General features: G+C 40.8%; 1 protein-coding gene across 3 annotated transcripts; it reads left to right on the forward strand.

Moving 5' to 3' along the window:
- Positions 1–14,097: 14,097 nt before the first annotated feature.
- Positions 14,098–39,883, forward strand: ctns (cystinosin, lysosomal cystine transporter). 3 transcript variants are annotated; one of them, XM_072390265.1, is made up of 11 exons: positions 14,098–14,261; positions 16,309–16,386; positions 16,649–16,727; positions 17,839–17,929; positions 18,331–18,434; positions 21,742–21,879; positions 22,879–22,978; positions 23,872–23,991; positions 24,214–24,384; positions 35,580–35,697; positions 36,957–37,846. In XM_072390265.1, exons 2-11 carry the CDS (start codon positions 16,311–16,313, stop codon positions 37,100–37,102), a joined length of 1,143 nt encoding a protein of 380 aa, XP_072246366.1. In that variant the 5' UTR covers positions 14,098–14,261; positions 16,309–16,310; the 3' UTR covers positions 37,103–37,846. The 3 variants fall into 3 exon arrangements, with proteins under 3 accessions (XP_072246366.1, XP_072246365.1, XP_072246367.1); XM_072390264.1 differs by lacking the exon at positions 14,098–14,261 and having other exon boundaries at positions 16,224–16,386; positions 36,957–37,847; XM_072390266.1 differs by lacking the exon at positions 14,098–14,261 and having other exon boundaries at positions 17,844–17,929; positions 36,957–39,883.
- Positions 39,884–72,089: the final 32,206 nt, after the last annotated feature.

The raw sequence follows: 72,089 nt of genomic DNA on the forward strand, positions 1-72,089 counted from the left end.
AGCAGGCCGTTACAATAGTTTAATCTGCAGGAGACCGACGCATGGATTAGGTGTCACGACATGTTTTGTCTTGTTTTCAGGTTCTAGGTTAATTTCTTGTCATGTTTTTTTCCCCTGTCACGTTAAATTTCACTCACATCACCTGTTTCTGTTCATAGCTGCACACCATCACCAATCACCTCCCCACAGTATTTAGTTTCCAGGTTTCCCTCAGTCATGGCAGAATCGTCACCTCACTTCCCATGGTTCACATTCATGTTTCGTCAGATCAGGTTTTGCCTCAGTCTTAGTCTTGTTTCATTATTCACTGTCTTGTTTTGTTTTCACAGTTTAGCGTTTATTGATATCCAGCTCAGCCGCACTTTTTGTTCTTGCCTTGTGTTTTGTTTAATAAATCAATTTAGTTTAATTGCTTTCACGTTCTGCATCTGGGTCCTCCCCTCAACACCACCGTACTGACATCAGTCTTTCTAAATCTGGCTTAGACACCATTTCTTTGACTCTGGCAATTCTTTTTAGATGGTAAAAAGCTGCTGATGTTATTGATTTAATGTGGCTGTTAAAGTTCAGGTCTGAGTCCTATATCATTGTCTAGTAGGAAAGAGGGGTAAAATAATATCCCATGTTTTTTTTTTTTTCCAACAAGGTACAATTTGTAAGGATTGTGCTAAATGTGTGGGAACCAGTTTAGAATTCTTAGAATTTCAAACACCAATAAAATGCCAGCTTTCATAACTCCTAAACCAGACATGATACAAAGACAAATTAACACACTTTTTCTAATGATTTTTGACACCAGCAGTCAAATGGAAAGGTCACTGAGATGGTAGAACCACTATTTATTAGAGAAAAATGAACCATACGCACACACACTTAGCTTCCCCCTTCCCCACCCCACCCACACTCATCATTGTCCATCTCTTTCTCCATCCTCCACTGGATCATGATGCCACCGGCACCGGTGGTGATGAGATTAATTAGATTATAGCTATAGTTAGACTATAGACTATGCTCCTTATTTGGGCAAGGGCAATTATCCAAATATATATGGCGGTGAATAAATCGAATCATTGGCACAAAGCATGTCATACCCTGATACGATAGGTGGCGCTGTAACCATTTTAACTAGTGGTAATAGAGCCACTTCTGGTTGACGGCTTCAACAACAACAACAACAAACTCAGGCATTCGAAAAAGATTGCGAACATGTTGCTTCTTGCATTCTCCATCGCGTTGTTTCTTTCTTTCCGACGGCGGTGACAACAACATTAATATTGTCTCCTTCAACTTCCGGGACATGACCCCGGGAAAAATCTCGAGCATGCACAGAACGCAAAGTCCAATTCCCAGTCCAGTTCACCATATATATATATATATATATATATATATATATATATATATATATATGACTGTGAGGAACCCGATTCGGTCCAATTTTTTGTCAGACTAAGGTATATACATGAACTTAATAACTCAGTCTTATTGTAATTTATCCATTAATTAGAATTTTTACAGTGCCATGTAACCCCACCCCACTGACTGTTGACTATGTTTGAACCATGGACATTTGTTGTGATTTGGTTCAGGTTGTCCCATTCACTGTTGATACTTCATCCATAGCCTTAGCCAACATTGTCTCCAGCTCCAACATAAAATCATATTACTAGATGCAGACATCAATTTGAGTGAGATAAAAGAAGTGATTTCCTCTCTCCCTAACAATAAGGCAGCAGGAATAGATGGCTTTTGTATAAACTTTTTCAAGGAATATAGCCATAAACTTTCCTCACTTATACTACAAATGCTGAATCCCTCTTTGATGAACTTTAGGTTCCCTTCTACTTGCTTTAATTCAATTTATTAAAGGAGCTTTAATTTATTGGCCTTTTGTCCTTTTGCAATCAGTCGTGGAACCCGTCAGGGTTGTCCCCTCTCCCCTTTCCTGTTGTCATTTATTAAAGAACCCCTTGCAGTCTAATATCTCCTATCAACATTTGTGGACAAGAGCACCATATTTCACTGTATTCTTTTATTAATTTATCATCATCAAGCTTCAATACCTCATCTTTTGACTTTAATTATCAACTTTAGCAGACTGTCCTGATTTTCTGTTAATGTGCTAATTCAACTCAAAAGTGAGTTGATGCCAATTTCTAACAAAGTTGATATGACACTTATGCAGTTTACTCCTTTTAAAAAAGCTTTTAAAGACTTTTCATATCTTGGTATAATTGTGACTAAAGTCCCTGAGGACCTTTTACAGAAGAATTGGTATAATATATGAACAACTTCAACAAAGTATATATTTTGGAATACTCTTCCTATTTCTCTTGTAGGTAAGATTAATGCAATTAAGATGATTGCTCTGCCACGTTTCCTACATCTCTTTCAGTCTCTTCCATGTTACATTGCCCAGTATGACTTTAAACCATTAGATTAAATTATTGTTCCATTTATCTGAAAGCCACCAGGATGTGCAAAAAAACATCTATGCAAACCAAAAAATGCTGGAGGCTTTGCCTTACCGAAATTTAAAATTTTATTGGCAGGGCAGCTCATCTGTCTATACTTGTTTGCTCCTCTTTTTATTCCTGCCCTGCCTGGCTATGCATAGAACAATTGTTTTGTAACAAGACCTCCTTCCGAGTATTACTCAAGAGCACCACCAAAGTTAGGAAGTCACATTATAGTAACATTTTCGTAATCAATGGCACTATGCGCACATAGAAGCAGATAAAACTCCATATCAAGTCACCAAGTGTATATACTGATACTCCTATACCACCTCTCGTCCAATTGGGAGCAAACAGGATCAGAAGTTATAAACTCGGGAGCTTATTAGTGAAGGAGAGAGTTCTCATCTGAATTGACCGTAATTACTTAAGAAACATAAAACACGGCTAGTGACTAGATATGGGTTATTTATTTAACATTAACAGAAAACAGAAACCTTGAGATTCACTTAGATTCGCTCAGGGATAATGATTTAACACCACAGTTTCGGGCTTACAGAAAAATGGTCGGGATTAGAGAGATGTGGAGTCTTAGTCTTAATCCTTATAATGGTCTCTTGCTAAATATGGGGAGAGCTTTAAACGGTGGGTAAAATATTGGTTAAATTAATTCGACCCCTATCTTGGCACTAACCACAGCACAAAACTTAAAAGGGCCTGCAGCCTCACCGGTCCACCAGGTGGTCAGCTTTCTGGAATTCTTTCCCAGCCCCGGCTCCTTTCGCTGGCGTTATGGGCGTCTCGTTGCTTTCTGCTTGCGTCTCTCAGTCCCTTTTGGCTTCAGGAGTTTGAAGCCGAGTGGTGTCGACCGGTGCCAACTCAAAAGTCACCAAAAATCAAACGACGGGCGCGTTTGAACTAACTTTATCAAAAAGGAAACTTTAATTAAGTATGAACGAAAACACAAAGCTCCGATCTTTTCTTTCTGAATTACAATCAGTCTGCCATGTGGAAAGAAGAGTCTAAACCTAAGAGGTCCAGAAAACAAGAGTAAAGAGATTACAAGAGAAAAAACATCTGGTTTGAATCTTTGCGCAAGTTTTTTACTCGCAAGGGCGGAGTTCCACTCTCAGCTTTAAGCCAGTAAGATATCCGAATTGGTTTGGGCATAAGAAAATGACTTCATTCTTAAATTAACTTTTATAAAGGAAAAATTGATCTCTATTATCCCAGCAACCCAGCGCACATTCAAAGAGTACATCAGTACAATGATTATAACACAACATGAAACATAAGCATGATATACAGGAAACAGTTGACAGCGTCTATATAATAAAAGACAATTAATTACAGTGAGTTTAAATCGGTACCGGTTTACTGGTAATTGGGCTCTGAAAGCTTTGTTATTTTCCAACTGTATAAAAATGGTTTGACCAAGTCTGCGTTTTGTTCGACTGGTAAGTGTCACATGTGATTTACAAGTCTTAAGATAAGATTGGGATGTCCTTTCTTGGTGTGCATTCCTCTCTCCCGCCTGGTACCAAAAGGTGAGTCTTTGTTTATTCAGCTCTGGCCAGCGAGCAGATGTTAATATATCTCAAGAATCTTGAGATATGTGAGAGACTCCTTTTCCACCCTCTTTCTCACAATTGTAAATTAGGTTTCTGGGTCTCCCCTATGGAAGCGAATCTTGACCATAATTCAAATTAAAATGCATTTGCAGAAATGCTTTTTCTTTTTGAGAATGTGGCTGCATGATTTGACTCATAGAATAAATTAGTAATCAATCATTCTATTTGCATTTTAATTTTCTTCTTCAAGACTGCACATTATTGGTTTTTCGTTTTCATGGTCTGCCCGCAAAGTACTGCCCATGATTCGGGAACGAAAAAGCATTCTGAGCGGCGCAGCAGAGTGACGTCAGCTCTTCTTCAGCTCCTTGCTGACCGAGCTACCCATCTTGTTCGGTAGGGGGCGGTGTGCACATCTGCATTGCATTACATTGCAAATGTGCCGGGAAATTGATTGAATTGCCAGGTCTTTAGAGGACGCATCACAGATCATGGCGCTCCCTCAAATTGTGCAAACACTGATAGAATTAGCTGAGCAGGTAGAATCTAATGATATATCTGGGTCTGATGCCTGTGGACGAGTAGAACAAGTCAGAGAGCTTGGCTGCAGACTCTGCCGTCACAGATTTACACATTAATGAGGTTGCCATAGTAAACCTCTGTTCATTCCTGGAACGGCTGGATGCTATGGAGCCTCAAATGGGACGAGGACGACCAACCATCAACATCCGTTTGAGTCCATTGAAAATTATTTATTAAATGGTTTAAAAATAAAAGAAATAGCGGAGCTGTTCGGCATAGGCCACCAGACAATCCGTCGGAGGATGCAAAGCAACGGATTGATGTAGCAGACTCCTTATTACTATTATTTGTAAAGGAGCCGTGCCCACAACTAAACTTAATTGTTGCCATTTGATGCTTTGTGCCAAAGTTATAACCTGATCATTGTTGATGTGACTGTCACTAAAATTAACTTTTATAACGTAGATCAGCGGCTCCCAAGCTAAACGATCAGCGGCTCTCCCTTCTATGTCCCAACCAGGTTGGTCTCGGTGTTGCCGTATGGACCAGATGCGTCTTTCCAGTGGGTGTAGGCATCCTCTCCAACCTTTGCATTCCGGTCTCCTTGTACTATCATGTCTTTCTTTGGAGTTTGATCTAGGACTGCTTGTAGTTGGTCATAAAACTCTTCCCCCTCACTGTCCTTATACATGGATGTTGGGGCATAGGTCTGGATGATGGTGATGATAAATGGGGTTGCTCTCATACGAATGGTAATGAGTCTACTTGAGACTGGCCGGCAGCCCATAACATTGTCCTTAATGTCTTTGTGAACAAGGAAGCCATGCTGGTGTTTGTCTTCCTCGCCGCTGAAATAGAGCTTGTGGCCTACAACGGTTGATGTTTCACCGAATCCTCTCCAACGTAGCTCGCTGATGCCTAATATATTCTAGCAGTATTAGTCCATTCGTGGATTAGCTCTTTGAGTTTCCCATCAGCAGTTAGCGTTCTTACATTCCAGGTTCCCACAACTATGTTATCCCTGGTGCGGAACCTGCAGAGTTTCCCAGTAGTACACTTTTCTTTCTGTCCTGGTGGCCAACAGCGACGACCGAGCCGATAGGGGTAAAGCTGTAGTTGTCATCATGTGGCCTGTCTTGGGCAATTAAACCTGGCAGCGCCCATCCCTCTCCAGGTTGGATGCAGTTTAACGTCATACCCAGGACACAAGCTACACTGGCCTAATAGAAGCATCTATAAATTGAACAATAGGGTCCCAGTAATGACCCCTGGGGAACCCCACAGGTCAAAGCCATTTGGTCTGAAACACAGTTACCAATTTCAACAAAATAGTCCTCAAGATAGGACTTGAACCAGTTTAAAGCCCTACCAGAGATTCCCACCCAGTCTTCTAACCTCTGTAATAAGATTGCATGGTCTACTGTGTCAAAGGCAGCACTCAGGTCCAGGAGACCTAAGACTTAGACTTTGCCTGCATCTGTGTTCAGGCTGATATTGTTTGTCACCTTGATCAGAGCTGTCTCACTGCTGTGGTGGGGCCTAAAGCCTGATTGGAAAGTATCAAAAGCAGTGTTAGACTGGAGAAAGTACGTTGGATTTTAGGAATCTAGTGGGCAACTCATCAAGGCAGCACGTTGATGGACTCTTTGCACTGTTTGCATCTCTTTGACTGTTGTCAGTGACAGGTGTGGAATGTGTCAGTGCTAGATGTCTAGCTGGCTGCAGAGTAGTTATTTGTGTTGAGGAAATTATTGCATTTTTAATGCCTAGAACTTCATTAAAGAATATTGCAAACTCATTAGACTTAGATGTAGAAATTAGTTTTAAAGGCAGTGAATCTGGAGGGTTTGTTAATCTATTTACCGTAGCAAACAGGACACAAGAGTTGTTACTGCCGTTTTTGATGTTCATAAAAATAACTCTCTTGTTCTACGCAAAGTCTGGTTGAACACAGATAGCTTTTCGTTGAAAATCTGATAATGAACCTGGAACTTTGACTTGCGCATTTCCATTTGGCTCTCCAGCACTCCCTTTTCTGTGCCCTGACCGACTCTTCTTTTCTCTATAGCGCCTTTTGCCTACTTTTAACCTTTCTAACCACCACAGGAGCAATGGTATCCAAAACATTGAAAACACTTTATGTGTAAAAGTTCAACAGATCATCAACACTAGAAGACGGGATATTTTCAAACCTAATCATTTCCATACAGTCTGTCCCTGTTCTGTCATTTATGAATCTTCATGAACAAATGCACACCCAACTGCTGGTTTGGGTGTAAGAGACAGGTCAAAGAAAACACAGAAATATTTATATATATATTTATATAAAGCAACATCAACGACATCCACATTTGAAATGACAACACCCTTTGAAATTAGCACATCTAGAGTGTGCCCTCTGCTTTGCGTGGGTTCAGTCACATGCTGAGTTGTACAAAACATTTCAAGGACAGCAGTGAGTTCTTTAGCTTGCTTGTTGTGGGATACATCTATGTGCACATTCAAGACCCCTGTCATGACTAAACGGTCAAAACCAGAGTACACACTTGAAAATAACGTAGTAAAATCATCAATAAAACAATTCTGTGGTGGTTTGTAATAGGTGATATAAAAACGTGAACATTGTTTTATCTCCATTTTGAATGACACATACTCAAATGATGAAAAAAACCCAAATGTCAATTTGTGGGTGGGTATATTGTCCCTGAATATGGCACCCAATATAATATAACAATATAGCACCCCCACCCCTCTGGTTTTGTAGTGTTTCAGACAAAAAATTGAAGTGAGATGGATTCGATTCAATCAGGACTGCATCAGCTGTGTGTTTGTCAAGCCATGTCTCAGTTAAAAACATAAAATCAAGATTGTGAGAGGAAGTAAAACTATAAAGAATGATTTGTTACTTAAAGATCTGTTATTGAGTATTGCATGTTTGAGATTAGCTAGAGTTGACCTGGACGCTGTGCAAGGGATATGGATATTGACTGATTGGACAGTCTGACTGTCCTCTCTTCACTCCATCCCTGGACCTGTGGTTGATATGGGGTTTACCAAAACAGAGGCCCTTAGCGTCCTAGACAGCAGCATTAACGCTGTTGCAAATAACAGCTGTGGGCACCAATGGTGGGAGCTGTGCTGGGGGGGCTTTGGTTAGTAGGGTGTAGAGGATGGAGAGGGGCTTGATGTTGAGTCACCTCTAGTGACCTTTCTGATCCAGACCCAGTCACACCAAACATGCTGTTGATGGGGCCTCCGCAAGTAATCTATTATTCCAGTAAACTTCTTGGAAGAAGGAGATAGCGTTATAGTCAGATCTTAGCAGATCAATTCGGGATGGTTTCCATTTGCAATTACCTACCAAAACTTAAAATATGGCAGAAATGGGAGATCGACAAAGAGAACTTTGACTCAGGTCAAGTTGTGATGATTGTTGACCCGCAGTACCCTCGTGCATCTGGCCTATTGGGAGAGACAGACAGAAACCTACCCATGGAAAGGTTTGCAGTGGCAAGGTTGTCGTCAAAGGTAAAGAATACGTATGACTAACATCAAGATTGATCTCACTCCCTGAAATTAAAGACACCAGCTGAACATATTTGCTCCAGGCATATTTTCTGTGTTAGATATTTAGCACCATAATTAAAGAAATGTGAAATTGTGGCTGAAGAAATGTTGAGATGGGGTGAACTTCTCCTCCACTCCACAAGGTGTCACCCAATTCCAGGAATGTGTCTGTGCCTAGAACTGTCACTTCCTGTCTAAAGGTATAAAGGAAACCCAGATTTGGCCATCTTGCTCCTTTTGTCTTCCTCACCATAGACATATAAAGAATAGATGCCGCATCGAACCGCTACTGCCTATTGGTGCTGAGGTGCCGTGAGGCTGCCATCTTGGACTGGTCACCCACTCCACTCAGTCTAATATGTCTGGCAGGCGCAATGAAGTGTCGTATTAAATCAATCATAACTCGCTGAGGGTTTTTTCTCTGCAAACTTCATACATGATGCCCGACACACGATTCTGCATTTTTCAATATTTTTAGTAGAATATTCTGTTATGTGATATGTGTGATCTATGATAGGTAGACTATTTTGCAAAAGACATACAATATAGATAGAGAAGCAGAAGCAGATTGTGTACTAATCAGCTATTTTAATAAGTTGAAAAATGAAGATACACTAGAATAGAATAGAAATAGAATAGAAAAATACTTCATTCATCCCCCAGTGGGGGAAATTCAAAGGACCTCCTGAACCTCTCAGTCCTGCAGCACAGTGAGATGAGCCTCTCACTACAGCTGCTCCTCTGACCTGCCAGAACGCTGTGAAGAGGATGTCTATTATTATTATCCAAACCAGAATACAATTTCTTACTCATCCGTTGCTCCACTACAGCACTGAGAGGGTCTAGTCTTCTGCCTACAACAGAACAGGCCTTTTTCACCAGTTTGTCCAGGCGCCTACAGTTTATGTCTGTAGTGCAACTCCCCCAGCAGACAACAGCATAGAACAGTGCACTCTCAATGATAGTGAGATAAAACATGCATATCATATCACTACAGACTTTGTTCAGGAGCAAAAAGTAATTTTTTTCCCCAGTATTGCATTCTAGTGGTCTGGCAGTTAAATAGTCTATTATTCATGATGTCAGGGAGAGGGCCACACCTCTGTCTTTCAATACCTCTGTCTTTCAATACCTAGAAGCTTGTCTTTCAGTATGGAAGGCCGTATGGTGTTCAAGGCACTGGAGAAATCAAAGTACATGGTTTTTACATATGAACCAGGCACATCCAGATAAGCATATGCCCGATGCAGCATGTACAGAATCGTGTCTTCCACTCCTATGTGTTTCTGGTAGGAAAACTGGAGGGGGTCAAGATCCTCAGCAACCTGTAAGATCTTATGCAAGGAACAAGGAGTCCCTTCCAAGGTTTTCATGATATGAGATGTCAAAGCCACCGGTGGTCTGCAGTCATTCAGCTCCACTGGTTGCCCTAATTTAGGCACCGGTATGAGACAAGAGGTTTTCCACAGCACCGGGACTTTTTCCATCTTAAGACTCATATTGAAGAGCCTCTGAAGAGGGACTGCTAGTTGACCAGCACAGTCCCTCAGAAGCCTTGGACAGACTCCATCTGGGCCTGCAGCCCTCCCTGACAGAAGTCTCCTGAGCTCAGCTCCAACCTCCTCTATACTTAGACAAAGAGGTTGTAGTGGAGGGATGGCGACAGGAGTGATGTTGCTATCAAATAATACATTATACATCCATATATAAGATAAAACACAATAGACAAACGTTATATATCAGAGAAAAATTAATATATATATCTACATATATCTCAGAAATAAATTAAAATCTATAAAAAGAGTTAGATATAGAGTAAAATCTATATCAAGAGTTATTCAAATTGGCTTTATTGGCATGAATGGTATCAACCATTGTTGCCGAAAGCAAAACACACCGAAATACAATTCAATTATAATACAATTACATTGAATTATTTACATTAACTATTATTTAATTACTCTATCTGTCTTTCTCTCAAGATCTCTCTCTGAAATTAATGAAAATCTATATATATCAGAAAAAATTATGACAAACAGATAGATGGTAGAGATATCCTGAAAAAATTTTAACTTTCAAGTTAAACACAAGAACATGACACCACCCAACCCAAACCATATTTGCACATATTTATACAAAGTAGCTCAAGAAAGTTTAAATGAGCTAAAAGCCCTGAAAGAGGACTGTTTTCTCATGCTCCCTTTCTGCAGGTCAAGAGAGGTGAGTTTGGCAGTGTGGTGTAACCTTATGACTTGCTTGAAGTGAATAACTTCTCACTTCTACCTCATACCTTTGTCTTTGGGAAACCTTCAAAATAAAAATGGGAGATTCAAGAAAGTCAGGAGGTCAAGCTTATTTTATTCCTCCTTCTTCCTATTTTCTGCCTTCAATTTTCTTAAGAGGGTTAGGGTCAACAAAACTCCCATTTTGACGCATATCTGTTGATAATAAACCAAAGCTGCTGAAATTGTAAATAAGCTTGTTTGCAAACTATTCAACAGTCAGATGTTTTGTTGTCTATAATTTTAAGTAAGTGGGGTAGGTATGAGACATGAGATGTATCTTACTTTTGTTAAGATGAAAGAATTACATGTGAATAATACAGCCTGTGTCACCTGTGTAAAATTTGCTGGTCAATGTTTTACCATTTTACCTGAGTAGCATTCAAGCCTGTCTTTCAACTCTTATGAGTTTTTTCTCCCTCAGATCCTCGAGAAGAACATGCACATTTTTCTAAGCCTTTCGCTCCCGCAGCATGCTAATCGTCTTCGCGCTCCAGACTCTCCACTCTGGCCAGAGCTTCACTAAGTCTGGCCTTTAGAACAGTGGGAAAAGCAGGCAAAGCATAATTGTGGTCCTAGTGGAAAGAGTGATGGAAATATATAGTGATGTTTATAACTAATCACTCACTGATGTAGCTGGCCCACATTCTTAATTTGATCCCTCAGTCCCACTTTTTGCGCCCCGAATATGAGCTAAGGTGTCTAAGCCGAAGTGGCCGGAGACATAACACAATACAGTATGTTTTAATGTGTACTCATGTGTATTTCAGTGTATCTAAAATGAGTGGCAAAGAGCAAATCAGCACACATGTTTTAATGTGACCAGGGCCTCGATGCTTTCATATTTTTGAAAAATATTACATGCAAATACTCACAACATTAGAATGAGGTTCAACTTCAGGGAAATGCTGAGCCAAGTCCACTGGAAGAAAACCAGCATTTTTGTAACGGGTGGTGTATGGACAGTGGTAAAAAGTTCAACGTTTTACTTAGACTCTGGCAGACAGGCAAACGGTTTAGAAACCGGCAAACAGGAATCAGGAGAGGAGAGGCAAAGTTCTTGGTCAGGGACGGAAGGCTGGGTCAAATTACCAGGAGGCAGACGAAGCAGGGAATGGGTTGGTACCGGGAAGAAAGGCAGGAGAATGCTGGAAAGACATGCATGGAAAAGAACAATCTGGCAAAGGAGTGAGTGTGGAGCTGGTGACTATATGCTGGGCTGATTGCATGTGATGAGAGGCAGCTGTGTGCACAGGTGAGTGAATTGATCTGACGAGGTGGGTGTGGCTGACAGGCTGAGTGGGGCAGAGGCAGGATCAGTGGAAAATTACTGATGGCTGGATGACTGAACTGTGACAATTTTTAAAATATCCAAGCACCCTGTATCATAGCTACATGTGTGACTTTTTTTATTTTTTTATTTAACATTTTTATTGATTTTTTTTAAAAGTGAATTAACAAACATACACACAAACAATAATAGAATAAAATAAAATAACATAACATAAAAAATAATAAAAACGTTTACACAACAAAATGATGACTGCATTATACAAACACTGATGGGAATCTAGCCCACCCTCCTCCCATACCTTCCCAGAACTCTCCTCTCGCTCTTTATAAATCCAAAACTTTGTAAAAATATTGGAGGTGTCTAGTCCAGGGCAACGTGGATTCAACAAGGATAAATTAATTCAGAAAGAAGAGGTAACAATAATAATAGTAATGATAATTTGAAGAACAAAGAACAAAACAAAAAACAACCGCACACACAACCAAAAAGAGAAGGGTGTGTGTGTGTAAAGATCTCACTTAAGTACTGATATCCTAGTTTTCATTTAAAGGAATTTGTAAACTCTTAAAATACTCTAGAAAGGGGGTCCAAGCCCTCTCAAACTTTTGCAAGGAGCCTTCAAGGGTATATCTGATCTGAAGTGTAAGAAAGTGCATTATATCTCTTATCCATCTTGGAAGAGAGAAGAAAGACACACAATCAGGGAAGTAAATGCTATGACTACCCCAGCTTTGCTTTTAAGGCCACGGATTTCAGGGGTGCATCTAAATAAAGCACATATGGGGTTGGGGATGACATCTTTTTGAAACATTTTGCTTTAGCATTAAAAATGTTGGCCCAGAACGTGTTTAACTTGGGGCAGGACCAAAACATGTGTTTATAATCTGCTGGTTGACCCTTACAACGCGGGCAAGAAGTGTCCACATTAGGAAAAAAATTTGCCAGTCTTGCTTTGGTCAAATGTGCCCTCAATACAATTTTTTGTTGTATTAGGCTATGTCGAGCAAATGGGGAGGATGAGCGTATTAACTTAAGTACTGCTTCCCACTGATCATCTGTCATTACTGCTCCAAGATCATTCTCCCATAGTCTCCTGACACCCTGCAGAGAGTGAGGAGTGATATTGCATGTACACTCATAAAGAGAAGAGTGGAAATCAGACCTTTACAATCCAGAGGAAGTGAGAGAATATGATCAATTGCATTGTCAATTGGAAAGTCTGGAAAGGACTGAATGCTTTTCTGGACATAGTGTCGAAGTGGAAGATACGTGAAAAATGGGATTTCGGTAAGCCAAACGATTGGGAGAGTTGTGTAAATGATCCGAATTGACCATCTACAAATAAATTAGAAATGGATTTAGTACCCTTTGAGCTCCAGACTCCAAAGGTCGAGTCAGACAGTGAGGGTTTTTTTTTCCGTCCTCTGTCATATTTTCACATGGCAGGAAAAACAATGATGGAATTAACGCTTTAAATCTGATTACAGCGTTCTCTGATAGACACATTCTACATGTAAATTTCTTCTCAGAAGCTGTAATGTCAAGTAATGTGAACTCGAAAATTATTAAAAAATGGTCAGATAAGACAGGGTTATGAGGGAACACTGTTAACTGTTCACTCTCAATGCCATTGATTAAGAAAGTAAGTAGGTCTGTGAACACTTTGAGAAAATACAATAGAATCTAATATATAATTAAAGTTAATATTAATTTTCAAAATCTACACGAGTATTAAAGTCACCTACGACAACAACTTTATCTGTACTCCTAGCTAACTGGGATGAAAAAAATTTTAGTCAATTTTTAGTTTTTTAATACAATTGGGTATTTTTGGTGTGGCTTTTGTAGTTTAAAGAAGTAATGAGAGTTTTATTCTTCCTCTTCTAACCATTTCTTTCTTGAACTATGTAAGCTGCTTTAACTCTGGAGATTCACATGTTGTAAAGATCGATTTGCAGTTGTCTCAGCTAAGTTTGATAAGTTTCAGATACATTTTCTGGTAAAATGTTATTCATAGATATAATTTCTTTACTTCTATTTATTTTTAGCTCATCCTCCACTGACGTGTGTTTGTGACAGTCTTATGGGTCCAATTTCCGGGTCAAAGAAAAGAAAAAGAAAAATGGACACACAACAGAAATAATATTTCCCCACTGAATTTTTCATTTCCGAGTTTTATTTTTAAGCACATAAAATAAAATTAGTTTATCTGTTTTCAATATCTTTTTAACACAACAAAAAGCGGGGGAAAGGTTCGTTTGACCTAATAACGTTTCTAATAACTCATTGTAGAGAAATTCCCTTTATTTAGCAGTGCGCGTTCCCGCAATAGGCACAATAAGATTTAGGCCAGGGAACTCCTTTCTGTGAGGTGACGTACTAAACCACTGCGTGGAGCGATTTTCGAGTGTAACTAAGTCCAGAAGGTGGCACTAATGTAACGTTGTTTGAGACAGCTACACCAAGGCTCAGTGAAAAGGGAGAAGAAGAAATGAATAGTAAAATAAGAGGAAGCAAGGGAGGAAGAAGCGAAAGAATCATCTCGTGACCTATAGCTGAAGGCACCCGACAGGTAAAGTTTTTCACACATCAAGCTCCATGTACAGTAAATGAGTGGGACGCGGTCAGTAACTTGATGTTTTTATTGGTAATGGGGTATTTGCTGGTAACAGGTATTTAGCTGTCCTGTTGGCTGACAGCTTCCTGCGGCTTCCTTCCTATCATACAGCTGTGTATTGTATAAGTAGTCCCACAAGTTTGCGGCTGAGACCGATGTTGATATTTATAAAGTGCATCGTTATTAGATAAAACTTTTTTTTTATTTTCGTGAAGACTTCAACATATTTAAGGAGCTTCTGACTTTGACTGCCAACATCTGCACATTTAATCACGTGATCTGTTGCGTTTAAAGCCACACTGCTACCTGCTCTGGTCTGTCCTCAGTTTACCTTCTTGCTTTTATGTTTCTGATGCTTATCAGTGCAGCTTGGATTAAAGGATCAAAATGGGCTACATGAGGAAGTAGAACTTGACTTGTCCCTTCGCTTCTCAACTTGTTCAACAGCATTTCACAAGTTATATTCAGTTCAACAGTCAGTCTCCTCAGCAGAGGATTTCCCACACACACCTGCAGGCCAGTAAGAGCCTCTGTCATCAGGTCGATGTTGTCTCACTGGACTACGTTTTGTACTGATGCTGTTTCTAATTGATGCTTAATTTGCTCGCTAGAATCTCAGTGTGAGGTTATGCTTTTATAGCTGTTGACCGGAAGTGTTCAGTTACAACAAATGTCAGCTTGGGGCACTTAAAAGATACAGTCTAATTAGAGCCAATGAGAATCCTGTTCCACTAAATACAATCATAATCCAATCAAATCATCCTATTGTTTATCTGCAAATTTATAGCATTCAGCTTGCACTACAGCTCCTTATTTTTTGAAGATACTGTATATATATCTATGTTGTCTATACTTTAATATTCTGCACCAACTATACCAAGTCAAATTCCTTGTAAGTACAAACCTACTTGGCAATAAACCTGATTCTGATTCTGAAATCTGATTCATTAAATTCCAAAATTAGTCCAATTCATACAGAGCCAAGTTTAAAGAAGTAGCCTAGCTAAGGAAACCAACAGATTGCACAAAAAACTTCTCTCTGGTCCAGTCTCCCATCCTGAGCATGCATGAGGCGACTGTGGAGAGAAACAACTCCCTTTTAACAGGAAGAAACCTCTGGCAGAACCAGACTCAGGAAGGGTGGCCATCCGCCTCGACCAGCTGGGGTTTGAGAAGACAGAAAAGAGGGGACAACAAACACCATCACACTATTCAAAGGTTACCTGTTGAGAAAGAAAACACAAGTTAAGGATAACAATAATGCCAAATGTACATAATTTCATATGAGGAGGAAAAAGAGAGCAAAGTGAGGAAAGGTGTAACATAAGAGGCCCCCCAACAATCTAGGCCAATAGCAGCTTAACTATGGGATGTTTCAGGGTCACCTGAGCCATCCCTAACTATAAGCTTTATCAAAATGTAGAGAGGGTGTCTGCTTCCTGAACCCAAACTGGCAGCTGGTTCCACAGAGAGGGGCCTGATAACCTGCAGTCTGAGAGTGAAGTGCTCTGTTGGGAAAATATCTTACAATGAGATCTTTAAGATATGATGGAGCTCGGTCATTAAGAGTTTAATATGTGAGGAGAAGAATTTTAAATTCTATTCTGAATTTAAGAGGGAGCTGATGTAGAGAAGCTGGAGAAAAATATGTTCTCTCCTGTTAGTTCTCATTATAACTCTGGCTGCAGCATTTTGGATCAGCTGGAGACTTTTCAGAGAATTTGCGGGACAGCTCAATAATAAAGAACTGCAGTAGTCCAATCTTGAAGTAACAAACGCACTGGAACAGTTTTTCTGCATCACTCTGAGACAGGACTGTCCTGATTTTGGCAATATTACGAAGGTGAAAGAGGATAGTCCTAGAAACCAGTTTTATATGTGCATCATGATAAATTCTTGTCAAAAATAACAGTAATTGTGAATTAGACTGCTCTGTTTGCCAACATGCCTTGAATCCTTTGCTAACATGCTTTGTACCTTTCTGGTTGCTACCATTTTGCAGAGATGGCTGGTCTGTATTTGGAAAAGAGGTGGCTACCTGCTCAGCTGCTGGCCTTGTGGTTGCTGACTAACATCTCTGGTGACTGTTCTGTTTATGTTGGCTATTTACAATAGCTTTGTACAGTAAACTCACTAAAAATGGCTCTATAAAACCTACAACCATCAGTCAGAGTTGAAAGCCTGTTGATTAGTTTTTATATTTCCATTTATAATGTGGAATTCTTCACATACTGTGTAGTTTAAAATGATAGTCCTGTGCTATCGTTTTGATACCAGTCACTATTTGTTTATGTGGTTTGGGTTAATACGCCATTTTCGTAATATTATTCTTTGTCCTTTAGAGTCCACAGTGTGTCTGTTTGCTCCTGATGCTGTCATACTTGAAAAAAACTCTGAAGACAACATCACTATTACTTCCAGGTAATCACAGACCCATTTCTGAACACTCATAAGAAAACAAAGCTCTTTCTATGTACAATGCTGTGTAAACGTATTCTACCTTCTGCACGTGTTTCACGGTTTATTCTTTTGCATTAGAACGAGCTGTAAACCCTACTGCCACTTTTTGAAAAAAAAGTTTTCTCCAGGAAGACGGAAATTCAAGATGGACATGGTCCTCGTCCAGATTAGTGCTTCATCACATGCATCTGTGTACTCTGCTGTTTGCCTAGCTCTCAAAAGCCAAACTGAAAAGTGATCCGTTTTACTGTCTGCACCTGACTTAAGTCCTATAGAAAATTAGTGTGCTCTTTAACAGTCCCAAACGAAAATAAAACCAGTCAGGTTGTTTGCCGTGCCTCCATCTGGCAGGTGATACAGATGTTTGTTTAATGTCTGCTGTCGTACAGCTGACTCGGGACTGTGAGACGGAATTCACAACAGTCAACAAAACTGTTGTTTGTGAGAAGCATGAAAGAGTCTACCATTTAAATTTAATGATCCAACTTTTGATTGAGTAATGATAAATAAGTACTTAGAAACTTTAAATGTGAGAATTAATTTCTTAAAAAACCGAAGAGTAAGAGTTTTCTCGTGTAGACTCAGCTGCTTGCATGGACTCATATGTGGTCAGTAGTGGTCCTTCTATGTGGCTTAAGATAGATTAGTGTTTAACTGAAAATAAGAACGTGGCCAAAAGTGTCTTAACAAAAACCTGACTCCTTCCCTCACATTACTTAAATCGTATAGAGAAACTGCAGTTACCCCTCCAACAGGAGTTTTAACAATGAAGAAGGAGGAGACATTTCATTCATCAACATTTGGGAGGTTGTAGCTGCATCATCTGCCAAAGCTCATCACACCCTCAGAGTGCTGTCAAAGTACACTTTGTGCATTAGGTCCTGTCTCCTGTATGCTCCACCTGATTCGTGCTTATATGTGAAAACCTTTTTATCCGCTGAATAGGAAAGGTGTAACAACAAAGCACAGAATCCAGACGAAAGGCTCTTTATGTTTTTAATGTAGTCTAAAATCTGCTGTTGGCCTTGTTTGGACTTTAATTTTATCTGTGGTTTTGTGTGCCTTTCCCTAGTTCAGCTGTCAACCGGTCAGCAGAGATTCACTTTAATGTAACCTACAGCTCCAAGAGGAACTACTCATCTGTAATAACACTGCCTGAAGAGGTAGGAACATAAGACAAATGTTTATTCATCACTGACATGAAAGTGGGTGAAAGTTTACTTCCCACTGTCCATGTCTCACATTCAAAACTTTGCACTAAAGCTAAGTTTCTGGTCTCCCCACTTCACCTCTCTGTCAGTAAAAGAATTTGATAGATTTCTTCTGCTAAGGAGTGTGATCTTTTTTTCGGCTGCCGGAAATAGCTAAGTTCTTGTTTTTATAAAGCTCGAAACAGAGAGCAGCATCCCTGTGGGCTTAAGTCACATACAATTGAAAATGCAAAGTTAATTGCATGGGTCATCAATAGAGAGGAGTAGGAATTAGGCATTGTGTAACACAGACTATGAGCTGCAGCTAAAACATCCTTTTGGGATTTTTATTATTAATTCATGTTGTTGTTTAGGTGTTGCTACCAGTGGAAGGTACCTCAGTCAGTTTCACTGTGACAGCCCATGATGTTGGTCAGGTGACTACATACCTGCTTAGCAACAACACAGACTTCAACAGGTTGGTACAGAAGCAACATGTATCCACAACATACATTTCCATCTCTCATGAGTTCCCCCCTGGGTTCACTGTATCAGCAATCCAGCGGGCTGACTTAATGTAGTGCAGCCCAACATCCCAACCCTCCAGGACTCTGCTGCTTGGTTAGCCAGCAAAGCCCTACAAGCCAGAAAATGACCTAATCTTCTTCCCCATTTATGAAAAGCTTTTTGGAAGCTGCAGTTAATCTTGAGGAGAAAGATACTGACAAACCCCATGGGTAGAGTAACTATAAAGGCCACTTAATGGTTTTAAAATGATGCCAAAAATGTTATATTGTGTGTTAAAGTTGCACTTGTTAGAAAAATGAGAATTGAAAAGGTAAATAAGTACAGGAATTTTCTTGTCGTTTGGTTTTCTGTTGATTCTGCAAAAGACATGTTGCATAAGAATATGTGCACAGCTCACTGAGAAAGTCAGACGAAGGCTTTTACCTCAACACCTTGATGTAGGTGATTGTTTATGGAAGCGAATCTTGACCATAATTCAAATTAAAATGCATTTGCAGAAATGCTTTTTCATTTTAATAACGTGGCTGTATTATTTGACTCATAATTGAAATGAGTAATCAATCATTCTATTTGCATTTTAATTTTCTTCTTCAAGAGTGCTCAATCTTTCACTTAGCTAAAAAGAAATAGACATTTGCCGTGATTTAATTTTCAAAATATGCCCCAGCAAATAGATACCAAAATTCAAATTGAAATGTAAAATCTGAAAATTAAAATGCATTTGCAGAAATGCTTTTTCATTTTAAGAATGTGGCTGCATTATTGGACTCATAAATAAAATTAGTAATCAATCCTTCCATTTGCATTTGCATTTTCTTCTTCAAGACTGCATATTATTGTTTTTTTTCGTTTTCATGGTCTGCCCGCAAAGTACTGCTTATGATTCGGGAACGAAAAAGCATTCTGAGCGGCGCAGCAGAGTGACGTCAGCTCTTCTTCAGCTCCCTGCTGACCGAGCTACCCATCTTGTTCGGTAGGGGGCGGTGTGCAAATCTGCATTGCATTACATTGCAAATGTGCCGGGAAATTGATTGAATTGCCAGGTCTTTAGAGGACGCATCACAGATCATGGCGCTCCCTCAAATTGTGCAAACACTGATAGAGTTAGCTGAGCAGGTAGAATCTAATAATATGTCTGATGCCTGTGGACGAGTAGAACAAGTCAGAGAGCTTGGCTGCATACTCTGCCGTCACAGATTTACACATTAATGAGGTTGCCATAGTAAACCTCTGTTCAGTCCTGGAACAGCTGGATGCTGTGGAGCCTCAAATGGGACGAGGACGACCAACCATCAACATCCGTTCGAGTCCATTGAAAATTATTATTAAATGGTTTAAAAATAAAAGAAATAGCGGAGCTGTTCGGCATAGGCCACCAGTCAATCCGTCGGAGGATGCAAAGCAACGGATTGATGTAGCAGACTCCTTATTACTATTATTTGTAAAGGAACTGTGTCCACAACTTTTATGTCCCAACTGGGTTGACGCTAGACATTAAGAAACCGGGCGGGCGGTTAAATCCGCTCTTCATTCATGGAACGGGGTTTACGTCCACTGCTATGTCAGACCTCACGTATCCCTGACGTAGATCACTATAAACAACTCACTGTGATGTCATAAGGGATACAGTATAGTGAGCCATGATTATTGAAATAATTCAGGGGATTGTTCCCTTTTTCTGTAAGTCACTTTGGAAAAAAGCGTCTGCTAAATGAGTAAATGTAAATGTAACTGATCAATGCGAGGCTAATTCTCTGCTCTGACAGCAGTTAAGACTGGCAAAGACTGGATGCTGTTGAGAAAGATTTGAGGCTTAAACTGTCTTTGATTGGGTAAAACATCGGGGAGCTTTGTACCAAGATGCAGACCCCTCACATTAATATGGGTCTCAGACAATCAGAAAACAGAATTCCTTGTTGCCGGGTGAGGTCTTACATAGCAGTGGACGTAAAGCCCCGTTCCATGAATGAAGAGCAGACGTAACCGCCCGCCCGGTTTCTTAATGTCTGGGGGATTGAGGGTGAGTCAACCCAGTTGGGACATAGAAGGGAGCCGCTGATCGTTTAGCTTGGGAGCCGCTGATCTACGTTATAAAAGTTAATTTTAGTGACAGTCACATCAACAATGATCAGGTTAGAACTTTGGCACAAAGCATCAAATGGCAACAATTAAGTTTAGTTGTGGGCACGGTTCCTTTACAAATAATAGTAATAAGGAGTCTGCTACATCAATCCGTTGCTTTGCATCCTCCGACGGATTGACTGGTGGCCTATGCCGAACAGCTCCGCTATTTCTTTTATTTTTAAACCATTTAATAATAATTTTCAATGGACTCGAACGGATGTTGATGGTTGGTCGTCCTCGTCCCATTTGAGGCTCCACAGCATCCAGCTGTTCCAGGACTGAACAGAGGTTTACTATGGCAACCTCATTAATGTGTAAATCTGTGACGGCAGAGTATGCAGCCAAGCTCTCTGACTTGTTCTACTCGTCCACAGGCATCAGACATATTATTAGATTCTACCTGCTCAGCTAATTCTATCAGTGTTTGCACAATTTGAGGGAGCGCCATGATCTGTGATGCGTCCTCTAAAGACCTGGCAATTCAATCAATTTCCCGGCACATTTACAATGTAATGCAATGCAGATTTGCACACCGCCCCCTACCGAACAAGATGGGTAGCTCGGTCAGCAAGGAGCTGAAGAAGAGCTGACGTCACTCTGCTGCGCCGCTCAGAATGCTTTTTCGTTTCCGAATCATGGGCAGTACTTTGCGAGCAGACCATGAAAACGAAAAAGCAATAATGTGCAGTCTTGAAGAAGAAAATGCAAATGCAAATGGAAGGATTGATTACTAATTTTATTTATGAGTCCAATAATGCAGCCACATTCTTAAAATAAAATAGCATTTTCTGCAAATGCATTTTAATTTTCAAATTTGACATTTCAATTAGAATTTTGGTATCTATTTGCTGGGGCATATTTTGAAAATTAAATCTAAAATGTCTATTTCTTTTTCATTTTAATTAAGTGAACGATTGAGCACTCTTGAAGAAGAAAATTAAAATGCAAATAGAATGATTGATTAATAATTTAATTTATGAGTCAAATAATGCAGCCACATTCTTAAAATGAAAAAGCATTTCTGCAAATGCATTTTAATTTGAATTATGGTCAAGATTCGCTTCTATAATTGTTAAACACAGTTTATTTTGAATACTGGTCTACCATTCAGTTTTGTCTGCTTCTTTCTGTAGTTTTTTTGTCAGGATCCGCTTCATGGTCATCCACAGCAGCATTCTGTCAGTTATCTGTCAAGTGATAGGCTGGATTTACTTCCTGGCCTGGTCAGTTTCCTTCTATCCACAAGCCTGCGGAAACTGGAGGAGGAAAAGGTAGCCCCCTGCTCCCCTTTTTTTGTCTGTCCTCTGCTTTTCTTCTGCATCTTTTTATGTCAATTCGGATCAATTTATTTGTATAGTGCAATTCAAGGCAATTGGAGTTCAATTCATTGTAATCATAATCCAATGGAATCCAATTAATTAAATTCAAAGTAATCCAATTCATTCATCTAGAGCCAATTCAAAAACAATTTCCTAGCTAAGGAAACCAACAGATTGGACCAAAACTTCTCTTCAGTCCAATCTCCCGTCCTGAGCATGTCTAAGGCGACTGTGGAGAGAAATGACTTCCTTTTAACAGGAAGAAACCTCTGGCAGAACCAGACTCAGGAAGGGTGGCTCGACCAGCTGGGGTTTGACAAGACAGAAAAGAGGGGCCAGAACACCGTAACACCATTCAAAGGATACCTGTTGAGAAAAGGGAAACACAAGTTAATGACCACAATAATGTCACACGGACTTAAAAACATGTACAGTTAAAACTGGAGAAATACAATGTAACATAAGATGTAATGTATGTGTAAAACATGGTTTATATGAATTACAGATACTGACAGTATCTGAGGTCAGTACACTGCAACAAAGCTCTCTGGATGGACTCAAATCTTCCAGTTAAATAATCAACATCTTTAATCCAAGTTTCCCAGACACCCTGACAAAATGTTTATTTTTTTGTGATAAAAAATTAAAAGTCAAATTATTTATATATAATCCACCTTAACCCGATAATATGGTTTGTGTGGTATTTTAATAATGATTTAACCAGTTGCAATCCTTCCCAAATGGCATCTAAATATATTTCAGATGTTTTTTTCCTCTGATCTGTGTTTTACATAGTCCATTCAGGTCATTGTGTGACCTCGTGACTTGACAGCCAGGAGGTTGCTGGTGGTTTTTATCTTTCTCTGATATGTCTAATGAGGCTGGATGTCAAAAGATGGTGTACATGTTTAAGTGAAATGAAACTAATGAATTTAACATGTCTGTCCTCAGTGTTGTAGGTCTCAACTTTGACTTCCTGGCTCTCAACCTCACAGGCTTCATTGCTTACAGTGTCTTCAATATAGGGATGTTCTGGGTACCTTATATAAAGGTAACTACAGCACCCAAAAAGGCACTTCACTGGTCACACACATGAAGGCTGACAGTCAGGTTTGGTTTTGTTGAACCTGGAGGGAGATTCCAGAAAGGCTTGCGACTGTAATCATACCTGAACGACCAGAAGACAAATCTCAAAAACCTTACACTCCAATGTAATTTTTCTAAAGGGACATAAAATAAATGAAGTTGGACATGTTAAAGATCCATGTGAGGCAAGTTATTGTAAAGATTTAACTCCTGAAAGAGTTAGTTTGAATCATAGTCAGGAGGTGCTCAGCATGACCGCAGTCGATCCGTTAACAATAACAATGTCTGTGTCACAGCCATGGGTCGATGGTGGTGGATGTCAATGAGTACAGAAGGGACATGTGACCTTTTTGGTTGATGGAACAGCAGATAGTCCGTCGAGCTCTGGATCATCAGTGGGGATTTTGCTATGCATGCTTGGAGATAACCATGGTCAGTACCAGGAGTTGGTTGCAGACTGAGTCAGATGCAACCTGATTTTACTGATGTTGGAAACATGACTGAGAGTTCAACACAGCATGGTCAGAGGAGGACTTGTCATCAGCCATCACACCCAAGCTTTTTCAGAGTCATTATTGTTGAGATAGTTTATTAAATCTATCCCATATTTCACAAGTTATTTCAGTTCACTTATGGACTGTTGGGAATACAATGGGGGAAAAAACAACAGCTTTTTAATCAGAAGAAACCCCTGGCAGAACCTGGCTCACCAAGGGTGGACCTCTGTTGCCTGTTTGATGTCAGGTGACACCATTGTTTAGAAACTTAGATGATTTCTACACAGTATATAGTGCCTGCTTATAAGCATGTAGTGTGCAAAGAGCTTGCTGTTTATGCTGCTGTGCTCTTGCCCTGTAGGAGGAGTTTCTTAAGAGAAACCCTAATGGAATCAACCCTGTCAACGCTAATGATGTTTTCTTCAGTCTCCATGCCGTCTTGCTCTGTGTCGTCTACATCAGTCAGGCAGTGGTGTATGAGGTATGTGTCTATAAAGTGGAAATTATTTATGGAGTGAAGGTTAAAAATGTTACGTTGCACCTTGAGAGGAGAGGGGGCCTCTGTAGGTTTTTGGAGTGAGGAAATATAAAAGCCATATCCTTCCAAGTCTCTCATACCAGCACTGTTAGGAAATGAGACTTAATTGCTTCATGAAAAGAACCCTGTATCATTGCGTAACCCTCTGTTTCCTCTCTCTTCCAGAGGGGGAGTCAGAAAGTCTCATGGACAGCCTTGTTTTTGTTGCTGATTGGCTGGGCATTTGCTTTGATCAGCTTATTTCTTGCTATGGCCAAACAAATCACCTGGCTGGATTACCTTTACTACTTCTCCTACATTAAACTAGCAGTCACTATCATCAAATATGTACCGCAGGTAAGCTACACATAAGTATGTACAACATGTTGAACTGCTATGGGCGTTTTTGACCATGTACAGAGGCTGAAGCTCCTCACCGAAGCTGGCCTGTGTTTGAAGTCCCGGCCTGGCCCCTTTGCTGCCTGTCGCTCTCAGGCAACTTTCGAATAAAGGCCACGAGTGCCAAATAATCCTTTAAAAAGAAAAATAATAGTCCAAATAATCCTTTAAAAAGAAAAATAATAGTCCAAATAATCCTTTAAAAAGAAAAATAATAGTCCAAATGATCCTTTTTGTAAAAATATGAATGCTTGTTGTTTATGATAGAATCATGTTCCACAAAAATTGTAATGATGTGTCTGTCCTTGAAGATTATTTTCCAAAAACAGTGCACCATGTCAAAAACAATTTCCTAGCTAAGGAAACCAACAGATTGGACAGAAACCAAGTGTACCACATCAGTTGCTGTGCGTCAGCCTTATTGGCAGCAAGTCTGTGTAGCTCTAAATTTTGTTAGTCGTTCATATAATTATGTTATGTTTAGTTTTTATCTAAACTGTTTTAGTGATCTGCTTTTTATTTTCTTTTTCTTTTTTTTTGGGGGGGGGGTCTAGTTGCATAGCTGCAGACACCTATTGTTATTGCAGCTTTTCTTATTATTAGGGGTCTAGCAGCGTAATTTACAAATTGTGACAGATTCTCATGAAAATTGGCACAGAGTATCTTTGGACCAATCCGCACAAAAGTTAGGAGGCGGATTCTTCAATTTAAACTTTTTTCACCCACTCAACCAATCAAAGTTGGCGGCTTAGAGGCCAAACAGGAAGTGAGGTCATATCTCAGCAACCGGTTGATCTTTTGATGTCAAACGTCTAACACAGACTCAAAACCCCTTCTTTAAGAGGCCCAAGAATTTTGGTGACCTTAGACCTTTAAGGGGCGCTATAGTTAGCAAAAAATGCATTTTTGCTCATATCTTTGGACCCGTTTGTCCAAATTTCACAAATGAGGTAGCCTTGGAATTCCTGGATGTATATGAGGTGAACTGTGACATCATCTTGGCTTCTCCGACATTTTGAATTAAATCAAAAACCTTCAAAAAGTATGACAGGTCACCCAGATTGTCTGATTTCCACGGGACTTGACACATAGAATCTTCAGACCAAGCCTCACTAAAAAGCTATCATGTGGAAAGTTCGCTTCCATTTGCCCTAGCAGCCAATCAAACTCAGCGCTGACATGCCAAACAGGAAGTGAGGCCATATCTCAGCAACCATTTGATCATGAGACGTCAAACTTCTAACACAGACTCATGACCAAGTTTTTAAGAGGCCCAATAATTCTGGTGAACTTTGACCTAGGGGGCACTATAAGTAGCAAAAATGCATTTTGCTCATAACTTTGGAGCCGTTGGTTCAAATTTCACAAATGAGGTACCGTTGGAATCCCTGGATAAAGACGAGTTCACCGCAAACACCAAACTTGGTGTATGGACTCATGATGCCTTCCTGAGCAGCCATAGGCTTATCTGAGCTTCTGCTAGACCCCACCATCGCTGCTTGCAGCTATATTTTATTATTATTTTTTGACAATGTGCACTGCTACCAGTACTAGAGCAGTGTACACAAGAGAAGAACTGTCAGCACTGTCTGCACTGTCTGAGCTAAAAAAGCTGTACCGTGGATGCAGAGCTGGAGCAAAACGAAAGGCAAATAAGCACAACAGGAGGTGGAGGTACAAGCCTTTTCTGCCCTCTGTGATTATGGGAAACGCTAACTCACTACTGAACAAGTGTGATGAGCAAGAGGCACTTGTGCGGAACCAACGGCTGTATAAGGAGAGCAATTTGATCTATCTGTCTGAGTCCTGGCTGAACGACAACAAACCAGACTCATGTGTGGACATACCCGGCTTCACAGCCGTACGAGCAGATTGTGAGCAGAGTACGAGCTGTAAGCGGAAAGGCGGGGGTATTATCATGTTTTTTAATCAGAGACTGGTTAACCCGCGCAATGTGACCGTTAAGGAGAGGGTATGTTGTCCAGACATTGAACTGCTGTCAGTTGGTTTCTGTGCGTTCAATGCGCCCAGACAGTTCCGATATACAGTCGTCATCATGGTTTTCATTCCACCAAGGGCAGTGCCTACAATGACATATGACGTCATCCATGACGCCATTGCTAAAATACAGACCCAGCATCCTAAGGTACTCATTGCAATCACAGGGGATTTCAGCCACGTGTCTCTATCCTCTTGCCTGACTGGCTTTGTACAGTATGTGGACTGTCCAACACGTGGAGAAAGGACATTAGATCTGTTCTTTGCTAACATGAAGGAGGCTTACAGGGCAGCGTCTCTTCCACCACTGGGTAGATCTGATCACAGCATGGTCTATCTACAACCCACATACAGACCTTGTGTACAAAGACTTTCTGTTACTACCAGATCTTTCAGGAAGTGGTCACCAGAGGTGAGTGATGCATTGAGAGACTGCTTTGATGACACAGACTGGGCTGTACTGCTGGAGGAAGAAGAAATGGACATTGATATGGACAGGAGGGTCAGCACCATCACTGGCTACTTTAACTTCTCCAGGGACACTGTGATTCCACTGTGATTCCACTGAGGACTGTAAGGTGCTATCCAAATAACAAACCACGGATCAACAGCGACATCAAAGACCTGAAAAAGAGGACGTTCCTGAATGGGGATGGAGAAAGGTGGAGGAGTGTACAACAGGAGCTTAACAAGACACTATGTTGAGCTAAGGTGGAGTACAAGAAAAGGTAGTGAGACAGCTGGAGAACAATAACACCAAGGAAGTGTGGAGGGGCATGAGGACCATCACTGGATACAGACTGAAAAACTGTCTGTGGAAGGTGATGTGGCTCAGGTCCTTCAATGTCTGTAGTGATATGATATGCATGTTTTATCACACTATCATTGAGAATGCACTATTCTATGCTGTTGTCTGCTGGGGGAGTTGCACTACAGACAAAAACTGTAGGTGCCTGGACAAACTGGTGAAAAAGGCCAGTTCTGTTGTAGGTAGAAGACGAGCCCCTTTCAGTGCTGTGGTGGAGCAACGGATGAGGAGAAAATTATATTCTGTTTTGGAGAATAATAAACATCCCCTTCCCAGTATCCTGGCAGGTCAGAGGAGCAGTTACATTAAGAGGTTCAGGAGGTCCTTTGTCCCCACAGTCATAAGGCTTTTTAACAGTGACATGTTCTTCTCAACTTTATTTATTTATTTAGTCATAGGTTATTATTATTATTATTAGTAGTAGTAGTAGTATTGTTGTTGTTGTCTAATATACAACCATTGTAAATTTTTAGAATTTTTTTATAAAGTTTTTGAGCTACTTGACAAGTTTGAATTTACCCCACTGGGGGATGAATAAAGTATTAGTCTATTCTATTCTATCATACCCATGTACATATCTTTCAGGTTTTCTCCTTAAACTGACAGAATTAATTAAACTGCATTATTTCATGTTCTATCTATGGTACTATTTACTTAAATTGATCAATACTGCATACACAACCATTGGCAAACATGATTGTAACACCACACATATGTTCATTCAGTTTTTTTTTATCTCGTAAGAAAATGAGCAAAACACAAACCACCTAATTTTAGTACTGAACATTTTGGTGACCTAAAAAAATATATAACATTGCTGATATTTTTGGCAGTTTTTTCTGAAGAAATGGGAAAAAATTATCGAATCATGAACTTAAAAAAGACACAGTCATTCCTCAGTTTCAGCTCCTCTATATTCTATATGTGAATTCTTGCAGGACTTCACTAATAAAACAGGATTCTTCATTAGTCAGGTTCCATCTTTCTTGTTTGGCAGCTGACGGATCAACTCTTTTTTTTCAGTTTCCACCATAAAGTTGAACTCAGATTGAGACTGTTAGCTGGTCACGTCACTGAGCTGATGTCTTTCCTGAAAAAAAGTTTGAACACTCTTTACTGTGTGATTCCACTTGTAGATTTCCTGTCAAGGCTGCCATCTCCCCATGTCCTTTACCTGACAACAACCCCATTACTGATGGTGGAAATGTGCTTGCTTTCTTCAGCCAGTCATCTTTCTATGTTTCATTGGACCAAACTAAAGTTCTAACATCATCTCCTCTTCCAAAGCTGATTGGTGATTCATCTCTGAATCTCACCTCCATCCAACCATCCACAGTCTATGACTGCTTCTCTTCAGCCCACTGTAACCTGGTTTCCTTCTCTTTAAGTGTTGGTGATGGTTCGTTTGGCTTTTCTGGATGGAAATCTCATTTCCCTCAGCCCGTGCCTTACAGTTGGCTCACAAACATTGGCTCCCGTTTATGACCATTTTTACATTTTCTGTTTTCAGACATAATGGGTTTTCTGTCTTGACGTCTGCCTTGGTCAACCTGTAGGTTTCTTTTCTACAAACTTTCTGTTTTGTTTGAACTCGTTCCAAATTTAAGACACAGCTAACTAGGAACAACCAACATCTTTTGGCACACCTCCTTGAAATACCTCCTTGATGTAGTTTTATAATCCTTTCTATGATTTTTGCTGTTTTACAAACCCAGAATGTCAAATTGTTAAGCGTTTTTCAATAATTTCATCCATCCATCCATTGTCTTCTGCTTATCCGAGGTCATGTCTTGGAGGCAACATGTCCAGGAGGGAAACCTAGACTTTTCTCTCGCCAGTAGCACTCTTCAGCTCAACAGAGAAACCACAATGCTCCCTAGGTGAACCCTTGGTGTGACAATCAGACCTTCCAACACCATTGAGTAAACTTTCCTGAGTAGTACCACAACCTAGGACAAACCCTACTTTCCCTTTCAGAGTCGCCAAATGGTTTACTAGAACATCCTTGAGGCCAACCGAAAATCCTTCTTGTTCGCCTCACCGAATTCCTCCCCGAATTTTAGGTCCAGCAACGATCAGTGCTGCAGCCCTTTTGGAATCTATCATATTTATCTGATAGATTCCAGTTTGTTCTTGTAAACGAAGAATCATCCTCACACACCAGAGTAAGTTTTGGAGTTCCACAGGGTTCTGTTCTTGTACCAATTCTTTTCACTTCATACATGCTTCCATTAGGTAACATTATTAGACAGCATGGTATGAATGTCCATTGCTATGTTGATGATAGTCAGCTGTACTTATCTATGAAACCAATAGGTCAGTCGGACTACAAGCATGTCTTAAACACAAAGACCTGGATGACTCAGAACTGTCTACTTCTAAATTCAAATAAAACTGAAGTTGTTGCCTTTGGACCTGAGTGCTTTGTGTCATGTCAAAACGCTGAAGTAAAAACCTCACAATGCAGGAAAATGTGATTTATACCAGTTGAGGAAGACTGGCTTTTAGTCTAAGGGAGTGTTGTGGGTATGTGTTGAGTATGAATGAGCCAATAAAAGGTTTGGGGAGGAATGTTCAGCTAATGAAGGAATGATTATTGTACTGTCAACTGCTATGATAAGCTGCACCATGGCTTTGCGAGGACAAATTTGGATGAACAAAGCGTATTCCAGGGCAAGCTGGACACAATTGTGAACCACAGGAGGTGTCTGGGAAGAAGTTGTAGGTTTGGATGAGGGCTAACTCTCACAGCTGGATTTTGTCAGCAAGCTGCAAGGGTTTGTCTTCAAGTTAGTGTAGGTGTCATTGCTCAGTTTACATGTTATTGTTTGGGGGTATCCTGTGTGTCTGCGTGCAAACTTGTATGTAGAAAGGGGTTTCAAATTGAATAATTGTCTTGGTCTGACCATAATGTATGGCACCAATGGCAGAAAAAACACTAAAATCTAACAATATTTTCCCAACTGAGCACTTCGCTCTCAGACCCCTCTCTGTGGAACCAGCTGCCAGTTTGGGTTCAGGAAGCAGACACCCTCTTTTGATAAAGCTTTGATAAAGGGATGACTCAGGTGACCCTGAAACATCCCATAGTTAAGCTGCTTTAGGCTTAGACTGCTGGGGTAGGGGGGCTCCTATGTCACACCTTTCTTCACTTGGCTCTTTTTCCCCCTTTTATTTCCTCATATGACATTATGTACATTTGGCATTATTGTTGTCATTAACTTGTTTCTTTCTCAACAGGTATCCTTTGAATGATGTTATGGTATTTGTTGTCCCCTCTTTTCTGTCCTCTCAAACCCCAGCTGGTCAAGGCGGATGACCAGCCTATCTGTGTCTGGTTCTGCCAGAGGTTCTATTCCTGTTCAAAGGGAACAGGAATAGAACTCTCCACAGTCGCCTCAGGCACGCTTAGGAGACAGGAGATTGAACTAAAGAGAAATTTGGGTGCAATCTGTTGGTTTCCCTTGCTCAGAAATTGTTTTTGAATTGGCTCTGTATGTATGAATTGGAATAATTTTGAATTTGATTAATTGGATTTGATTTGATTATGATTACAATGAATTGGACTCTAGTTAGCTTGAATTGGACCGTATTATTGAATTGCCTTGAGATGACAATTGTGATTTGGCGCTAAATGAATTGGCCTCAGCTCCTGCAAGCTGCATATGCAATGGAGGTCCTGAACATAGTCCATTCGCATTCCATGTGCCCAGCCTCACCTGGTAGATGAGAAAAATTCTCCCGGAGCTGCGAGTTGAAGCATTTGTGGACAAGAGCCTCTGCCGGACATTCTCAGTTCACCCCCACTACTCGTTTGGGTTTACCAGGTCTTCCCTCCCAATGGATCCAGCTCACCACCGGGTGGCGATCAGTTGACGACTCTGCCCCTCTCGTCACCCAAGTGTCCAAGAGATATGGCTACAGGTCTGATGACACGACTACAAAGTCGATCATCGACCTTTGGCCTAAGGTGGCCTTGTACCAGACAAACTTATGAACCATCTTATGCTCGAACATGGTGTCTATAATGATCAGCTTGCACTGAAGTCCAAAAGCAATGCAGCACGAGGGTTTAGACCAGGGAGGCTGTTCCTCCCAATCACACCTCTCCATGGGACTTATTTACAAATTGTGTGTACGCTCAAAGAAAGTGGCGTACGCTCTTTTTCACATCAACGATCAGATGTGTCAAGAGTGAAATGACCGTGGAAATGTGCGCTGCCTCACGCCAACTCCATGGCTGGCCTACACACTTTTCTACAGTTGTTGATTCTTTGGCGACACTTACAGGTGATTTTGGGAAACTGTTATGATGAATACATGTGAAAACAATTAGTCCTCAGAGTGAGTGATGTGCACATTTGATACATTTGATTTGATAAACAATTAACACTGAACAATAAACACACCCACGTGTCTGCAATTAAATGAATGGATATAAAAGCATGTGCAAAGTGATGCAATGCATACCATTAAAAACAAAGACTGCTTTAGCAGTATTAGAAGACATTGCAAATGGTGCAATTTGAAGAGGGCGTGTGTTCAGAGACGGAGAGGATTTGCTGGCAGATGATGACAAGTGACTCATCAGCTGCTTTAGGTTCCCGAGGGGAATCCTTCTGGAAATGTGCGCAGAGCTGCAGCTGGGGTTGGAGCACAACACAGCGAATAGCCATGATTACCACACTGGAGTTCCTAGCAACTAGGGCATTCCAGAGGGAGCTGGCCAACCTATTGGGACTGTGCCAGTCAATCCTGAGCTGAGCCATCCCAGCCGCGTGGGACAGATTTATCCCGGAACTATCCTCGACATTATCCCACACATCTCAGCCAGGTTCAAATTCCCATGCAGTTGAACAGGCCATCGACTGCACACACATCGCTATAAAAGCGCCATCACATGATGAATTTGTATATGTTGACAGGAAACATTTTCATTCGATCAATGATAATATGTGATGCGCAAATGTAATAAACCAACATTGTGGCCTGGTTCAACACACGATTCATACATTCTGAGTAACAGCATTGTTGGGAACAGACTACATTAGTCTGTGCGCAATGTTTGGCTTCTTGGTGAGTAACTTTATTCGTATAATTGTCCTAATATAATTCCCCATGACGTGCACTGAACATGTGTGCCTCCAATTTCTATCTCGTCTTCACAGCATCATAACTAGTCAGTGGTTAAAGTTAGTGGCTTGCTGTTTTTTGCTGGTTAAACTACATCTTAAGATCTTTCTAACAAGCCCGATTATCTCTGTGTGCAACGTACTCATGTTAATAACCCCGTGCGTAAAGTGTGAAATGTCTTAACCAGCCTCACCTTTTCCCCTGCGCACTTCTGCACTCACTGTATGAACATGTTTGTTGCGAGTTACACAAATGCAAATACAAGGTATTCACCTTGGGGGTAATCAGAATCACCCACACATGCTCCCACCACTCCTGAGAGAGCAGTGTCACCCATAATCACGCCGACTCACTGTTCAAACAGGGTGGGCCCCTCTTCTCCTGTCCCCCCGCCTGTTTTGGCCACACTTAGGCAGTGGGCAGCCAGTCTCCGCTTCACAGCCACCTTGATGTCGGACCACTTGTTCTTCACCTCTGCTTGTGTGTGCCTCTCAGAACCCTCAGCCTTGAATGGCCTCGCACATGCTCTCCCACCCACTCCTCTTACGTGTGCTGCTTATCCCGGTGAATTTGAGCATACGCCATGTTTCAGTAGGAAATCCACGCAGGTTTTTGTACATGAGGCCCCAGGTCACCTCATCAATGACCACATGGGCAGTGAAGTCTCACAGAAGAACAGTGGAATCCCTATATGGCACCCTCTCCAGGGCCCTCATGTACAAAGACTTGCATGGATTTCCTACTGAAACATGGCGTACGCTCAAACCAAAATGCCCTCTTAACGTACAAAAATATCCGGATGTATCAATGTGTGCGTACGCATGAATCCAAACACCTTTCGTTTGTTCATCCCAATCAACGTGGAATTGAGCGCACATGTCCACGTCTCCTCTCTGTCCATGCCCCTACTTAAATATGCAAATCGTATCTAAATGAGCCCTGCACCTGCGATTCCTCTCTCTGCATGATCAGAAAATAAATAAAAATAATGAGTAAGATGGGGAAAAAAGAATAACTTAACGGAAAGCAAGATGGAGGTGCTACTTTCTGAAGTGGAGGCCCGCAAAAATGGGCTCTTTGGCACGCTGTCCTAAGATATAAGCAGCAAACGTGAGAGGAGAGAGTGACCGAGGCCTTTAATTCTGTGGGGTCTGAGAAGCGCACATAAGCAGAGGTGAAAAAGAAGTGGTCCGATATTAAAGTGGATGTGATGCAGAGACTGGCTGCCCACCGCCGAAGTGTGGCCAAAACAGACAGGGGAGGCTGTTTGAACAGAGAGTCGGCACAGCTACGTGTGACACTGCTCTCTCAGGGGTGGTGGGTGGTGGAGTGTGGGTGACTCTGATTACCCCCAAGGTACCTATGTATTTGTGTAACTCGCAACAAACGTGTTCATACAGTAACCTATAGTGAAGAAGTGCACCGGGGAAAAAGTGAGGCTGATTAAGACATTTCACACTTTACGCAGAGGGTTAGTAACATTTGCACACAGAGACGATCAGGGGCTTGTTAGAAAGATCTTAAGCTGTTCTTTAACCATCAAAAAACAGCAAGATACTAACTTTAACCACTATGATGCTGTGAAGACGGGATAGAAATTGGGGGCGCACATGCTCAATGCACGTCACGGGGAATAATATTAGGACAATTACAGGAATAAAGTTACTCACCAAGAAGCCCCCCATCGCGCACAGTGCCAGCTTGCAGTCTGGTCCCAACAATTCTGTTACTGAATGTATGAATCGTGTGTTGAACTTTGTGGGCCACCCCCCTTTGCACATCACATACGATCCCGATGTATGATGGAATGAAAATGTTTCCTGTTGATATACAAATTCATCATGTGATGGCGCTTTTATAACACTGTGTGTGCAGTCGATAGCTCCGACTACATTAGGAAAACTGGCTCTCGCTTCAAATTGCGCTTCAATGTTGGCCTGTTCAACTGCATTGTGGGAATTTTATATATCTGCTGAGTTGCAGATAATTCCGTCCCACTTGGCTGGCATGGCTCGGCTCGGCTCAGGGTCGACTGGCACAGTCCCAATCGGTTGACCAGCTCCCTCTGGAATGCCCCAGTTACTTAAACCCCAGTGTGCACATCATCTTTGTCACAAGGAGCGCATGACTCCTCGCTGTGTTATGCTCCAACGCCAGCCGCAGCTCTGCGCACAGTTCCAGGTCGATTGCCCTCAAAACGGCTGATGAGCTAGTTGTCATCGTGTGCCAGCAAATCCTATCAGTCTCTAAACACATGCTCTCTTCCAATTGCACCATTTACAATGTCTTCTAATACCGCTCAAGCAGCCATTGTTTTTAATGGTATGCATTGCACCACTTTGCGCATGCTTTTATATCCACTCGTGTAATTGCAGACTCATGGATGTGTTAATTGTTCATCAGTGTTAATTGTTCATGTGTCTCAAATGTGCACATCACTCATTCTGAGGACAAATTGTGTTCTCATTTATTTATTATAACAGTTTCCCAACATCACGTCTAAGTGTCGCCAAAGAATCAACAGCTGTAGAAAAGTGCGTACGACAGCCCTGAAGTTGGCGTGAGGCACCGCGCATTTCCACGTTCATTTTGCTCTTGATACATCTGATCGTTGATGTGAAAAAGTGTGTACGCCACTTTTTTGTGTGTACGCACCCTTTGTACATGAGGCCCCAGGACACCACACAGAGACTCCAAGAAGGCTGGGTAATCTGAGCTGCTGTTTGGTGCATATGGACAAACAACAGGCAGAACCTTCATTCCTGCAACTTAAAGCTATAGGGAGGCAAATCTCTCTCTCAATGGAAAAGACTAAGGCACTCAGCGTCACATTGCAGCCGACCTAGAATTTCCTCCTCACGATTTGTGAGTCTGAAAGTAGCTTCCTGTTGCTTATTCGGGCTGGACCCAGCTGAGCCCCAAGAAGCCAATGCTCGGCCACCAGGCGCTCGCCAGTGAAATTTTCCTCTACCACGTTGAGATGGTGATTCTACAAAGGGGCACTTAATTAATTACTTAATTTTTGATTTATTTAACCAAAATAAAACAACTGAACATTCTCCATGAGTTGTGATTCCATAAGTTTTGCCAGGGTTTGTATGAGGTAGTCTTTAAATGCTATTGAACATAATTACTCCAATTGGTCATGGTGTGTGTTAAACAGTTATTTTGAATCCTTATGATGGTGGTTTGTTGGGTTTCTGGCTGTTCCAAGGCTTACATGAACTACAGGAGACAGAGTACGGAAGGGTGGAGTATTGGAAATGTGCTGCTGGACTTCACTGGTGGAACCCTCAGTATTCTGCAGATGATCATACAGTCATACAACAATGGTGAATATTCTACTTTGTGTTTTTAATATTTCTATGTTGTAATTTATTTGAGGTTAAGTTTTTTTAATCCACAGCTTGATGGAGAGTTTACGGTCAAACATCAAAATGGTGGATAAGATGATCATAGGTGTCCACTTCTTAATCTCTTCTGAATTATCCTCCACACTATATTTCATCCACTATATTTCATTAGTTAATCAACAAATATTTATTTATTAACTGAAAGTTTATTTTGCTGCACAGACTGATCTTTTTCTCAGGTCATATTTGGAGAAAAAAAAATCTTTCTGATGTTAGGACTTCTACACTTTGGCCTCTTACTATTCTACTATGTGATGAAATTCTTTCCTTTTAAAATTTCTTTAATTATATATTTTAAGGGTATTTGTACTATCCACCCATTTTCTATACCCACTTAAGGAGCTGGAGCCTATCCCAGCCCTCACTGAGAAAGAGGCAGGGTACACCTTGGACAGGTCACCAGTCCATTACAGGCCCTCACAGAGACAAATGACCATCCACACTCGCACTCACTCCCAGGGACAATTTTAGAGACCCATGCACACATGGGGAGAACATGGAAACTCCACACAGAAAGAACCCAGCTGGGATTCAAACCTGGAAACTGCTTCCAGTGTCGGTGACAGAGCTAACCACATCACCGTGCGGCCCATGCATTTTTGATATGCTTTAGCTAATAGCCTTATCAGTCCATCCAAGATGCTTTATAACATTTATAAGATTAGTCCCTATACATGTTAAGGATAACCTTTGCAAGCTAACTGCTACTGAGAGCAAGGACAAAAGAAGATATTTTCACAATCTAAAACAACTCTAACCTAAATAATCAATCATAGCAGGTCAGCATTCAACTGTATGTGGTAGATTTTTTTTTTAACATATTTGTTTATTTTTTAACATGTCACTATTATATTACTAATATATATCAGACTGTTGTTTACTCAACCAATGTCTGTGTGGCTCCACATCTCTGCCTGCACTGTGGCTGCTGAGTATATCCTGCTTCTGATCAGCTGTGGCTCGCACAACAACAGCTATGAGACTATAAAGATTAAATTTCTATGTATTGGGATATTACATACTCTGTGAGAGACAGTGACATTAGTTTACCGAATTTAAATAATTTTGTAAACAATGTGCTGCTGACAATCCTTCCATTTGAGAACCAGTTGATGTCTTACTTATGTAATTATCAGAATATGTTGTTAATACTGATTGTCATGTGTGTCCCTCTTCAGATGAGTGGACACTGATATTTGGCGATCCTACTAAGTTTGGTCTGGGTCTGTTCTCCGTGGTCTTCGACATCCTCTTCATGACTCAGCACTACTGTCTCTACAGACACCCTCCACAGTATGAAGCTGTTGAAGAGCAACAAGACTGATTCTGCAATAAAAAGGAACACATCAGCATGCGATTCAAGCTGCTTAAGAAGTTTATTCTTAGGCAGAAAAAGTGAAAACTGAAATTTCCCAAACAGATTTTCTGTTTCTGATTTAGATCCAGCTGCTTGGACTTCAGAGTTAACTCTGTCAGCAAAAGCAAAAAAGACAAGCTTACGCTGGCTTTTTTTTTGTAAGACACCCTAACTATGTAATAACATATGCAGCAGCGGAGGTTAGAATGTGCGACAAAAAAAAACATGGAGACGAGATAACGATAGACAAATGAAAAAGACAAAAACGTATGTCTTTCTACTACTTCATTCTGTTTCTTTCTTTCTTTGCCTGGATCTTTTTCTTCTTCCTCATCTCTCTATCCTTTCATCTTTCTATCTGTCTTCTTATTCTTTCCATATTTTTCTGATCTTATTTTCTTATTATTTTCTCTGTCTCCTGAGTTTGATTAGCGGAGGCGGGGCATGACGCAGGCTTATGCTCCACTTTCAGCCAATGATATGCCTGAGACTGTTATGGTATTTGTCCGGGGCGTGTAAAGTAGACGATTCAATTCTAGTGTTAAGAGTTTGATAAAACAGAGAAAACTAAATTTCTCCATTCTTTTGTCTTAACACACAATTGTCTAGAGGACTCTGAAAACAACACAACTTGTTAAGATATGAAGGTAAAAGACATGAAATAAACTGGTATAACGAACGTCAAATAGCCAACGTAACATAACATAAATAATGATTGGTGATCTCAAAACTCAGATGTTATCTGTACAGTTATAACATATGATTAACGAACCAAACAATGTTATTTTCCTGTGTTAACCATGGAATACAAAAAGAAACAACAGGAAACATTGGTTAACCGTTACAGTACTTCATTTAAATGTCCAGTTACTGAATTAATTTAGATTTAACTATTCAATACTAAAGACCAATAGGGGGTAGTGTGGCTCCATAGACAAGTTAGTCATTTTCCAAAATAATGATTTCTTCATTATTTCCCAAGTAAGATTGTGAAAAAAAGTCTTAAAATGCAGCTTGTGATTTCCCTGAGAATCTCTTGAAAGAGCTGAACAATTTCAAAAGAGTAGAAAGAGTTGAAATTTGAATAAAATGTTAAATAATTTAGTGTAAAATTTAGAAAAAAAAGCCAGAACCTCCTGAAAGAGCTGAACATTTTGAGACCAAATTAGTTGAAATTGGTGAAAATATGCCAAAAATGTTTAGGTTGAAAAGAGTAGAAAGAGTTGAAATTAGTGTTTTTGAAACTGTAATATTTCAAAATTTGCTTAATATTTGAAAAAGCTGAACCATTTGGTAATAGCTGAATGTCTTGTGACCCGTTTAAAATTTGCTGAAAGTATGTAGAAGTAGTTAGGTTGAAAAGAAGAGAAAAAAAATGCTAAAAAAGCTGAAAATAGTGAAAATTTTGTAGAAACTTATTAGCTGAAGTTTCAAAAAGCCTGAAAAGTATTTCTGAAAGGCCCTGGAGCTGGATGAAGGCAGAAATAAGAAAAGAAAAATGCAAAAAAGATGGGCAATTAGAAGGTACAGCTGTGAAAGGCATTTTTGAAAGGTGTTGGAGCTGAATGAAGGCAGAAAAGAGAAGAAAAATACAAAACAAAAAGGGAAAAAAATCAGAAATAAGAGAAACAATGCAGAAGAATTTGAAAATTTAGTAGAAAGTACAGAAAAGAAGAAAAATTCAAAAAGGAATGGCAGTTGGAAGATGCTCCTGTGAAAGTTATTTTTGAAAGGAGCTGGATGAAGGCAGAAAAGAGAAGAAAAATGCAAAAAGTATTGGCAATTAGAAGGTACAGCTGTGAAAGGTATTTTTGAAAGGACCTGGAGCTGGATGTAGGCAGAAAATTGCAGAAAAGAGAAAAAAAATCAATACAAAAAGTGAAAAAATTCATAAAGAAGTTGAAAAACAACAAAAAAGAGTTGCTGTGTTATTGGTTGAAGGAATTTGAAGTTGAAATGACAACTTGAACAATGAGGATAGCTGACCATGCTAAAAAAGCTGAAAATAGTTCAATTTTAGCAGAACAAATAGTTGCAGAAGTATTGGTTGAAGACTTGGTTAAAAACAACAGGAGAAGAAGATGTTGCTGGACCCCAAATTAGTTGGTGATCTGTGAACATATCAGGTTGATGGAGTTGCCTCCATCCATGGAGTGTGCACATTGATTGCGACTTCAGCTGGCACACACAGGTGGAAAAGGCCAGGGTTCATCAGCGCCTCCATTTTCTGAGACGACTCTGGCTGTTTGGCGTCTGTAGAAATATTATGGCTATTTTCTACAGAGCAACAATAGAGTCAATAGTCAGGTATACCTGCAGGTTTGGTAACCTCACAGTCAAATGCAGATCTTAGATCAACTCCCTGGTGAAGACAGCTTCTAAGATCATGGGCCCACCTGCCTTTTCCTATCCACCTTTTTGAGACTTTTTTGAGCAGGCTGCTATCACGCAGGCCAAAAACATCCTCACTGACACATCACTTGGTCAGTCCAGAATAGACATTATTAAACTAAGGAAGAAGGTATAGGGTTCCACTCTGTAAACATAATCACCTCAAATTCTCATTCATCCCCCAATCAATTAAGCTCATTAACGACCAGCTAGGGGAGGAAGAAAAGGAAAGGAAGAGGCAAATGAGGCCGAGGTTATGGCATATGGGTGTATTTTTCTGAATGTATTTTGCACTGCAACACTGCTCTTTTATCCAAGACAAACTTCTCCAATGGAGACGAATAAAGAAACCTTGATCTTAACCTTGTATTTTTGAAAGGAGCTGGATGAAGGCAGAAAAGTACAGAAAAGAGAAGAAAAATGAAAAACTAAAAGTGAAAAAATTATGGAAGAAGACAAACAGTGCAGAAAAATTTGAAACTTTAGTAGAAAGTCACTTGTTGAAGTTTCAAAAGGCCTGATATGTATTTTTAAAGCACCTGGAGCTAGATGAAGGCAGAAAAGTACAGGAAAGATAAGAAACGTGCAAAACAAAAAGCGAATAAATTCAGAAAGAAGAGGAAAAACTGCATAAAAAATGTGAAAATTTTGCAGAAGATTATTTGCTGGAGTTTCAAAAGACCTGAAATGTATTTTTTAAAGTCCTGGAGCTAGATAGGGTAGGGAAAAAATTGAAAATTTAGTATAAAGTCATGGAGCTATTTAGGGTAAGGAGATTTTTGAAATGCAGAAAAATTTGAAAATTTAGAAAATTATTTGCTGGAGTTTGAAAAGGCCTGAAATGTATTTTTAAAGGACATGGAGCTAGATAGAGTAGGAAAAATGTTTAAATGCGGAAAAACATGAAAATGTAGTATAAAGTCATTTGCTGAAATTTCAAAAGGCCTGAAATGTATTTTTGATAAGACCTGGAGCCAGATGAAGGCAAAAAAGTACAGAAAAGAAAAGAAAAATGCAAAACCAAAAGTGAATAAATTCAGAAAGAAGAGAAGCACTGCAGAAAAATGTGAAAATTTAGAAGAAAATTATTTGCTGGAATTACAAAAGGCCTGTAATGTAATTTTGAAAGGACATAGAGCTTTGAAATGCAGAAAAAATTTAAAATTTAGTAGAAAGTAATTTGCTGAAGTTTCAAAAGGCCTTAAATATATATTTGAAAGGACCTGGAGCTAGATGAAGGCAAACAAGTACAGAAAAGAGAAGAAAAATGCAAAAAGGACTGGTATTTGGAAAGTACTGCTGTGAAAGGTATTTTTGAAAGGAGCTGGACCTGAATGAAGGCAGAAAAGTACAGAAAATAAAAGAAAAATGCAAAAAGCACTGGTATTACAAAAAGGTTTTAAAAAATGCAGAAGTCTCAACAGTAAAATGTGAAGGGTTAAAAACGAGAAGAAGAAGAAAAGAAGGAAAATGCAAAACCCACAGTGAAAATTTACCAGAAAAAAGAGAAACAATGCAGAAATATGTGAAAATGTAGCAGTTCAATTTTACTAGAAAAGCATTTGCTGGATTCTTAATTAGCACAATATTCTAGAAAATGAATTCCTTCATTCAAACCAAGTTTATCCGTCATATTTATCCACTTCTAATAAGGTTTCAACAACAAACAATGTTGTACTTTGTAGTATGAGAAAGAATCACACTTAATCTTCAGGAATCCGAGAATAAGCTCATTTTGACAAATTATGCACAAGTTCGGATTTTGCAATAAAATTAATTCCTTAACTCAAACCAAATTAAAGTTGCTGTTTCCTTTCTTATGTATCCATTTCTAAATAGGTTTCAACCATAAACGTCTTGATATTACCCTGTATGAGAAAGAACTTTGTTCTTCAGCAATAACCTTTTAAATAATTATACACGAATTCGGATTTTGCAACAAAATGTTTTCCTTCACTGAAACCAAGTTAAAATTGCTTTGTCCTTCATATTTATCCATTTCTAATAAGGTTTCAATAACAAACAACGTTGAACTTTGTAGTATGAGAAAGAACCACACTTAATCTTCAGGAATCAGAGAATAAACTCCTTTTGACGAATTATGCACAAATTAGGATGAAGTTGCAATAAAACGAATTCCAACACTCAAACCAATTTAAACTGCTTCATCCTGGATAATTATTCATCCATAAATATGTTTCAACCATAAACTTCTTTATATTGCCTGGTATGAGAAAGAAACAAACTTGTGCTTCAGCAATAACCTCCTTTAGACAAGTGAAGCACAACATCGCATGCAAGCAGTGGTGAATGCTAGACCATTGATGATCAAAAGCGAGCGCGGAGTTGGTCGGCTGCACGAAGGTGTGAATGTCCAATCATAGTTTGTGATAAGTGGGTAAGAAAAGGGGCGAATACCCGACCATACCTGATTGAAAGTGGTGGCCGAGGTGGTTTGTTGCAAGAAGCGGTGAATGTCCGATCAAAGTTTGCGAAAAACGGATTAAAACAGGCGAATGCCCAACCATACATGATCAAAGCGGGCACGGAGGTGTTCGGTTGCAAGAAGGTGTGAATGTCCGCCCATAATTGCTGAAAAACGGGTAAGAAATGGTGTGAATGCTCGAAGATACATCATTAAAAGCGGGAGCGGAGGTGTTACGCTGCAAGAAGGTATGAATCTCCGCCCATAATTGCTGAAAAACGGGTAAGAAAAGGTGCGAATGATCGAAGATACATCATTAAAAGCGGGAGCGGAGGTATTAGGCTGCAAGAAGGTGTGAATGTCTGATCATTATTCATAAAATGCTGTACAGAAAAGGTGCGAATGCCCTAACATAGATCACAAAAAGGTGGAGCGGAAGTGTTCGAATGCAAGAAGGTGTGAATGTCCGACCATAGTTTGCAAAAAGCGGGTAAGAAAAGGTACGAATGCCCGACTATATATCAACAAAAGAGGGAGTAGATGTGTTTAGCTGCAAGAGGGTGGGAATGTCCAACCATATGTTGTAAAAAGCGGGTAAGAAAAGGTGTGAATGGCCGACCATGTATGATAAAAAAAAAAAAAAACTGGAGCGGAGGTGATCGGCTGAAAGGAGGTGTGAATATCCATCCATGGTTAATAAAAAAGCGGGAAAGAAATGGTTTGAATGCCCGACCATACATGATCCAAAGCAGGAGGGGAGGTGTTTGGCTGCAGGTGGGTGAGAATGTCCCACCATAATTTGTAAAAAGCGGGTAAGAATGCAATTTATTATCAAAAGTGGGAGCGGAGGTGGTCGGCTGCAAGTAGGTGTTAATGTGTGCCCACAATTGTTGAAAAACGGGTAAGAAAAGGTGTGAATAGCCGACCATACATCATCAAAAGCAAGAGCGGACGGGCTGCAAAGTGTGAATGTCAGACCATTATTCATAAAATGCTGTACAGAAAAGGTTCGAATGCCCAACCATATATCATCAACAATGGGAGCGGAGGTGGTCAGCTACAAAAAGGTGTGTATGTACGACCATAGTTTGCAAATAAACAGGTAAGAAAAGGTGCGAATTGCCGACAATACATCGTGAAAAGCAGGAACGGACGTGTTCGGCATGTCCGACCATACATTGTAAAAAGCGGGTAAGAAAAGTTGCGAATGCCCGACAATATAGCAACAAAAAGTGGAGCGGAGGTGTTTGGCTGCAAGTGGGTCAGAATGTCTAACCATAATTTGTAAAAAGTGGGTAAGAAAAGGTGCAAATGCCCAGCCATATATCATCAAAAGTGGGAAAGGAGGTGGTCGGCTGCAAAAAGGTGTGTATGTCCGACCATAGTTTGAAAAAAACGGTAAGAAAAGGTGTGAATGGCTGGCAATACATCATTAAAAGAGGGAGCAGAGATGTTTGGCTGCAAGAGAATGTCATGCTGTCAACATCGACACGTTAGGTGACACGTGAGAGGGCATCGGCCACAACATTATCACACCCCGTCTTGTGCCGAATCTCGATATTAAAATTCTGGGCCATTAGAGCCCACCGCATGAACCGTTAGTTATTGTTATACATGCGGTTTAAGAAGACTAGAGGGTTGTGATCGGTGAAAACCAACACCGGCTGTGGTGTTGAGCCAAAATGTTGGAGGGCCCACAGCATGGCTAAAGCATGGCCTACTTTGGGCTGCAGAGAACTTCTTGGAGATATAACAAACAGGATGATCGATACTCGAAGAATCCTCCTGCCGCTGTACAGCACCAACACCAGTCCCACTTGAGAGAAATAAAAGGATACCTTCGATCAAACTCATTTTGACAGGTGACCTCTGACCTCTTATGGATCAATCAAATTAATATGACAGGTGACCTTTGTTTGACATCCGTTTGCTGACATCTGGGGATATGACTTTTGACCTCTTATCGATCGATCAAGCTATTTTGACGTGTAACCTTTGTTTGACATAGATCAGCCATCTGTTGAGGAGGCCTTTGACATCTAAGGAAGGGGGAGTTTATGGCTAGGGTTAAGAATGATTACAGCTAAAGTCAGGAGGTTGTGAGAAATATATTAGTTGAATGTTTAAATAAGAGAAAGGGTTAGGGTTAATAGAAAAGTTGTAGTTCAACATTTTAACAGCTTCAAAGACCGGTCCCTGTAAGGTAAAGATGGGAAAATAATTAGATGTGTGGGGGGGTATTGTTCGACCCCAGGTTTGAGGGCCAATGGGTGGACAGGGGAGGGGTTTCGAGTAAAGGATAAAAACCCTGAGACAGTCAGTGTGTAGAGAACGACTTTGGGGTGAAAGATAGCTGATTCAAGATGCCCAGGACAAGAAGCAGAGTGAGTGTAGAGGAGAAATCTACGCAGGCACCGGAGAGGACGTGTGCTCTGCGGTCTCTCATTTGTGAGACTCCGGTAACGATATTTGAAGATCAGCCCTTGATACCAAATGCTCCCAAGAAAAGGATGGTGTTTCTGTGCAGAACGCAGCAACCGCCGCCCGTGTCTCTACAGGAAGAATGGTCACTGGAGCCTTATGGACTGCGGGGAAGATGGGGCTATGTGTTCATGTATGAAATAGGTGACCTCTGTCTGTATCAGCTTGACGAGGGTGGTGAGAAGCCGGGACCTCTGACCACTGTGGGTATGCTAACTTCCAACGACTGGGGAGTGTTGAAACTAGCGATACCGCGTCATATAGAAGGAGGTAAGGGCTCGGCTGAGGAGGTGTTAACAGTGAAAGAAGAACCCGAAGAAATCCCAGCAGCGTCTGCAGCCAAACGACTGAGACTGGAGAGTCCGAGACTGAAGAATCCTCTGGATGATGCTGAGCTGGCCAAAACAAGGATGGTTTTCACTGCTGTGTGGCAATCGAAAACAGGCGTTACAGGCCGTTGGTTCTTCCGTGCAAGCCACCGGAAATCTAATGAGAATGAAGAGGGGGATCTTTTTGTTCTTGAGTGTTATAACTCTGACTGTGGTGTGTTTAGGACGCTGTTAGCAATACCTCATACAGCCTGGGTGGAGAAGATGAATGATATAGCGGATCGAGTTTCCATGCTGTTCCGCAGTTGCCAGAACTGGGGCGAGATTCTAGCAGTCAAGAAAACCCTGGCTGTGTAGACCTCCCTCCACTGAGCACCCTCCTCCTCAACCTCAATAACCACACCCCCTTCAGGTTTATAAGGACACACTCCAGCACAGGTCATACACCGATCAACACGAGGAACAGGATGAGAACTAGCGTACAGAACACATTGTGCGAGGAGATCACTGACCGCGATCTGGAGAATGCTTCTCCATCGCTATTGATGCATACAGGGAGTCCTTCTGCAACATCCACATCACCGCAGTTTGGATCACCAGACAGCGACAGATACTACCTGGAGCCGTATCACCCTCCTTCACCAGCGACTTCGTCTGAGTCTTTCTTCTCCTCCAACTCCTCCTCTTCTCTCGAGATTGAGTTCTCAAATTCGGCGCCTGATGACTGCTGCTTAACGCTCTACCCGATAGGATCCACTGTGGCCGTAACAACGGAGGAAGCTAAATCTAACGAAATGGAGGACTCTCAGCTTCCACCAGGCCAGGGGTCCCCTGCAGACACTCAGGATGGGGGAGGAGAGGGCGAGGACGAATATGATGGATGGGTCCCCTCAGGTTTTATCAAAGTTGTGAAAACTGCAGTGATACACCTCTTGAATGAGACCATCAAAAAATTTATGATTGAATCATGCTACGGGTGTAGTGTCGATCACCCCAGTTTACGCCAACATCAGTGCAAGGATGTCCTCGAGGACGACTTTTTTCATGACCATTACTAAACTCTGATGCGGAGACTTTATAATCAACGATTCATTGCTTCCATTCAACATCTTCTAACTGCGCGTAACATTTGTGAAGATGATGCCAGTGTCAGGGCTGTGGCAGAAGCTTACTTGTACGAACTAACTCTGGTGAAACAAATCAACACTTCTATACACGATATGTACGAGCAGTTGATTGGAGAAGATGTAAAGAAATTGCAGCAGCTTCAAACCATGACAAAGTTCTGGGAGGGTTAAAAGAAGGGTGTAACATTCCTTCTTTCCATCAGCTGGATGTGTTTAGACTAATATTGTAATCATGTGATGTTGTTATAACATTTAACTTTTCTTAAATCCTATATTACTAGCATTCCTGCTTTTCGTGATCATTTGTATGTGTGTGTGTATTATCACACATTAGAGAAAAAATAAAAGGTTGAAATATACTTGCGTTTTGTGTTTTCTGTCATTACAAGCCAGAGTTTGTATAAGGTGAGATGGCTGAAACGAGATTAATGAAAAAGGTTTTCTACGATCCTATCCACCCAGGTAGTTTTGGTGGAGTAGAGAGGTTGCGTAAAGCTGTACAGGACGAAACGGGTAAGAAAGTCGCGTGCGAAAAAGTGCAAGACTTATCAGAGCAAGATGCATATACTCTACATAAACCTGCAAGAATACATTTTCTGAGAAACAGAGTTTTTGTCACCAGCCCCTTAAAACAATTCCAAGCAGATCTCTGCGACATGCAGGCCTTGGCTGAGTACAATGATGGGTATAATTATCTATTAACCGTCATTGACGTGTTTTCAAAAAAGGCTTACGTTCGCACTATGAAGAGAAAAACAGCCGCAGAGGTGGTAAAGGCTTTTGAATCCGTTTTTAGAGAAAGCGAGACCCCTAAAAAACTTCAAACTGATGCGGGGTTGTGCATTTTGCTACGCCGAGCGAGGTAAAGGCATCTGTGATTGAGAGGTTTAACCGCACGTTAAAAACCAGGATGTGGAGATATTTTACTGCTAATAACACACGTCGATACCTCGACGTCCTGCAGGATCTCGTGGAAAGTTACAACCACAGTTACCACACTAGCATCAAAATGAAGCCTGTAGAGGTGACTCTAGAAAACACCTTTAAAGTTTTTCAGAACCTGTACGGCTCTACACGCGATCGACGCTGCAAGGACTCAAGGATAAAGTTAAAAAAAGGAGATCTTGTAAGAATATCTAAACTGCGAGGCGTGTTTGACAAGAAATATGAACAAAGTTTTACAGATGAAGTGTTTACAGTGACCGAGCAGCTTGCACGATCTCCCCCTGTGTACAAACTCAAAGATTTTGATGGAGAAGCTATTGAAGGTTCCTTTTACGCGGAGGAGCTTCAAAAAGTTAAACTGAATAAAGACAAGATGTATCAAGTGGAGAAGATATTAAAACTACGCAGCATCAGGGGTGTAAAACAGGTTTTTGTCCGTTGGAAAAACTGGCCTGAGAAATTCAACATCTGGGTCAGAGCCAGTGACCTTCACGAGGTATAAAGGGGGCCATTACTACTCCTAGCCCGCTACATTACACCATGAACCGAACGGTAGAGGATGAGGGGTTTTATATCACCCTGCCCTCCAACACTAGTCTCAACATCTTTAAGAATAATACCAGTTCCAGTTTCCGTGTGGATTTAGCCCAGCATATCGATTTGGAAGGTTCGTGGCAGGTTGCCTTGACGGAGATTTCTTGTCCGTACACATGGCATAACGCCCCCAGGGACCAGGCTTTTTTTTAATGGAGGAAAGCGGGGCTGGAAAAGTTCTACCGCCAGAATATAGGATGCAGACATTTCAAGGATTTGAATCAGCTCAAAGCCGAGATTGAGGGTCACCTTAGAAAAATAGGTTCTGATATTTATTTAGTCGTGAACACGGTGGAAAATAGACTCATGTATCAGGCAGGTGCCCAGTACCACCTGCGTTTTTATCCACCACTGAGCAGAAGGTTTTTAAGTAAATCAACCAAATGTGATCCTCTCACAACCTGCCCCTGATAAACAAATTCTCCTCTGGTGGTCCAGCCATTTCTCTCAGATAATTTCCTCAAGATGTATTCACCATTTCTGCGATCGCGCTTTGGAAGGATTTTTAATACCTCACTCGCCGTTGCATCCAATTCTAGCTGATCGGGCTCGTGAACACGGTCCGTCTCACAGGAATCTGATTCAGGTATTGGATCATTAAGACTGTTTCGCTGAAGAGTCACAGTCATCCGTGGCTCCTCCATCTGACCTTGCTTGATTAGGGTGAGGTATCTTTGCAGCAGGGCGTCGTATTTCTTAATTTTTTCATAAGAGGTCATTCCTGACTCGTCGAGTATTGCTCTCATTTTATTATCCAAATCGTCCTCCTGCGTCTGTCTGATAGAAGTCTCTGACTGACTCAAGTGTTTGAACTGATGAGGTGAGATGAGAAACATCTTTTGTGCCGTCCTGAGCGACATGGTTCTTATCTTCTGTTGTTCTTATCTTCTAACGATTCCGGCCACTAGATCCCCAATTACGGGTCCAAGAGCCGTTAGGATGGGGAGAATAAACCCACCTCCTTGACTTTTGAGAGCCAACTGCTTACGTTTTAAACCGGTTCTCTTATCAGCCAGCAGTCTGATAACTTTCTTTTGCTTTTTCAAACTCCGATACTGAGGAGGGGATAGCTTAATGTTACCCTTTAAAATATTCAGAGCAATCTCACACAAAGCTTTAAGAAAGTCGGGTGAACAATGGCCGAGAATGTCCTTACGTTTCTGAGGTGTGGCGTGGTACAGAGCTCTGAGTAATGGAGCATTCCTTTTTATACGGGCTGACATGATAAATTACTATGCTTTCGGAACATAGACAACTGGCCACTGACTAGGAAGTAAACCCGTTCTCAGTCTGTATTGTTCTGGGCATGAGTGGGTCAGGTCGACGATTAAATACCCGTGCGGCTCTCTGGTGGCGTCCTCAAAGCTCTCCAGGAAGATAGCTTTCTCTGAGGGGAAGATTTGACGGGCTGGTATATTCACCTGCAATCTGTCTCTGGGATTCTTAAACAGCACCAGGTAGTTACTGTTCAGGCTGATGGTGCGACTGTATTTCCCTTGATGAAATACATTTTGAGTCAACATCATGACACTCATATTTCTGTGATGTCTGTACTGTGTGAAAATTTTTACCACTTCAGGATGGTCTGAAAGCCTGAAAAATAACGTCGTCCAGAATAACCAAGTGCTTACGATCAGGAGGGAACAGATTTTCATCTTAAAAAGAATGAGGCAATCCTTCCACAAATTTGATGTTTTTATTCAGCCGCTGCAGTTCAGCGTACAATGGTTGGAAAGAGGTATAAATCCAAACAATATCATCAGGTACATCATCCATCACATGGTTACACTTTTTTAAAACACTTTTAACAAAAAACGATTTCCCACATCCGCTGGGCCCCACAACCAGACATGAAAAATGAGTCTTTAGTCTGGGGTCAAAATCAATCTCCTTCATATCAGAAAATTGGGACATTTTTTTTTTTTTTTCCCTCTTAATCACCTTAATACCTTAATAACCGAAAGGCAGAGTTGTACCGTCAGGAAAAAGGCATCTCTTGTCATACACCACCTGGAACTTTTTCAGGAATGTCACATTTTTTAACAGAAACCCCTTTTTATCTCTTCTGGTGGTACGCTGAGGGGTCTCGATCACCGTTTCTCTGGAGCCAGCCAAGTATCCCTCCACTAACTCTTTGACGCTGTCAAAGTTGACCTTCTCGCTGCATTCATGCGTCTGAGTGATGCCTTTAATGCGCATCGATACTTTTTTCTGATTTCTGGTCTGGTAGGCGTAACTCTTGGGTCCTGCTGCAACAAATTCCTGAATTGTGTCACCCCCCAGCTCATCGGTCAAATCCCCCAGATAGTTTTCCAGTTTCAGAGGAGTCTCACCTTTTTTCACCACATAGATCAGACTTTCTGTGTCTATGTAGAGAATTCTGTCCTGCATTACTTCCAGACAGCTGTACAGTTTTAAACGTGCATATGCAGTGGTAAATGCTGCAATGAATACATTGTTTACCTTGTTGGGAGGAGTGATGTACCGTTTGTTGTAAGTCCACTGCAACATGCACATGTCAGGGTTTAGAAAGTGGAAGTAGGCTATCTTGTATTTACCCGAGAACATGAAATTAGAAAATTCATTCGGGTCTGTGACGATGGTGGTCTGATGGAGGTCGTTCCTCTGCGCAAATTTCCCCCAGAAACTGTTCAGACACGGTTTAGCCACCTGTCTTTTAGCAGGGTTAACCTCTATTTTGCTGGTATCCAGCTGAATACCTTGATGGAGCTTGTAATCTCTGACGTACCTCAATTTACTCTCCTCATCAAGTGCATCTGCAGGATATCCTGAAGCCTCTTGTTTACCCTTAAGAAATGTGTGTATGTAGTCTACAAAGATTGAGCTACTGGTCCTGTCAAAGTGCCACACCTCAGTGATTTTAGCAAGACGATAACCAAGCTTTAACGCCTTGCTAAACTCCACACTCACCCACACACCTGTTAGTGCTCTCTCCTCATCGCTGTGGTTGCATGCACCTGCCTGGTTATTCATTTCAGCACAGGTGCGACAGAGAGTGAATACAAGTTTTCCGTGAGATGACTTGTAAGGTAAAACTGGGAAAAACAGCCCGCGCGGTGGATAAACAACAGCTCTTATGAAACCAAAGTAGCTGTCAGGGTCATCAAAATCTTTGCAAATAATTATGGGATGGCCGAGAGGGTAAGGAAAGCTGCAATTTACATAGGGGTAAAGAGATGTAAAGTCAGCGTAGTGCACAGTTTCATCTACCCCCGCACTGTACCTCAACCTGAGTGCGCAGGTCCGACCACCGTACAGTACTTGTTTGGGAGAGAGTGCTTCAGCCAGTGTATGGTCTTCGTCTGCATATAATGTGGGAGCACGAGTGGACTGAGACAGCGACACTTGATTATTTCCCACACTGTACTTTGCATTCTTATGACCCCTGGCCATTTGTTCCTACTGTTTCAGTGCCACAGTATGATGCATTCTTGTGACACTGAACGGAAAGAAGAAATGGCCAGTCAGGTAACAATACATGATAGCCAAGATGCATCATGAGTGCAAACTAAGAGGGTAACCTTTTTTATTTTTATTTTTTAAATTTTTTTATTCTTCTGTGTGTAATTTAAACCTACCTCTATTTGCTATAAACACCCAATCCTCCGTTCAGTGTCACAGTATGGTGCATTCTTGTGACCCCCCTCACACGTTCACCCTCATGGTATGAGCCAGAGAGAGACATATGTCTGTTACCTCCCCCACCCCACCCAAATCCTTGTAGTGCTGGCAACTTCTGGCAAAAGGAGGACTTTCCGGCACCCTGAGCCATACTCATACGAGACTTAAAATGTTGTCTGTTTTCCACACTGTACTTTGCATTCTTATGACCCCTGGCCATTTGTTCCTACTGTTCAGTGCCACAGTATGATGCATTCTTGCGACCCCCTGCAGTTGAGTCTCATGGTATGAGTTGATCAGTCAGAGAGAACCAGATGTAAACTTCATGGGCAACCTGGTCTATTAGTGAATTCTCTGTAGATCAACCCTTGATACCATATGCACCATGAGTGCAAACTAAGAGGGAAACCTTTTTGTGTAATTTAGACCTACCTCTATTTGCTATAAACACCCCATCCTCCATTCAGTGTCACAGTATGGTGCATTCTTGTGACCCCCCTCACACGTTCAGTCTCATGGTATGAGTTGATCGGTCAGAGAGAGCCAAATGTCTGTTACCCCCCCACCCACACCCAAATCCTTGCAGTGCTGCATTCTTGCGACCCCCCACACATCTAATTATTTTCTCATCTTTACCTTACAGGGACCGGTCTTTGAAGCTGTTAAAATGTTGACAGCTTCTACAACTTAACCTTTTCTATTAACCCTAACCCTTTCTCTTATTTAAACATTCAACTAATATATTTCTCACAACCTCCTGACCTTAGCTGTAATCATTCTTAACCCTAATCATAAACTCCCCCTTCCTTAGATGTCAAAGGCCTACTCAACAGATGGCTGATCTATGTCAAACAAAGGTCACACGTCAAAATAGCTTGATCGATCGATAAGAGGTCAAAAGTCATATCCCCAGATGTCAGCAAACGGATGTCAAACAAAGGTCACCTGTCATATTAATTTGATTGATCGATAAGAGGTCAAGGGTCACCTGTCAAAAAGAGTTTGATCGAAGGTATCCTTTTATTTCTCTCAAGTGGGACTGGTGCTGGTGCTGTACAGCGGCAGGAGGATTCTTCGAGTATCGATCATCCTGTTTGTTATATCTCCAAGAAGTTCTCTGCAGCCCAAAGTAGGCCATGCTTTATCCATGCTGTGGGCCCTCCAACATTTTGGCTCAACACCACAGCCGGTGTTGGTTTGATCGAAGGGATCCTATTTTCTCTCTCATGAATAACGGTGAATTTTACATGTGCTGTTGTATTAAGGAGATAGGAGAAGCGGCTGTGAGTGAGCAGGTAGAAGGAGGACAGGAGGACATAGAGCAGGCAGGAGAATTGTGTAGATCTGCATTTGAGCAGTGTGTGTCTGATTTGCTGGCAGTTTGGGTCTACAATATTTTGTTGGTGACTGCTGACTGCAAAAGTTGTTTGTGTGGTACATTATGTGCCCAATGAACTGTAAGATGGTGTAAAATGTGGTTTATCATCATCTACAGACTGCAGACATTTATTTGAACAAGCAAGATACTGTAAGGATTACAAGACTTCTGTTAACTGAAGCACGCACATGCGCGCACTGGGTTCCCTTTACACTCTGGAGAAAATGTTGACTTGAAAATGTTGGCTTGTAAATATTCAGGTTTGTTAAAGCTACTACTCGTAAAAAGACAGGTTACTATTGTCTTGCAACTGTGTACTGATCAGTATTTAGCCACTCTGATTTAAAAAGGAAAAACAAAAACCATGAAAATCTGGAATTATTAATAACAAAGCAAGTGTTACACTGAATTTACATACATACTTATAATATATCGATCATTGAGTGACACTAGTACATGTAACTTGACTTATTTTTTGTTTTTGATTGAGTTTTTCCTGTGCTGTTTTTTTTTTTGCAGTATGAGAGATCTCTTTCTATCTATTTTGTCACGCTGTGTCTCTGTCTCTCTCCCTCTCTCTTTCTCTCGGTCTCTCTCTCTGTTGTTGTTTTTTTGCAGTATGCGATCTTGTCATCACCAGTCCCAGTTGAATCTGCAAATAATACATTTTGCATTCAATGACTTGCTTCAAAATAAAAACAGTTGATTTACAAGCCTCAAGAATTATTCCCAAAAACATGGACAGTGCAATATTTACTTTAAAATAAACTTTTAAGTCTCTATAGGCCATACTTGATCACAACTAGATAATTGAAAGTCACTGAATAAATAAGATTCATGGGGCGCCAGTCATGTGTCTGCATACCCCTCAGAAAGTAGGTAGTTGTGCCCCTGATGGCAGTTGAAAGCATCTTGGTTATGCCAACATAAAATTAAGTTTATCATTGAAACTTGCTTAGAAATACATTTGACAAGGAGAGTAGTTTCAAGTTTGTTAGATTGATGGAATTATTTTAAAAGCAAAATCCATAATTGTGCATTATCTAGTCATGGGAAACTTTTTTTTGGATTGGTTGAGAATAAGTGTGGTTCTTTGACATACAAGATCATACTACCAGGTTTATCATTAAAACTAGTTTACAAATATGACGCTGAAGTTGGCTGCAAAAAAGGCCTGTTTTACTATTTTTTTTTAGTGATTGAATTCTGATCACCCTAGACTAGGTCCTGTATGTAAACTACTATAGTTAGACTGCCCAAATCTGGATACAATTTTTCTAAAGAGGCTGTAGATACCTTGTTTTTTATGATTTGCGAAAATGCAGAAAAGAGCCATTTCACTGCCTTTATTGCATTCTGATCACCATAGACTAGGTCCTGTATGAAAACTACATATAGTTGTTACAATAGTTTGACTGCTCATATCTGGACATAATTATTGTAAAGCTGGTACAGAGTCTTTAAAGCACATTTTGTGGTGATAATGACCTTTTGTTGCCATTTAGTTTAGTTATGTTTGTACCTGGGTGTTGGCTGGTTGTCTCCTGTTGTTTTTTCAGGCTGGGCTGGACGAGTGGGAGGAGCGCTCTCACATTCACACCTGTGCCCCATTACCAATCTGGCACCTGTTAAAGCCTGCTCCCTCCTGGCCTGCGGTGTCGGATTATTGTCTTACTACGGCCGAACGCGCATGCTAGTTGGATGTCAAGCCAGAGAGCTCTACCCAACCCAGTCTGCCACTGAGCCAGCCCACAGCCCATTACCCAGCCTGCCTTCACGAGCACATACACGGGAACTTCGGAACACGGGAATCACTCGTCCCCCGAGCCTTGCACGGAGTCACCCGGACGCAAGACCTCCTTCCTCCTCACCCGGACCCTGGTTCATTCCCCTCGCCTCCTGAGATCCTTAACTCCCCCCTCCCTTAATAAATCCCTTTTGATCTTCACCTTCTGTCTGCTGTTCGCTTTTGGGTCCAGACCTCTCCAGAACCTAACACATTTTATGATTTGCAAAAACTTGATTTTAAAATTTCTGTGAAAATGCAAAAAGGCCATCTGAGCTTTCTTTCTTCTTTCTTTTTTTCATTTGGACCATCTAAAACCAGAACCTGTATGAAAGATAATTAAACATGGACTTAATTATTCAGCACATGATATCAGTTCTGTCAAACACACTATGATTTGTGAAATCTTTCTTTGTCCCAAAATTCACAGACACCTTGTCTCTCCATGTTCATCTTCATTTCAATGAGGATCTCCTGCCTCTTGCTACATAGGAAAAAGAAAAAGCTCATGCATTTTACACTGATGACTATAACCCCTTACGAGCTTCTTCATCACTTGTTGGCTTTCTTCTCCTGTTCTTTTATCAACACACAATGACTGCTGTTCTCTCACCTTTCTTGCATCTGCCACTGGTCAACCTCTGACACCGCATCAATCCGTGTAATTTTTTTAACTACTTCCAGTGCCTTTACTGTTGCCTGCATCAGACGTAGTTCAACCATTGATATGCCCTATTCTGCATTGGATGCTTTGATTAAATCTCCATCACAAATTTATTTCTGTCATAGCATTAATCTTTCAATTCAATTCAATTCAATTCAATTTTATTTATATAGCGCCAGATTACAACAATTGTCATCTCAAGGCACTTAAGTAATATAGTCCAATTCAAGCCAATTGGAATTCAATTCATTGTAATCATAATCAAGATTCCACTAACATGTGCCATCATTTCAGACCCTGTTTGTATTGAGGTGAGGATTTCGTATTTTTGAATCAGTGGCCAGTCTTGCTGGATTTGTTGTAGAAAAACAACAACTTTGAGTTATTATATAAAATAGTGTGTATTTAAGTAAGACCTGTAAAACCAGATTTATGTGGGAATGTTATGTGGGAATGTTTCAACAGGACCCAGAGCATATTAAATACTTAAACAGATGTTGTAAACTGTGTTGGGTTGTAGTTATTCAGTAGTGTCTCAGTGAAACAACAGATGGGGGCAACCTTGCGGTGATAACAAACCGTCTGGCTGTGGAAACCTAATGGTGACAACAAAAGCAGTGTTTCACTGATCGGACCACTTGCTCGAGTGGACTCCATACAAACTGTTTGGCTACTGAAGGGATAGAAAATGGGGAATACTTGTTTTAAATAAAACAGGAATTTAAGTGGGAATGTTACATACATGTTCAATGGGACACAGACAATATTAAAAACTTAGACGGATGTTATGCATTTATAAACTGTGTTGGGTGGTAGTTAGTCAGTAGTGTCTCAGTGCAACAACAGACGGGGCAACCTTGCATTGTTAACAACTGTCCTTACCACAGATCCACTGGTAAGTCTGGCCACTGATTAAAAAATACGATCTTCTTCCAGTGGAAGCTGGCCTCTGAATAACAGCAATTCAACCGAAGGTTTTTCGTTAGGAATCCCGGACTCCCCATATAGGATTTCATGTCTGAGCCTGGACAATGGAGAGGATGTTGAAATCCGGCTCGAAGGATCAAGTTGTCAAGAAAATTCTCTTAAAATGAGTCTCAGAGTTGCTGGAGACAATTATCACAAGACATTTATTCTTCCAAGAAGGAGACAAGTCTGCACAACATAGAAAGGGTTGTCTGTGTTAAAAAAATGATACTATTGCTATTTATGTGTAATCACTGAACACACAAGGTTATGAGACATTAAGTTCAGACTGAAGATAAAAACAACAGTGTGAGGCCTTCTAACGTAATAAGACAAGAGGAAGCCACCCCCAGTCACAGTACTTCTTTTCATATAGTATAACCTCATAACATTATGTAAAGACGTTTATGCTTGAAACCAGCTTAGACATGGACAAATATGAAGGATAAAGCAGTTTTAAATTGGTTTGAGTGAAGGAATTCATTTTAGAACAAAATCCGAAATCGTGCAGATCTTGTGAAAAGATGCTTATTCTCGGATTCCTGGAGCTTTAGCGTTGTTCTTTATTATAGTGCAAAGTACACCGTTGCTTTCTGTTGAGACCTATTTAGATATGCATAACTATGAAGGACAAAGAAATTTTAACTTGGGTTAAGTGAAGAAATTAATTTTAGCGCAAAATCCCAAATCATGCATAACTGGATGCGTATTGGTCAATCACAAGTGTGGTACTTTCTCATACAGGGTAATATGAAGAATTGTGTGCTTGAAACCTATTTAGACATGCATAACTACGAAGGACAAAGAAGTTTTAACTTGGTTCGAGTGAAGCAATTTATTTTATAGAAAAATCAAAAATCGTTGAGAACTTGTTAAAAGAAGCTTATTCTCGGATTCCTGCAGCTTTAGTAATGTTCTTTATTATACTGCAAAGTAAACCGTTGCTTTTTGTTGAAACCTATTTAGACATGCATAACTATGAATGACAAAGCAGTTTTACCTTGGTTTGAGTGAAGCAATTAATTTTATTGAAAACTCCGACATTGTTGAGAACTTGTGAAAAGAAGCTTATTCTTGGATTCCTGCAACTTTATTGCTGCTCTTTATTATACTGCAAAGTGCAACGTTTCTTTTTGTTGAAACCTATTTAGGCATGCATAACAATGAAGGACAAAGCAGTTTTAACTTGGTTTGAGTGAAGGAATTCATTTTAGAGCAAAATCCCAAATCATGCATAACTGGATGCGTATTGGTCAATCACAAGTGTGTTACTTTCTCATACAGGGTAATATGAAGAATTGTGTGCTTGAAACCTATTTAGACATGCATAACGTTGAAGGACAGAACAGTTATAACTTGGTTTGAGTGAAGAAATTAATTTTATAGAAAAATCTGAAAACGTTGAGAACTCGTTAAAAGAAGCTTATTCTCGGATTCCTGCAGCTTTAGTAATGTTCTTTATTATACTGCAAAGTAAACCGTTGCTTTTTGTTGAAACCTACTTAGACATGCATAACTATGAAGGACAAAGCAGGTTTAACTTGGTTTGAATGAAGCAGTTCATTTTATAGAAAAATCCGAAATCGTTGAGAACTCGTGAAAAGAAGCTTATTCTCGGATTCCTGCAGCTTTATTGTTGCTCTTTATTATACTGCAAAGTACAACGTTTCTTTTTGTTGAAATCGTTTTAGACAGAGAAACATGAAGGACAAAGCAGTTTCAACTTGGTTTGACTGAAGAAATAAATTTTAGAGCAAAATCCCAAATCATGCATTACTCTTGAAGAAGATACGTATTGGTCAATCACAAGTGTGGTACTTTCTCATATAGGGTTATATGAAGAACTGTGTGCTTGGAAACTTTTTAGACTGTGAAGGAGAAAGCAGTTTTACCTTGGTTTGAGTTAAGAAATTCGTTAACTTGTATAAATCATATCACCGTAGATGGTATATAAGTAACTTTGAAGCAGTCTATCCAATCCACAGTTATCTGTCAAGACAAAATATATAGCTCACTGCCAGTCTCACCAGCATATGATGTATGCAGGTCACATTTCTTTATTTGGGTTTGTCTTGTTTTTTCTATCTCACACTTCCACTCTTTTGCACTGTTTTTCTATTCTGTCTTTCTTCCCCAACCCGCTGCGTTTCCACCTTAATAAGTAATGTTAACAAGCACGGCGCACATAGAGCACGCAATCAAATACCACTCATCATTGACAGCGCGCGTACATATTGTAGCAAGCCCATACTGACGAACAGAAACAAACAATGGCAGGTTCATGCAAGCATATATGTACACACACGCACAGGATGCTTTTAGCAAGTATCCAGCACTCTCTGCGTTAGTCTGAGCATGTCCACGCTGAGATTTATTTCATGGAATGTGCATGGAGCTGGGTCCAGAGAGAAGAGATTAAAAATCTCCAATAAATTGAAGGATTTATAGGCAGACATTGTTTTATTACAGGAGATTCATTTATCAAAGACTGCAGCTGATGTTCTCACCACAGCACAGTTTCCTCATGTGTACTCAGCCTGTTACAACTCCAGACAGAGGTGTAGCCATTCTGATAAACAGAAGAGTAAATTTCACCGTAAACAACACAGTTATAGATCCAGAAGGTAGATTTCTAACAGTTAATTTATCTATTCAAAATATGAATTTATGCATTGCAAATATATATGGTCCAAATGGTGATGACCCATCATTTTTTCACTCCTTTTTCACTTCACTCTCTGATCACTCAGATAACACACTCATCATAGGAGGGGACTTTAACATGGTTTCTGACTCAGGAGTAGACAGACTCAGTACTTCAGGAAGTCAGCAGAACTGTCAGTCCACAAATATTGTAAAACAGTACATGAAAGATTTTGGTCTTTGTGATGCTTGGCGCTCCCACCACCCCACTCTTAGAGAATACACCTTCTTCTCACCGGTGATTGGAGATTGGAGATTTAATACATCATTACGGAAAGACCCTGATTTTATTAATTATTTCAAAAGGGAATGGTCTGTATATTTAGAAAATAATGACCTGCCAGGAATGTCAGCTTGTACTCTCTGGGAAGCCGGAAAAGTAGTTATGAGAGGCAAAATAATCTCCTTTTCATCAAATAAGAAAAAGAGGGAAAGTTCAAGGATATCAGATTTAGAACTCAGGATTAAATCATTAGAAGTTGTCTACAGTACCTCCAAAGAGGAACACACACTGAATGAACTAAGAAAAGCTAAACTTGAATTAGACAAAATTATTGATAAACAGACACAGTTTATGATACAAAGACTTCGCTTGGAGAACTAAACAAAGAGAAAACACCAATCACTTCTGTTAAAGACTCAAAAGGAAATGTCACCCATGACCCCGATGTAATCAATAATGCTTTTAGTGACTTCTATAAAACCTTATATTCATCACAAAATGATCCATCAGACAGTAACATAGATCAGTTTCTTAGTAATATCAACCTTCCAAAATTAAAAACCAAACAGGCAATGGCTCTGGATTCACCTCTCTCAATAGGAGAACTCCATGAAGCCCTTCAACATATGCCTAGTAACAAAGCCCCAGGACCAGATGGTTTTCCAGCAGAGTTCTACAAAGAATTTTGGACTGTTTTGGTACCTACATTTCACAAAATGGTATTACAAGTTAAGCAGAATGGCAGATTATCCCCAAATGATCAAACTTCTCCAAGCTTCAGTCTGCAGAGAGGTACAAGACAGTGTTGCCCACTTTCTCCCTCACTTTTTGCTATTTTCATCGAACCTTTAGCAGCTGCTATCGGACAAGATAGAAATATTAAAGGCATCCAACCCCAAAATATTGAGCATAAAATAAGTGTTTATGCTGGTGATGATTTACTTTTCCTTCAGAACTCACAAATGTCTCTCACTCATACCATCACACTCATAAATAAATTCTCAGCACTTTCTGACTACTCTATCAATTGGTATAAGACCACAGTTCTGCCCATTAACTGTAGGGTCCAGAATATACCTGCGATCACTTTACAGTCTGGAAATATTAGACATTTAGGCATAAACATTTCCTCCAGGCTCTCAGAGCTAACAAAGCTAAATTATGTGCAATTAATAAAGACAGTAGAGGACGATCTCTCTCGTTGGAAGTCCTTACCTATATCACTTATGGGGAGAGTTATAACCATTAAAATGATGATACTACCAAAAGTTAACTATTTGTTCTCAATGATCCCCAAAAAATCATCTGCCACTTGGTTTAAGTCACTAGATTTATGCATCTCCCAATTTCTGTGGAAAAACAAACCACCACGTATTAGTTTAAAAACCCTACAGAAGACCAAGGAAAGTGGTGGATTAGATTTACCTCATTTTCAGCACTATTCCTTAGCCAATAGGTTACAGTATATATCAAAATGGTTTAAACTTAGCCCAACAGATGAACCATGGATAAATATAGAACAAGCATTGTGTGATAATCTGGAAATCTCTGACCTGCCACTTATTAGTCAAAACGTAAAAAATCACAAATGTTTTCAAAAGCATTAACATCAGCACCTCTCTGACAGCCTGGTGGGAATTTCTTAAAATGACAAAGTCTTCACTTGTCCCGTGTAAGCTTACACCCATCTGGAACAATCCTGACATACTGCAAAACAAAAAAATGCTAAACTTTACTCTGTGCAAGATCAAAGGAATCAAACATCTGGAACATATAATCCAAAATGGAAATTTTATTTCATTTGATGAGCTCATATCACAACATGAGATAGGCAGCAATAAATTCCTAGAATATCAACAACTTAAGTCTATAATAACAAAGAAATATATCCTCCACCAATCAGACTTACAACTCCCGATTAGGATAGCAGATTTATCCATCAGTTCTAGTCATAGCTTCTGGCCACAAATATGTTTGAACACCTTCAGAATGACTCAAAATCCTAATTTACAGCTCATACAATACAAAATTCTTCATAGAACACACTATACAGGACAAAGGATGTTCAGGATGGGTCTAGCCCGACACACAGTCCCCCCCAGCAATGACCAACCCGGTCCCCACGACCCGAGAGACGACCAGACGCCCGAAGCCACACAGCCCACCCCCCAGCACACACCCAACTGCCCAGAGCGACGGGACAGCAACCCACCACCACCACTATGTGATAAAGCTAATCAGCGGGGACCAGAGAGAATTATATTCAGCCAATTGATGTTTTGAGGAGGCAGACATTGTTTCCATGCTAATATAATCTAAAAGAAAATGTCTTAACTGGTTAATACACAGATTGTTCTTCGCTTTCCAGTTAATGAGAATAGTTTTCTTTGCGATACATAACACTGTGAGAACCATGTGTGCTGAGTTCATTTCCATGTTGATGTTGTCTAAGTCACCCAGTATGCATAGTGTGGGGCATGCGGGGATGCTACACTTTAGCCATGTTGATAGGTCCTCACAGACTTCAAGTCAGAACTTCTGGACAGGCGCACAGAACCCCTTCTTCCTGAGAGCCAGAGGCTTGTGGCAGGGCTGGCTGTTGTTGCAGGCGTCATGGAGGGCAGGAGTCAAGGTCTGGATCCAGCACAGTGAGAGTGCTCAGGGTGGGGTAAAGAGGTGCAGAAGGAGAAGAAGTGTTATCAGTGGAATATGGTGGTGGTTTAAAAGAAGATTCAGTCTTAATCAGAGCTGAATTATCTTTTCGTCCACATACTAAATTATCATCATCATTCCGTCATGGCATTTGTTCAGCATTTTTCTTTCTTCTTCGGACTGCTTCAAAAGTTTCACTTACCCGTGAAATCTCTGTCTCACTTAATGACACAACCGGGAAACCCTCTTTTATTCAAATAAAAACTAAAAAGCAGTCCTATTGTCTCAGACTATCATATTTAAAAAATGATCCCAGCGCTGGTATTCAGGAAACGGACCTGACAGTCCTCTCTCTCAGAAAAGGCCTTGGAGGAATGAGGCTGGAACAGCTACTTCAGTCCAGGCTGGACATGCACTGCGGTCCGGTCCAGAGACACCAGTCGAGGGATCCTGTTCGTGACGCCAAAATTGTGGTGGAAATTTAGTAACGCACAGAGTCAGTTATTTTCTTCTGAAGAGATAAGAGGCTTTAATAATAATATCTTCCAAGAGAGAACAAAACAGTACAGAATACAGAGTTGCTCTGACCACTGAAGCAAAAACACACATATTGTTATATTATATAAACAGTTATATTGCCCGCTCATCACGTCATCTGTCTTTGGGTATAGTTGATTGTTCTTCTAACTTTCCTCCCCAACCATCAGTTTAGGTTACCCAAAAGGAGTGTATTGCTCCATCACAACTATGCTTCTTTCTCATACAGGGTAATATGAAGAATTTTATGCCTGAAACCTATTCAGACATGGCTAAATGAATGTGAAGGAATTAATTTTATATAAAAATCCGAAATTGTGTAGAACTCGTGAAAAGAAGCTTATTCTCGGATTCCTGAAAAGGTTTAGTGTTGTTCTTTCCTATCCTGCAAAGTACAACGTTCTTTTTTTGTTTAAAGCTATTTAGACATGGATAAATATGAAGGACAAAGCAGTTTTAACTTGGTTTGAGTGAAGGAATTCATTTTATATCAAAATCTAAAATTGTGTAGAACTCGTGAAAAGGAGCTTATTCTCGGATTCCTAAAGGTTTATTGTTGTTCTTTTGTATACTGCAAAGTAATACTTTCTTTTTTGTTGAAACCTATTTAGACATGGATAAATATGAAGGACAAAGCAGTTTTAACCTGGTTTGAGTGAAGGAATTCATTTTATATCAAAATCCGAAATCTTGCTTAACTCCTTAAAAGGAATGTATTGCTCCATCACAAGTATGCTTCTTTCTCATACAGGGTAATATGAAGAATTGTATGCCTGAAACCTATTTAGACATAAATAAATATGAAGGACAAAGCAGTTTTAACTTGGTTTGAGTGAAGGAATTCATTTTATATCAAAATCCGAAATTGTGTAGAACTTGTGAAAAGAAGCTTATTCTCGGACTCCTAAAGGTTTAGTGTTGTTCTTTCTTTATTGTGGTGGATATTTAGTAACGCAAAGAGTCAATTATTTTCTTTTAGTTTTTAGTTTTTTTCCCCTTGTCCTGTTCAGCATTATGGCAGCAGAATTGGAGTCTGAATACCTTTTATGCCAAACAGATTTGCTTTGCCAAGGGAAGTTTTATAAATGTTTATTGTTTATGTTTACAATATATAAACCAGCAGAATAATTCATTCATCCTCCTGGCCCCTCCCACCCCGGAGAGGGCAGCCAGAGACTGGCTGCAATAGGCACCCCCGCTACCTGGGACCCAACACAGGGCAGGAGAGCCTGATGTCCACCAGGCTCGGGGCCTGCAGCGACCATATTCCGGGAGTTACTGTACCCCCAGAAGGTACCCACCCCACTCAACCCAACCCCACCCCACCCCGGAGGACCTCTACAAACAAACAAACAAACAAACAACAACAAACAAACCACCCGGTCACACCAGACGTAGCAGCCCGGGCCTGAGACCCACCATCACCCAGGCCCCCCAACAGGGGAAAAGCACCCCCTCCCCACCGCACGCCCCAACACCCTAAAAAGAAAACCCACCTGCGGACACCCTGGAGGTCCCAGAGCAACAAGCCCGGCACCAGGACCTGCACCATGACTAGAACTGATGGATAAATTTGCCTCCCATTTTGAGGATGGAAGAGACATTGTGTCATCTATCTTAGACAATAATTCATATATTTTTGATAGTAGTTTTGGGGTGCAGATGCTTAGAAATTCTGCTACCCTAATCGGGAGTTGTAAGTCTGGTTGGTGGAGGATATATTTCTTTGTTATTATAGACTTAAGTTGTTGATATTCTAGGAATTTATTGCTGCCTATCTCATGTTGTGATATGAGCTCATCAAATGAAATAAAATTTCCATTTTGGATTATATGCTCCAGATGTTTGATTCCTTTGATCTTCCACAGAGTAAAGTTTAGCATTTTTTGGTTTTGCAGTATGTCAGGATTGTTCCAGATGGGTGTAAGCTTACACGGGACAAGTGAGGACTTTGTTATTTTAAGAAATTCCCACCAGGCTGTCAGAGAGGTGCTGATGTTAATGCTTTTGAAACATTTGTGATTTTTTACGTTTTGACTAATAAGTGGCAGGTCAGAGATTTCCAGATTATCACACAATGCTTGTTCTATATTTATCCATGGTTCATCTATTGGGCTAAGTTTAAACCATTTTGATATATACTGTAACCTATTGGCTAAGGAATAGTGCTGAAAATGAGGTAAATCTAATCCACCACAGTCCTTGGTCTTCTGTAGGGTTTTTAAACTAATACGTGGTGGTTTGTTTTTCCACAGAAATTTGGAGATGCATGAATCTAGTGACTTAAACCAAGTAGCAGATGGTTTTATGGGGATCATTGAGAACAAATAATTAACTTTTGGTAGTATCATCATTTTAATGGTTGTAACTCTCCCCATAAGTGATATAGGTGAGGACTTCCAACGAGAGAGATCGTTCTCTACTGTCTTTAATAATTGCACATAATTTAGCTTTGTTAGCTCTGAGAGCCTGGAGGAAATGTTTATGCCTAAATATCTAATATTTCCTGACTGTAAAGGGATTGCAGGTATATTCTGGACCCTATAGTTAATGGGCAGAACTGTGGTCTTAGACCAATTGATAGAGTAGTCAGAAAGTGCTGAGAATTTATTTATGAGTGTGATCGTGTGAGTGAGAGACGTCTGTGAGTTCTGGAGGAAAAGTAATACATCATCAGCATAAAGACTTATTTTATGCTCAATATTTTGGGGTTGGATGCCTTTAATATTTCTATCTTGTCTGATGGCTGCTAAAGGTTCGATGAAAATAGCAAAAAGTGAGGGAGAAAGTGGGCGCCCACCAGATGCCACTCAGTGCAACCACCCCCCAAGACCTAATGTGTGTGTGAGTGTGTTTGATAAGTAGTAATGTCTAAGGTGTAATTAAAACAGAGGCGGGGAACAAACAACAACAAACAAACCACCCGGTCACACCAGACGCAGCAGCCCGGGCCTGAGACCCACCATCACCCAGGCCCCCCAACAGGGGAAAAGCACCCCCCCACCGCACGCCCCAACACCCTAAAAAAAACAACCACCTGCGGACACCCTGGAGGTCCCAGAGCAACAAGCCTGGCACCAGGACCTGTACCAACCCACCCATACTGTGGCATGTCGAGGGCAACCCAGCCCCCCCAGCCCAGCCACCAAGGCCCAGGCCCAGCACCACCACCCACGCCAGAGCGGCCCGGCCACCCGGTACAGAGCCAGCAGCCACCACCGCAAGGCCCCTAAGGGACCCCGCCCCACACCGCAAGACAGCCCCACCCGCAAGCCCCCAAAACTGCCCTCCAAGCCCGACACACAGTCCCCCCCAGCAATGACCAAACCGGTCTCCACGACCCGAGAGACCACCAGACGCCCGAAGCCACACAGCCCCCCCCCCCAGCACACACCCAACCGCCCAGAGCGACGGGACAGCAACCCACCACCACTATGTGATAAAGCTAATCAGCGGGGACCAGAGAGAATGAAATTCAGCCAATTGATGTTTTGAGGAGGCAGACATTGTTTCCATGCTAATGTAATCTAAAAGAACATTTCTAAACTGGTTAATACACAGATTGTTCTTCGCTTTCCAGTTCATGAGAATAGTTTTCTTTGCGATACATAACACTGTTATAATTGGCTTGTTTCTTAGACATTATAAATTCATATTCTGTATTTTACTAAATAACCTATGTTCCTAGCTGGTACTTTTCCACTCTGCTCATACTGCACAACAGATGACCTTAAATGATCCAAGACCTTAGAATGACATAAACAACTGGGTCAGACAAAACATCTCTATTAGGGCAGATAGGTCTGGTACATTAGACACCTAAAACAGCACTCACATATACACACACATTGTTTATCACATCCAAAGAACACAACAAGGACAGCAGCTGGCCTGATCATGCCACTCAAAACTGGCCAATTATACTCTGACAAGTGTGAAAACAACTTCTGTGAGATAAAGTTGAATATAAATATTACATGTTTCCGGATAACGTGGCTCGGCCTGACGGCGCTGCAATATACTCTACTTGTGACCACTAATAAATACTTTTTTAATGAACGATTTCTCCAGTTTATTCTTGGGCTTCCAATGAAAAAATCGGGCTAACAATTGGTGCCGTGACCCGGATTGGCTGACTCTGAGACCGTGTCCGATCGAGGACTTCCGGAGCTGAGTGGAGGGGACCCTTCTTCAGACAGTTCAAGGCGCCTAAAACACAAGGTGAGCAGAAAACCTCTTGTATCAGGATATGTGAAATTTCTGCACATTGGTCATTCTAAACTAAATTGTCTGAATTAGGATGTCCTCTGATCACTAAATCAAAAGCACAAAATTTGTGTCTACAGATTTACTAGGTGGTCACATGTAAAGTATAAACACATAGTCTCACATAGGGAGAGTCATATGTGTCCTAGTTTAGTACAATTTGGCCAAATAAAAGACATAAAATTCATCCTGTCTTCTAAACTGAATAGGAAGTAGATGCCAATGGGCGGGGGTCTGTTAGTCCGCAATTGGCGGCGTGAGTAATGTCTGTGCAATTGGTACTTGGACCGTAAAATCCGCAATCGGCGGTGGGTCTGCATTACTGCACAACAGGCGACGTGAGTAATTTCTGTGCACAAGGGCGCTTGGACCTTTATCTGCAATCGGCTGTGGGTCTGTATTACTTCACAATAGGCGGCGTAAGTAATCTCTGTGCAATTGGCACTTGGACTGTAAAATCCGCAATCGGCGGTGTGTCTGTTATTACTACGCATTTGGTGCTTGGACTGTAAAATCCGCAATCGGCGGTGTGTCTGGGTTTTTTTTTTTTTTTTTCTCTTCCGCAAGCGGCGGTGGTTCTGCAGTTGTTGTGAACAGGCGATACACTAAGTGTTTATCTCTGCATAAGGACACAAGGCTAAGTTTGTTATTTTTCATGAAAATGTGGGGTGGTTTGCTACTTGGTTGATATTTTACTGCGTTAGTGGAAGTGTATCTAGCAATAGAGACTGCTGGAGAATTCCTACACTGACACAGATCTCAAGTGGTTTTGTAAAAGGGGGCATTGGACTAGAAAATAAAGGGGAATTTAGTTAGGGTGTTACAGAGATTGGTGAATTAAAACGAGTGAAGAGACTGGGAGAACCCCCAGCGATCAAGCGCACAGAGTAAAAGATTCTGTGTAGAAGCTTCTTGGTCGGGTCCAACACTCGGGCATTGAGCCATTCACCCATTCTGATTAACACGTGAAATACCTGAATATGTCACAAACCTTTGTTGATAAGTGGAAAACATCTAAACCCGGCTCATTGGGGTCGGTATTATTTGACACGTTGACGAGATGGCAGAAAAAAGTTCCAAGAGAAGACGAAAAAAGAGAGACAGATAGATTTGTAAATTGGACGAGAGAAATGCAAGGGAAAGGAACGTTTGGAGGGTGTGAAAGTGCGCCACCGCAACTGAGTGATTTCTCTATGTTTTCAAAACAAGCAACAGGGAGTAGGAATCAAGCAACAGCAAAGCTAAAGGAGGCAGGTTTATTGCAGAGAGCAAGGGCAGAAAAAGACGAAAAAGAAAGCAGTAACATTTCTTGCAGACTGTCAGTATTTTTTGTGGAGAAGTTAAATTCTCTATTCAGACGCAGTCCTCTGCACCTCTACCACAGCACGTGCCAGACACAACGTCATCTTTTCCAGGGACACATCCTACTACACGAGCAGATAAGACACATCTTCCTAACATCACACTCAATAACAGAAGCATGCCATTTAGCAAAATAAAAAACTGACCATTTATACAGATTCAGCATAAACAGCTTAGGCTGTACATGTGGACATGTGTAATTGGAAAAGAAAAGGTTAGATATCCTTAGCTTTGTCACAAATGCTCTCACCCTAAGATTATCTCATCCCAACCCTGCTTCCTTCTTCCCCCATTCAGCCCTGAGAGTGAGGACAGATTCTGATTGATCATTGGCCTGTACTTAAAGAGTACCAGAGTTACATATAGTTATTTAGTCGAAAAATTTACAATGATAATGGAAGTTTTTACTAGAGCATTTATCATCAATTCAATAATTTATTTATTTTTAAATAAATTTGAATGGGAGAAATACCACATTGAATGGACAATCTGAAAACCTCTTTTCAATGCAAGTATCACAGTGAAGAGATAAGAAGCAATAAAATGTCCAAAATAAATCCAGGAAGAACAGACTGTTTAAAACTAAACATTAGAACCAGTTTGTTGTTGAATTAAGATTTAACAGCTCTCTTAAAAAGTCAGACAAACAAACATAGCATTTAAATCTTTGATCCTTTAATTGAAAAACTGCCTGAACAAAAGATGTTCTACAAATTGAGACTTTATGATTTCCACCTGAAGCAGGTCTGAGACCGGACAGTCAGACCATATGACATATTAGAAAATATCAGGATTTAACAGCAAGGTCAGGCAGATAGGTGTCAGACAGTTTCTTACCATCTTAAAGCATTATAGGTTAGCCTTTATTGTGTTAGAGATCACAGTAACATGACTTAAAATTTAGCTGATCTAAATACTTCTCCTCTGCTTATTTTCACCAATTCTGAGTTAATATTTATCATCAGTATTTATAATTGATCTCATTAAACCATTTAACTATTTAACTGCAGCAGATCTATGAATCAATGGATCTGTTATCTTAACAGAGCAGCAAAGTGCTTTATATAAAGGTTTAAAGTGAGTTAGATTATTAGGAAATTAACACAAACACGGCAATAAAAGGCACAACGAGAGTCAGATATCACCAATGAGTTTCTTGAGGAAGAAACCTCTAAAAGAAATTTAAAGACAGCTGCAGTGAGTCTGAGTCATAACAAGTCAAGTCAAGGTTTGTTTTCATGGCACATTTAAAAACAGCCACAGCAACCAGAGAGCTGTACAGCTGAACACTATATTAATACTATTAGCAAATTCTAACCCTGCAGATAAATATTAATTAATCTAACAATAAACATTGAATAAATTAGTGAAATAAAAACAGTGTTTACAGTTAAAGACATGCCTCTAAACCAGACATGTGTCACTGGAAAAGGAAAGGCTTTGTGACCTCAGCAGGCACCCCGGTTAAACACTTGAATCAATTACTCGAACTATATTATGCCATACTTGAACCAAAACAAGTTGCTATAGTCGAGTGCAGAGGACATCAAAAGGGAGATGGGAGAGTAGCAAGAGGCAACAATGCGGCAGATAAGGCAGGGAGGACGTGTGGACGTGTGGATGTGTGGGACGTGAAAGTGTGTGTGGTAATGATTGGGCCTGGATCTGGGACTTGCTGTCGTCTGGCCTGCCTGTGCTTCTCCCGATGGGGGGGCGGCGTTGCCTCTCCCCGCTGCTCGCGACTTCACCCACCTGTGGGCACGTCTTGACTCCCAGGGCACTTGGCCAGGGGACTGGGGCAGGCGCTTACCCACTGTGTGGCTGTCTGGGGCGCTTGGCCCTCCTGGGTATTGGGTGGGGCCTCTGCCGGGGGGTTTGGGGGCGCTCGGGCTCCCGGGGCCCGGGTCCAGTGCACGGCCCATGTCTGGGCGGCTGGGGCCTGGCGGGGTCAGTGGGCTGTTGCCCCTGGCTCCCGGGGGGCCTCTGCCCTATGCTTATGGGGGCTCTGTCCGGGGGCTTCCTCTGCAGTCTTCTGGGTGGATGCGTGGTTGTCCCTGCGGTGGGCTTCCTGGGTTCTGTGCTCCGTGGGGGCTGCTGGTGGCCTGGGTCTTGTGGCCCTCTCTACCTCCTTCTGATTGCTGGGGGGGGCTGTGGATTGTGGCCCTGTACACTTATACACTCATAACTAAGCATGGTTAGCATGTAGGTCCAGTGCCGTGGGTGTTGCATGTTCTCACACACACACACACACACACACACACACACACACACACACACACACACACACACATTCATTAGCCCAGTAGCATGCTCGCTAAGCAGTTGATGTATTATCATGTCGTCTCAGGTCATCTATATCCACAGCTGTGTTGTATGCGATTACCGCTTCTTGTGCTTGTTTTTGTTTGTTTGTGTGTTTGTTTTTTCTCTGCTTGTCTGCTTTCAGGTGCTCCTGGTGGCGCTAAGGCTGGATTCCCCTCATAGGCCATGGATTGTTGTCTGTTTTGTTTTTTACAGGTGTAGCAGCTGGTTGTCTGATTTTTGTTTCTATTTTTGTTCTGTTTCCTCTTCTTTCCTCTTCTTCTTTCCTTGTCCCCCGGTCCGGTTCAGTTCTATTACATCTTAAATATTGTAAACAGAAATAAATAAATGGGCATCAAGGGGAGCTTTACATTTATAAAACTTCCCTTGGCAAAGCAAATCTGTTTGGTATAAAAGGTATTCAGACTACAATTCTGCTGCCATAATGCTGAACAGGACAAGGGAAAAAAAAAAAAAAAAAAAAAAAAAGATAAGGCAGCAAAAACAAAAGCAGGGTATACTGCATTTAAGCAGATGTCTCAGAAAACATTGGAGGAAAAATCACAACGACAATTATGTTAAGAAAACAATAAAGAACTTCACGAAGCAGCGGCACCATCTGAAAAGCAATTTGCTATGTCAAGAAGCACACAGTAGAGCACACTGTGCTAGCTCAAAAGTAACAGCGCTCATTTCACAACATTGGTGGCACCCCCACCTAAAAGACACAATAAAATATTTTGTGCAATCTCGTGAAATTTGCAAGCTGTTCAATCTCAAAGCAGGACTAGGTAGTTTCCCAGTACCTGATGCCCCTTGGAAACAGATAGTAATTGATTTTACTGACATGGGAGCAGCGAACAGGACTGAAGGTAAACTATTTCTTCTAGTGTGTGTAGCTCCCTTTTCTAGATGGGTAGAAGCCACACCTACTAAAACCGAAAAAGGAAAAGAAGTCATTAAATGGCTTACAAGAGAAATTATTCCAAGATTTGTGGTACCAGAAGTGATAAGATCAGATAATGGTACTCACTCACTTCTCCAATGAAGAACTAGGAGAAGTGGAAAAATTGTTTGGAATTACACATAAGCTCGGTGCAGTCTCTCACCCAGCTTTACAAGGACTAGTGAAAAGAGCAAATAGAACCATCAAAAAGGCCGAACAGAAGTCTGTGCAGACACACAGTTAACCTGGGCTGAAGCTCTACGTATTGTGTTAGCCTAAGAGTTACTCCAAATGCCACCATGAATGTTGTCATGTTGTCCCACATGAGGTCATGACAGGGAGGAAACACCCTGTCCATTTACAACTGCACCAACAGGCTCACCCCTTGTTGTACTACAGTATGTAAACTTGTGTGAATGTGAAACAACAGAATAACACGGTGATGAGTATATCTCAGCAGGTTACAGAAATACTCACCAAGGAACAGGAACAGGAAAGTGAACAAACTTAACTGGTCCTCTCCTATATGGACAGGACGCAGAAGCTACAACACATTGTGTAAAGGTACGGTTGACTGAGAATAGACTGAGTAACTGGATCCACAAGGATCACTGTACTCAGGCTCAAGATCCTACCGAAAGAACATTAATTGAGGAACTGACTTAGGAACCTCACCTACTGACAAAGACTAGACCACGGGGACTAAAACTCTATCAGAGACTGAACGGACCACTGACTATGAAACCAAAGGAAAACACCACTGTGGAGACTAGACTGTAGAACCACAGTAGCAGAAACAATAAAGGTTACAATAACTAATTTTCACACCTCTCCTGTGTGAAAGTCAGACATTAAAAGCTCAAGTTACAAAGAACTACAACAGTAATCTGGACACACCCTCTCTTCCCACCACTCCACACAAGGTGACTAAAAGATCTCTGGAAAATGGCAACAACCCACTTCAATTACAATTTATTGAGAAACAAGATACAAGGTACAATTCGATCGGTGCTCAGTCATGACATGTTGGTCGAACGAAAAAGATATGAATGGGATGAATAAAATGTTCTGTGAGAACAGTTTTAATCATGTGTTCTGGTTCATTCGAGAATTTACATGGGAGATGACCCAAGTTGTTTAATCTGGTGCAATCAATCAATGAATCAATCAATCAAACTTTATTTTCATAACACTTTTCATACAAGAAAATGATAGAAGAAAAATAAAACAAAGCAG

This window comes from Leuresthes tenuis, unplaced genomic scaffold (genome assembly GCF_036924035.1).
Source record: "Leuresthes tenuis unplaced genomic scaffold, fLeuTen1.0.hap1 SCAF_7, whole genome shotgun sequence".
NCBI classification, from domain to species: Eukaryota; Metazoa; Chordata; class Actinopteri; order Atheriniformes; family Atherinopsidae; genus Leuresthes; species Leuresthes tenuis.

Excerpts from the sequence above, each read along its gene's own strand:
- ctns (XM_072390265.1), top strand. The coding sequence starts at position 16,311 with ATGGCTGGTCTGTATTTGGAAAAGAGGTGGCTACCTGCTCAGCTGCTG. Across the intron at positions 16,728-17,838 it reads AACATCACTATTACTTCCAG|TTCAGCTGTCAACCGGTCAG; the intron begins GTAATCACAGAC and ends GCCTTTCCCTAG. Across the intron at positions 22,979-23,871 it reads TCTGGGTACCTTATATAAAG|GAGGAGTTTCTTAAGAGAAA; the intron begins GTAACTACAGCA and ends CTTGCCCTGTAG.